Below are 72,089 nucleotides of genomic sequence, written 5' to 3'. Positions count from 1 at the left end.
GCTTGGTACTGCAGTACCAGTACTTTTTTTGGTGAAGTAATTAAGTTTCAGTACCATTACTTTTACATATTCATCAAAGTTTGAATAAATACAGTGTCAAACAAATAATTGCAAATATTATTCAGCAAAGAAATAAGATCATAATTTACTTTAAAGCTGCATGCCTCCAGATGACCAAAAATATTTCAAGAAAATTAAACTTGGAAAAAAATTACTAAAACTTTGAGAAAAGAAAACAAATTAAAGATTCAAGTGATAATTTTTATCTTATGTGCAATTAATGACTGTATTTTGTAGTATTTATCACCATATTTCTACTGCGTTTCTAATGCAGTAGGGGCTATTTATGCATGTTTTGACCTCTTTTTGGTAATTATGCCCCCATTTCGAAGAAAAGGGGGTATATTGCTTTGCACTTGTCGGTCCGTCGGTCCGTAGACCAAATGGTTTCCGAGTGATAACTAAAGAACCCTTTGGCCTAGGAACTTCAAACTTGGTATGGTGATTGGTCATGACCAGTAGATGACCCCTATTGTTTTTGGGGTCAAGGGGTCAAAGGTCAAGGTCACATTGACCTTGTAAGCAAAAACGGTTTCCGATCAATAACTAAAGAACCTTTAGGCCTAGGAACTTCAAACTTGGTATGGTGATTAGTCATGACCAGTAGATGACCCCTATTGATTTTGGGGTCAAGGGGTCAAAGGTCAAGGTCACATTGACCTTGTAAGCAAAAACGGTTTCCGATCAATAACTAAAGAACCTTAAGGCCTAGGAACTTCAAACTTGGTATGGTGATTGGTCATGACCAGTAGATGACCCCTATTGATTTTGGGGTCAAGGGGTCAAAGGTCAAGGTCACATTGACCTTGTAAGCAAAAATGGTTTCCGATCAATAACTAAAGCACCTTAAGGCCTAGGAACTTCAAACTTGTTATGGTGATTGGTCATGATCAGTAGATGATCCCTATTGATTTTGGGGTCAAGGGGTCAAAGGTCAAGGTCACATTGACCTTGTAAGCAAAAACGGTTTCCGATCAATAACTAAAGAACTTTAAGGCCTAGGAACTTCAAACTTGGTATGGTGATTGGTCATGATCAGTAGATGACCCCTTTTGATTTTGGGGTCAAGGGGTCAAAGGTCAAGGTCACATTGACCTTGTAAGCAATAACGGTTTCCGATCAATAACTAAAGAACTTTAAGGCCTAGGAGCTTCAAACTTGGTATGGTGATTGGTCATGATCAGTAAATGACCCCTATTGATTTTGGGGTCAAGGGGTCAAAGGTCAAGGTCACATTGCCCTCTTGTGTAAAAACGGTTTCTGATCAATAACAAAAGAACCTTAGGCCTAGGAACTTCAAACTTGGTATGGTGATTGGTCATGACCAGCAGATGACCCCTATTGATTTTGGGGTTAAGGGGTCAAAGGTCAAGGTCACATTGACCTTGTAGGTAAAAAACGATTTCCGATCAATAACGAAAGAACCTTAGGCCTAGGAACTTCAAACTTGGTATGATTATTGGTCATGACCAGCAGATGACCCCTATTGATTTTGGGGTTAAGGGGTCAAAGGTCAAGGTCACATTGACCTTGTAGGTAAAAACGGTTTCCGATCAATAATGAAAGAACCCTTAGGCCTAGGGACTTCAAACTTGATATGGTGATTGGTCATGATCAGTAGATGACCCCTATTGATTTTGGGGTCAAGGGGTCAAAGGTCAAGGTCACATTGACCTCTTAGGTAAAAACGGTTTCCGATCAATAACTAAAGAACCCTTAGGCCTAGGAACTTCAAACTTGTTATGGTGATTGGTCATGACCAGCAGATTGATATTGGGGTTAAGGGGTCAAAGGGCAAGGTCACATTGACCTTGTAGGTAAAAATGCTTTCAAATCAATAACTTAAGAACGCTTCGGCCTAGGAACTTCAAACTTGGCATAGTGATTGGTCATGACCAGCAGATGACCCCTATTGATTTTGGGGTCAAAGGTCAAGTTCACATTGACCTTGTATGTTAAAACAGTTTCTGATCAATAACTAAAGAACCCTTAGGCCTAGGAACTTCAAACTTGGTATGGTGATTGGTCATGACCAGCAGATGACCTATTGATTTTGGGGTCAAGGTGTCAAAGGTCAAGGTCACATTGAACTTGAAGGTAAAAACGGTTTCCGATCAATTAACTAAAAACGCTTAGGCCTAAGAACATCAAACTTTGTATGATGATTGGTCGTGGCCAGCAGATGACCCCTATTGAGTTTTGGGTCAAGGGGTCAAAGGTAAAGGTCATGACCAGTAGATACTTGATAACCGTTATTAATTGTTTGATCACTGGGTCAGAAGTCATGCATAATAACCTTATCACATGACTAATTGGCTGCTGATAGGGGGCATACATGTTTTACAAACATATCTTGTTTACATGGATTTTAAGTGCCTATTGTAATGTGTCATTTACTTTCTTTATTCATTTAACAATATTTTACCATTAAATACATTTTCAAATTTTTCATGAAAATTTGGATGAATCTGGAGGCATGCTGCTTTTAAGTTTACATAACAAATTTACAACTTTATAGTTTTAACATACTTTTTACAAACAATATTTACAACATATATTCATGTAATATCTAATTGTTTAGTAACCAGTCAACTGTATAAATACAATGCAAACATCTTTCATTTAAAACACAACAGTCTTTTGTTGCCTGTCACACCTTCACACCTCTGTTTAATTTATACCAAAGTAAATAACAACTCTTTATGGTGCTAACAATGTCATTTTTTTCACTTGAAATGGGAATTTTTAGAATAGAAGAAATTAATTAGTGTTTAATTTGCCTTTTTACTAGTAAATACACAGTAATAAAAGATTTTAATAAGGATATTTTAGGATAAAGAGTTATTGAGTTAGTTTATCTTAATTTAATTTTTACTTTAAGTCTTTGGTGCTTTTTATGATGAAAACTATGTTAACATTTGAAATAGTATTGCAGCAAATTATCTTCATATTTGATAACTTAGTTTTTCACAAAAATAAAATATAGTTAATGTAATTTACAGCTTTATTTTATGAGAAAAATTGATGTTATTTTTAATTTTTATCAAAACCAAAAGTACTGGATAATGCAGTAGCAGTACCACCTTTTAACTGTTTAAGACAGTAATGCAGTACCAGTAGTAGCAAAATTTTTTAAGAGTAATTAAGTAGCAGTACCAGTACTTGCAAAATCGCTGCAGTACGTACTGCAGTACCAGTAATGCAACTCTGACAAGGATGATAATGAGTTTCTATAGTCATCTCTTACCAGATAGGAATCCTACACTGGGAGAGACAACCTCAATCATGGATGCTTATTACTTCAAGAATATCTATCTGACTTTATAGTACAAACAAAAAACAACAACAACAGAAAGTTACAATTAAAATGGGAAACTATTAAAAATATGTTACTGGGCAGCATTGTTCTTTAAAAAAAGAATTTGCCTTGTCTTTGTAAGCAATAAAACAGGGCCTTATTATGATTTTATAGAGCTGTGCTTCCTTTTTTGTCTAAAAATACTTCTTTTTTGAAAACCTTTTATATACCTAATTTTGCTTTGCTTTGTGTAATTTTCTTTCTTTTCACCTAAATATTACTGGTTGTAATTTACATAAGAGTTCACATATTATTTAGTCTTATTATAAAGATGTACATTTGTGTGCACACTATAATATTTTTCTATGAAAATGAAATTATAATAAAGGCATATTGAATTATATATATATGTTGTGTTTTTAGTATCTCACCTGAACACATCGTGAGCAGAAGTTAGCGTTTGTAATAGAAAGTTGTCCATCGTTCTTTTTTATTAGCTCACCTGAGCACAAAGTGCTCAAGGGTGAGCTTTTGTCATCACTCTGCATCCGTCGTGCGTTGTGCGTCCGTGCGTTGTGCGTCCTTCAAAAAATGGCGTCAAACTTTTCAAACAACATCTCCTCCTAAACCACCTGGCCAATTGCAACCAAACTTTACAGAAATGATCCTTAGGTGGACCCCTTTCAAAGTTGTTCAAAAATTTAAATTCCATTAAAAACTCTGGTTGCCATGGCAAATAATAGGAAAAACTTAAAAATATTCATTTAAAAACCCCTAAGAGCTAGAGCTTAGATATTTGGCATGAAACATCTTCTAATGAGTGTCTACCAAGTTTGTTCAAATCAAAGCCCTGGGGTCAAAATTGGCCCCGCCCCAGGGGGTCATTGATTTTCCCTATATGCATATAGTAAAAACTTAAAAAATCTTCTTTTAAAGAACTCAAAGAGCTAGAGCTAAGATTTTTAGCATGACACATGTTCTAATGGGTGTCTACCAAGTTTGTTTAAATAAAAGCCGTGGGGTCAAAATTGGCCCCGTCCCAGGGGGTCATTGATTTTCCTTATATGTGTAAAGCAAAAACTTAAAAAATCTTCTTTGAAAAAACCCAAATAGCTGGAGTTTAAATATTAAGCATGAAACATCTTCTAGTGAGTGTGTACAAAGTTTGTTCAAATAAAAGCCCTGGGGACAAAATTGGCCCCGCCCCGGGGGTCATTGATTTTCCTTATATGTGTATCGCAAAAACTTAAAAAATCTTTTTTGAAAAAAAAACCAAATAGATGGAGTTTAGATATTAAGCATGAAACATCTTCTATTGAGTGTCTACAAAGTTTGTTCAAATAAAAGCCCTGGGGTCAAAACCTGCCCCGCCCAAGGGGTGTCATTGTTTTTAACTATATGTGTATAGTAAAAATTTAAAAAATCTTCTTTTAAAAAACCCAATGAACTAGAGCTTAGATGTTTAGCATGAAACATCTTCTTATGGGTGTCTACCAAGTTTGTGCAAATAAAAGCCCTTGGGTTAAATTGGCCCTGCAACGTTGGGGGGAGGGGGAGTTGGGGGGCTTATATACAGGTGAGCGACCTCAGGGCCATAATGGCCCTCTTGTTATACTTGTTGTTACTTAACCCTCTTGCTGTTACTGGTCTTAATGTTTATTGTGAAGTTTGATAATGCTTCAGCTGATCGAACCAAAATTTTGAAGTCTGTTACACAACTAGATTATCTCCCTTTTTAGCTCACCTGTCACAAAGTGACAGGGTGAGCTTTTGTGATCGCTTTTCGTCCGGCGTCCGTCCGTCCGTCGTCCGTCCGTCCGTCCGTCCGTAAACTTTTACTTTAAATGACATCTCCTCATAAACCACTAAGCCAATTTCATCCAAACTTCACAGGAATGTTCCTTTGGTGGTCACCTTTAAAAATTGTTCAAAGAATTTAATTCCATGCAAAACTCTGGTTGCCATGGCAACCGAAAGAAAAAACTTTAAATATCTTCTTTTAAAAAACCATAAGAGCTAGAGCTTAGATATTTGGCATGAAACATCTTCTAGTGAGTGTCTACCAAGTTTGTTCAAATAAAAGCCATGGGGTCAAAATTGGCCCCGCCCCGGGGGGTCATTGATTTTCCCTATATGCATATAGTAAAAACTTAAAAATCTTCTTTTAAAGAACCCAAAGAGCTAGAGCTAAGATATTTAGCATGAAACATGTTCTAATGGGTGTCTACCAAGTTTGTTCAAATAAAAGCCCTGGGGTGAAAATTGGCCCCGCCCCGGGGGTCATTGATTTTCCCTATATGCATATAGTAAAAACTTAAAAAATCTTCTTTTAAAGAACTCAAAGAGCTAGAGCTTAGATATTTGGCATGAAACATCTTCTAGTGAGTGTCTACCCAAGTTTGTTCAAATAAAAGCCCTGGGGTCAAAATTGGGCCCCGCCCCGGGGGGTCATTGATTTTCCCTATATGCATATAGTAAAAACTTAAAAAATCTTCTTTTAAAGAACCCAAAGAGCTAGAGCTAAGATATTTAGCATGAAACATGTTCTAATGGGTGTCTACCAAGTTTGTTCAAATAAAAGCCCTAGGGTGAAAATTGGCCCCGCCCCGGGGGTCATTGATTTTCCCTATATGCATATAGTAAAAACTTAAAAATCTTCTTTTAAAGAACTCAAAGAGCTAGAGCTTAGATATTTGGCATGAAACATCTTTAGTGTGTGTCTACCAAGTTTGTTCAAATAAAAGCCCTGGGGTCAAAATTGGCCCCGCCCTGGGGGTCATTGATTTTCCCTATATGCATATAGTAAAAACTTAAAAAATCTTCTTATAAAGAACCCAAGAGCTAGAGCTAAGATATTTAGCATGAAACATGTTCTAATGGGTGTCTACCAAGTTTGTTCAAATAAAAGCCCTGGGGTGAAAATTGGCCCTGCCCCGGGGGGTCATTGATTTTCCCTATATGCATATAGTAAAAACTTAAAAAATCTTCTTTTAAAGAACTCAAAGAGCTATGGCTAAGATATTGAGCATCAAACATGTTCTAATAGGTGTCTACCAAGTTTGTTCAAATACAAGCCCAGGGTCAAAATTGGCCCCGCCCCGGGGTCATTGATTTTCTTATATGTGTTTAGCAAAAACTTTAAATCTTCTTTGAAAAAACCCAAATAGCTAGAGTTTAGATATTAAGCATGAAACATCTTCTAGTAAGTGTCTACAAAGTTTGTTCAAATAAAAGCCCTGGGGTCAAAACTGGCCCGGCCCCAGGGGTGTCATTGTTTTTAACTATATGTGTATAGTAAAAACTTTAAAAAAATCTTCTTTTAAAAAGCCCAATGAGCTAGAGCTTAAATGTTTAGCATGAAACATCTTCTTATGGGTGTCTACCAAGTTTGTGCAAATAAAAGCCCTTAGGTTAAATTGGCTCTGCAACCTTGGGGAGGGGGGGTGGGGGTTGGGGGGCCTATATACAGGTGAGCGACCTCAGGGTCATCATGGCCCTCTGTTTGTATTATAAACAATCTCCTTATCTTCCTACAAAAAACCATGTATTTTTCATAATGCTATGTGTTTTACCTATCTATTATTATATTAAATCAATTATGATTATTTAAAAAGGTCTACTATTGCACTACCCTCACAAAGCTGACTAGCAACTAGTTGCTATGGAAACAACATAAAATACAAAACTACATAAGCAGAAGACCAGGTCAAATATAAAAGGAACTCAACTGTGTGTTTTCACATGCCTAGACTGGATTTGTTACTTTTTTAAATGAATCTTTAGAAACTTAATGTCTTTTTTGTTTACAATAACTTGTTTGAAATTTCAAATATCCATTAATGAATCCATGATGGAAAATGCCGGCTCAAGATGAGAAGTGTTGCGGGCAAAAAAATGCAATAATCATGGATTTTCAATTTAATCTATAAGTCCCCTCAAACCCATTATTTGTTGAAGTTTCTTATAAATTCTCCTAGAACTGAATTGTATGTGTTAAGACTTTTGAAATTCAGTGGAGCTACCTTATGTGGCACTCACTGGAGCTGAGAGTGATTAGCCTTTAAAAACAGTATAATACACCATTGATAGCTAATTTGTTGTGTTTTTGTATTAATGAAGTTCCTTAATTTTCATATGGGATATTCCAATTCAAAGCAGGGTGTATACATTTCATAAATTCTGTAGGTTAATTAATTTTTCAGTTCTAGAGAATATTATAACTTGGCTATAACATTTATATGTAAATATTCAGGACAACATTTCTAGATTCATTACTTTGAAACCCCCATAGAATAACAATGGACTGTCTAAATTTCAAACCAAAGCAAGCCCATTGCTATATGATATATAAAGAGAGGGTTATACTTGTACAGGTTATAACAACTTGTCAAGTGTTTGTAATCCCCACTATGGGCTGAAAAATTGGGGTTTATATGTGACAAATGACAAGTGATACATGTACATTAATCTTAAAACATCTTTATATAAATTCAAAATCACAAGTTCTATTGCCAAATGATGTCAAACTGAATGAGAACTTATAACTGTTCATTTTTCAGCACTATTTAGCATTGAATAGGAATGAGCTCACAGGCCATAAATGATCCAATGTTTCACTTATTTTGTCAATCTATGGACATACAGCAGGACAATGGGACAGGTTGACAACTACATATCTATATGCCCTCCACCCACCTCTTCTACATGCTGACATTAAATTCTGCAACTACATGTATGCACTATATACAACAAGTTCAAGAAACATCCTAAAATTATCTAAAGGCATATTGACCTGGTCTTCAATGAAATAAAAAGCACTTTTCTATAAGAAATTATAAAAAAGCATTTCAAACTTTTTGGCAATACTTTTACATGCTTACAACATTAAATAGATATGACAGCTCAACATTTTTCTGTATCATATAAAATTTATTTAATATCAATGCTAAGAAAAGATTACTAGTACAAATCAAGTGAAAAAGCAAAAAGCATCAATATACCTGATAAATTTGAAATGTTTCCAACCAATTTAAAGGTTTTAAACACAAATGTACAAGGAAATGGAAAAAAGCTGTTCCCAGAAGAAAAATGAAATATGTTGTCATAGACAATATATTTTGGTGAAATGCTTTTGAGGTATAATTTAACAGGTATGAGCAATACATGGGTATTAATTATACATATAATACTTTATACAAGCACATTTAATAACAGCATAAAGGATAAATCAAACAATAATAATATACATTGAAATCAAATTAAAACTTAAAATGTATATACATGTAGTAAAGTTATATCTCATGAAATATTTATGAAAAAAAGGAAAAACAGGAAAAATTATGTAACCTTATGGTTGTTTTACATACTAGAATGTCTATGTAATTTAATATACATGAATATTGTACGTAAATGGTATAAAATGTCCAAGAACAAAATATTCTGCTATTGTTACTAAGTTTGGAGATGATTTTGCACATGGCTGCTCGCTTTTTATAAAATATATTGAAATAAATTTTTCATTCTAGGTACAAATGTATTTTGTGATCATTTTAAACACAATTTAAACTATAATTTTACAATCCACAGACTGCATTTATAAAGTTGTATGCACTTTTTAATCATAATTATCAAAAGTTAGACTTAAATCAATATCAACACACTTAAGGTTATACAGCATCTTTCCAGCTACACCTCATGTTCCCCTTTGGTGTATTATTTCACACATACAAAGACCTTAGACAAAAGCGAGAACCCAAGTAGAAACACTGACATTATGTAAGCTAGCTAGATAACTTCCCCAGATGAAAGAAACTTTTAGAATACAAAATCTCAAATGGGTTTAAAAAGCAAGTGATTTGAAGTCAACAACCTTACCACTCTACCATGTAGGTTTCTTATCAAGTTGAGAAGATACAGTATCAGTAAAAGAGGTAATATCATTGATCAATGACATATTCATAAAATTATGCACTTTATATTTACAGAGTACTAATGATGAGTCCAAATAGTTAACTAAATTGTTTATATTAACATAAACATGAATACATTAATTATCACATATAGTAATAATTGTCTTTATTAGATAAGCTTTAGTTATCATGCTTTACTGGTTTATAATGTTGCAGTATTAATATTTGAGTATTCAGATCATTTGTATCATAAACTTTTCATTTCATTTACGACGTCGGTTTAACCTATCCATGACCTACACATCTGTTGCAGTGGCTTTATAACATATATTTTTCTAAAGAAAAAGTACAAGTTAACATTTAATTAGTGAAAGTAATGGTCGCGTATGTCCTGTTTTACTGTTTATCTCAAAAGTTCATCCGATCATCTCCGATGTTTTAAAATCTAGATTTCTCTCCGAAAAAGCAACTTTAAACCAGTTTCAAGTCGATAGATCAATATAAGGGATGTTCATTAACGTTTGAAAACAACTTTATTTCACACATACAATTTTACTTTTATAAGGAAATTAATAACACATATAACATGCTATACTTTTTCATTACATAGTTATTCTGCGGAACAATAAAACGTGCTATATTGCAACGAAAATATGCAACGGAATTGCCCTTCTTTTAATTTGGAACAGGCAAATTGATGTTAAAGGGATTTTAAGTCAAATTTTAAAACATTGAGCCACCTGACAGTATTGAGGAGCCTGAAAAAGGATCGGATAGTGAATTGCTGGAATGTAAGTTTATCTCTTTCATTTTTTTTTGACTTCAGTCTTTCAATATGAGAAAGAATAATATTGTTTAAAATTTGATACAAAAATACAAAAAAAGAATAAATATTGTTACGGACAACATTTTGGCGCGCATTTACATGTAATCAAAAAAATGAATCACCTATTTTGTTTAAGCAATGGCAACGAAAGTTTTATATTTCAAACAATATTGTCAAAATTTACAATTAAGCCATATTTCTCTGCGCAATATATACATATTACTTATGTGCCAACTTTTATTATTTTTTTTTTTCATTTTTTGTTTCTCTGACTGCACATCAGTTTTGTCTTAATGCCTGTCTGTCTGCACACTAGTTTTTCGTAGTACCTTTCTGTCTGCACACCAGTTTGTCTTAGTAATGTCTGTCTGCACACCAGTTTGTCGTATTAATTGTCTGTCTGCATACTACTTTGGCGTTATACCAGTCTGTCTTCACACCAGTTTGTCGTAATACCTGTCTGTCTTCACACCAGTTTGTCGTAATACCTGTCTGTATTCACACCAGTTTGTGGTAGTACTTACCTGTCTGTCTTCACACCAGTTTGTCATAGTACCCATTTACCTGCAAACCATTTTAGTTTAAACAATATTTTATTTCTATTTTTACAACATATATATGTACAGTAAGCATATATAAACACACTGATATATTTCGTGGATTGGAAAACAAGTCAAATGTGACTTATGTAAATTCCTTTCCACACATAATGTACTTGCAATATAAAATATGCACATATTTGGTTAGAATAATACAGAAAAGAGTAATCATATATATAATTAAAATGAATAAATTTGTTAGAACAATATTATCTAGAGTAGCAGAATAAGAAAACTTCTGTTTCAAGATTGTTTCATATTGGGAAATTACTCCAAACAATTTATGTTACAAAGTAAAATATTGTTTTTAACTAGTATTCGATTTAAGTTAGTTTTTTCAAATGATTATATTTAGAATGTTTCGAGAAAAAAGAGAATAAAATATTTAAATAAAGTTTTGAATTTAGGTAGAGAATAGAGAATATATGTCTGCACACAATATAATCGGGAAGTGATGGACAGAAAAAAAAGAGTTGATATTAGTTAGTAAAACGTTTGGAAGCTAGGATAAACTGTTGTACTTTAAGAATGGTTTTTTCGTTCGTGTTAAAGCTCACGCGCTCGTCTCCGTACAGGAGATTGTTAAGTGTCAAGGGACATGGTAGGGGGCATAAATACATGCTTCTGATGATATCATAACGAGGACATGAAAAGAAAAAGTGATGCACGGTCTCTATTTCGCCACATAAACATAATGGAGACTGGACAATAGACTTTCTATGAAGGTCAAAGTTCAGGGAGCTACAATCTAAACGAAAACGTGCGTGCAATATTTGGCCTATACGACTTCCTACATTAAATAAAGGGGAGGCTTTTGTTTTGTTTTTATTAAGACACCGTTTAAAGGCAGCAACAGAAGATGAGTTTCTTGTATCTACAGGTAGTAAGTTCCATTCTCTTATTGCAGAAGGAAGAAATGATGAGCTATATACTTGTGTCCTTGAGTTTACTTGTCTGTGATTTCTGAGGTTGTAGGACTCGTTGTGTTGGGGTATCAGGTCAGAGAGATAGTTTGGAGTAATTCCATTGTACATTTTAAAGAATAAAACTAGTTTATGTTGTTTACGCCTTTCGGCCAGGGTATCCCATTTGAGGTCGTTAAGTAATTTACTAATATTGCATAATTTTGTAGCACCTGTTACTATTCTTGCTGCCTCGTTTTGAACTGCTTCAATTTCATTTTTTAACATGTTCGAGGAGTTATCCCATGTAACATCGGCATACTCAAGGATATGGCGGATAAAAGACATATACATTCTTTCCAAGCTTGAACGATTAAGGAGAAATTTCAGTGATCTCATGATGCCTACTCTCTGCCAAGCTTTTCGCAGTATTATGGATATATGAGTATCCCATTTAACATTTTCAGAAAGGGTAACACCAAGATGTGTGTGATTTTGTACACGTTTGATGGGAATTCCATTCATTTGGATTGGGGGATGGTTTAATTGTTTTATTTTTCTTGAAAATATCATGGATTCTGTTTTGGACGGATTAAAAATAACCAGCCAAGCCTTTGACCATTCATGAATTTTTTGAAGGTCGTCATTTAAATGCTTTGCTGCGTCTATGGGATTCTCTACAATGATATAAAGGCTCGTGTCGTCTGCAAAAAGTCGTATGCTCGAATTTACATCGTCAACGATATCGTTTATATATATCAAGAAAAGCAGAGGTCCGAGAATAGAGCCCTGGGGGACGCCGGCATTAATTGATGACCAGTTAGAAGAACAATTAGCGTATACAACGCGTTGTTTGCGATCAGAGAGATAGGAAGTGAACCAGTTAAGAAGGGAGCCGTTTATTCCAATAGAGGTAAGCTTATGTAAGAGACCTTGATGCCATACTCGGTCGAATGCTTTAGAGATATCGCAAAACACAGCGCGAACCTCCAAGCCTTCGTCAAGAGCCTTGCAAATATCGTTATATATATATGTAATTTGATTAATGGTGGAGTCACCTTTGATGAAACCGGATTGATAAGACGTGAGGAGGTAATCATATAGTTGTATTTGTGAATACATCTCTCCATTAGTTTATCTATACAGCTTCAAAGAGAAATTGGTCGGTAGTTCGAAGGCTTAGATGGGTCATTCTTTTTAAATATAGCAGTGACATTGGCTATTTTCCAGGAGGTAGGAAAGGTACATTTTGAAAGTAATATGTTGAAAAAGTCAGCCAAAGGTTTAGACAGAACAGTAGATCCTTCTCTTAGTAATCGGGGATGAATAAGATCTGGGCCACATGCTTTCGACGGGTCGATTAACGAGATAGCATCTTTGACATCTTCTTCTGTAATTGTAATTTGGGGAAGAGATGAGTTTGTATGCAAATTCAGATTTGGGAGTTGTGTGTTTTGACTGTCAATGTTTGATTGTGTACAAAAGAAATTATTTAGTAGTTCTACCTTCTCTTTGTCAGTATAGTAATCCCGTTATCAAGGAGGACTGGGATTGCTGGTTTTGATTGTTTTTGTGTGAAAGATTTTGTCAGTTTAAACCAGTTTTTCGTTGAAGTATTTGATGAGTTTATTTGTTCAATTAATTTATGTTTATATTCATTTTTACTTTTTCTTATTTGTTTTGTAACCGCATTTCTGATTGTTCTAAATAGTTGCCAAGATAACTCTGTATTCATCTGTTTTGCTTTTTTGTGGGCCCTTTTGCGTTTTCTTATAAGTTTACGTATTTTATTAGTCATCCATGGAATATCATGTGGTCTTATTGTTACTATTTTATTAGGAATATTGTTGTCTGCGGCATTTAATATGGTACTAGTTATTCGGTTGACTGTTTCATCTATATCATTGTCAGTGTTTATTATGGATTGCCAGTCTGTTGAGTTAATTTCATTTCTGTAGCCAGAGTAATCACCCCTGTCATAAAGCCATATTTTGCTTTTGTATGTGGTACCTTTTGGTTTCGAAAATTTCATTACTGTTACGATTGGACAATGAAAACGAATAACATCTGGAATGAATGGGTCTGCAACAAAGCTTGTTAAGATATGATTTGTGTTCTTTACGAACATAACATCGAGTAATGAGCAAGAGCTTTCTGTAAAGTGGGTTGGTGTAGTAATAAGTTGCTCTGCGTTGTAAGAGGCTATACGATTAGACAATTTGTTTGAATTAGAATTTAGAAGATTTATGTTGAAATCGCCAGCAATCAGGATATTGTCAGATCTCTCGGAAAATGCTTGATCTATACACTGTTCAAGAAGAAGCCAATGCTGATTGTTTGAGTCTGGGGTCTATAAATACCACCTAGAAGAAGTTTACGACTGTTTATATCAAGTTCCACCCATACACATTCGATACCATGAACAGATAAATCAGATCTTGTATGAAATCTTAAGCCCTCTCTGACATAGATCGCTACTCCACCACCGACTCTGTCTGTTCTGTCGCAACGAACCGGGCATTGGAAGTTTGGTATTTCAATGTCATTGTTATGCACTTCAGGACGCAGCCAGGTTTCAGTAAAAATAAGAATATCATATGGCTGTGTTTCGAGTTCAAGTATATCAAGCTTAGGTCTAAGACTCTGAATATTTAAACACATAATACTTAACCCACTATTTATAAGCTCAGAAGTAGAAGATGCAAAAGATGAGTCGGTGCTAGAGTTGCTTTCAACAGATGGACCAGGATTAGGATGAATGTCTCCAGCACAAAGTAATATTATTGATAGCCATTGAGGAAGTATAAGTACAGAGTAAAAAAGGGTGATGATTTCCAATGTGTATTTGTCATTGCTTCCAAGTTCTGTCTGTGACACTGTCTTATTTGCATGCATAAACGATATCATGGGGGATGGTATCTAACAACATTTAATAAGTAAGTTATCAGAGACAGAACTGAGGATATATATGTTTTATGTGTCACATCCTCCACGAAAATACCGTGTGCAGGTACATTAAAAATGAAACTTATAAAAAAATGAATAAAAAATGAATCAATGGTAGTCATAATAAGAGTGTTGGTGCAGCGTTAATGATTAAGATTACTACGGAAATGTGTCTTGAAAGTTATAGAGAATTGTATCTTTAGTGCCGATAAATAAAAATGTTTCCTATAAACTTTATATTAAGTCAGTAGCAAAATGCATGATGACACAAAAAGGGACAATTGCTAACATTTACAAAGTATGACAAGTACATAAAGACAAACAATTAGCATTATTTACAAAGAAAATCATATACATGTAAACAAAATAATTACAGGTAATTAAGTTGAGTATGGCTATTTTGATTTTTTTTTAAAAATGTTTTGTATCTTGTTAAATTTGAATTTAAAAAAGATGTAAATACTTAGTATTTTATGCAACTGAACTCTTTACCAAAAATGACTGGTGCATTATTACTTTTAATTTAAACAAAAGACAATATTTATCAGTTCAATAAATATGAAAAGTCTGAAAATTTTGTATAAAATTTTGCAATTATAAGTCCATTATCAAAACAAGAAATAACAAGTTAAACAACATGGTAAAGACTAATAAAACTTTATCATCCATAATGTAGTATTCAGTTCAAAATAATTTTATTCAGAATCGAGGATGTTTGTAGAAGAAAATTATTACCTGGCACAGTAATTTATGAGTTTTTGGCGCCAATTTTGCATGGCTTAGCATGTAGATAAGATTATTTGATCATTTACAAAAATAATGGTTCAATATTAAAGCGGTACAGAAAAAAAAGAAAGCAATAGAACAAACAAATAAAGCACGAGACAGGATAAGATCACTTACAAAACGAGCGGTTCAGTTTTAAGGTGGTACAGAAAGAAACAACAACAAAAAAGCAATATAGAAAAACAGACAAAACACGAAAAACAGTTAAAATTAAATAAGATAATTGTTATCAATTACATAATCATATGACAGGTATGGAAAGACAAGTCAATACTTTTTTTACTGAAAAAAAACAACAACAACAGATACTTTTAAAAAAACAAACGAAAAAAAAACAAAAAACAACAACAGGGATTTTACAAGTTTATGAAACTCGATTATATGTTTGATTCTTTCCATGTGTTATATTTTCATGATATATATACACATACACATACATATATACATATAAACACACATACATATACACACATATATATATCTCTATATATATCTCTCTCTCTCTATATATATACATATACATACACATGTATATGTAACAAGGAACTTTTAACTAGGTACGTCGGAACTTCGTAAACAGGACAAGTCAAGGGAATCAATCCTGATAACAAAAATATAGAGTAAGCAATTGGTTGTGTCCCTTATATTCGTCAGCGTACCGTCTATTATAATTGTACAATCAATAGTTTTACTGAATAAATATCGTTTTTACTTGAAATATGCTTCAAGGTTATTGTTATTATATTTCCCGTGACATTTTATTAAATGAGATATTCACTGTATGAAGAAAACATGTCTTAAAAATAAAACTACACGTATATAGAATTACGAGAGAAAAATAGTCTATAATCTAGTTGAATAAGGATTCTAAGGCCTTCTTTAAAACGAAAGAAAATAATAAGCTGGTATATTCGTAACGGTCAGTTTGTGAAATATTTGACTTACTGTTATAAAACCGTTAAATGATCGGTATTACAAACACACAGGGTGATCAAAACAAAACAGATAAAACACAACGTGACATACTATATTTTACACTGTTAAGCCATCAACATTATAACTTTGACAGGAAAGAGTCTAAGTCTTTCTTTGTTTCGATGCGGGCTTTGTTGTCAGACTTGTCCTTAATCATAATTACACCGTCTACCGTCCATGTTCCGCTCACAATATTGTCTTTGACTAATTTGCGAGTCTGTTGAAACAACAGGCTACGTGTATGTGTAAGGTCTTCATTGAGGTACACGCCTTAATAAACTTTGAGACTTTTAATTTGTTTTTATTGCTCAGAAGTTTAGATCTAGCACGATAACTCACAAATTTTACGATGATGTCCCTTGGTTTCATATTTGGAGACGTAGCTTTGAATGACTTTGCCCTGTGCGACCGATCCATGTCATCAATGGTAATTTCAGCCCCCACTACCCCAGCGACATCAAGCACGATTTGGTCTGTGGATTCGCCACTTTTTTCTGATACGGCACTAATGCGTCACAAGTTACGCCGAAAGTACTGGTCCGATCTGTCTTGTTTAGCCTCGGTTACCAAGAGCCGGGTTTCGAGCTCGGACACTCTGCTTTGCAAGGTTTTATTTTCAGCTTCAAGTGTCTCGACTTTAGAGTTGATATTCGACATAACACCACTAATAACATCACTCACCATTGTTGAGAGTTCGGTCTGAAAAGTGGTTTTAAGAAGCGAGCTTATTTTCATGAGGTCTTCATCACAGAGGCGTATATGTGTTACTGGTTCATCCATTTCAGAATTTTCAGACAGTGATCTGACTTTCTTTGTTTCGTTATGATCAAAGGGCGACGAGAGTTCCCTCTTATTACTTTCAGAAGACACAGGGGTGCTTGTGACCGATTTGTTTACACTCATATCAACTAACGGGATAAGCTTTGGTTGTTCAAATATTTGTCAGCGTGACAAGATAAGTCAAGATATTTCAAGTCGATATATAACGGTGTATGTTCATATATGGTATAAAGTTATTGGTATAAATGTTTATATAGCTATTCAATGGAGCGCGACACCAGAAAATTCAAATCAAAGTTTTCTTGCTCACCATTATAAGTGTAGTAGGGCAGGTTGTTTCCCTTTGTAAAATAAATGTTCTGATTTTTGACACTTATTGAATTAAGTTCTAAATTGTTATTTCCCTTTTCTTTTTGGTACATGAAATTGTAATTTGTTATATTTTATGAAATAGTTTGTACACAACATATCGAGTAAATTGTTAGCTATTAAAATTGTCAAGATAAAGAAGGTCTCAGGTATAAAACTTTAATAATTTTGTTTTTAGTAGTTATTCTTAATTTATATTTATGAAGCTAAATGTTAGAAATAATATGTTGATATATTGGTTGATTAGAAATAATAATTACTTTGGTATATTAGGTCAGATTTTATTGGCATCATTGGTAGCAAAGGTTACAAAGCCAAGCTACCGCCCCTTCCCCTATCTTAATTTATTAGGTATTATAAAAGTAAATTGTTTAGTATTTCGTTATTAAAGTAAAAGTACAGTATATCTATTTTCTATTACTCTGCATTGAAAGTTCTTTATATTAAATTTGGTAGTTGTTATAGAATTTAATGTCTATACTTTGATAAATTGAAGTTTATATGTTTAAATAAAGAACATTGTCGTATAAGTATTTAATTTTGTATTAAAAATCAGAACTGGAAACTTGGTGTTTTTGTCATTTCTTGCAGCAAATATTCGGGGTAAAGGGACGAAGTGAGTCCAAGCTTCTAAGGCTCTATAAATCAGTAGCAAGTAAAAAGGAGAGGAGCTTGCGAAGCCAGGTTGTGATAATTTGCAACCTGTCGCCTCGGAAGTAGCCCTCTCCTGCTACATAAGCATATCAATAATTTGCTTTTTCTCCAAGTAAACAATTTGTAAACAATTTTGTCTTCATCCGTCAAGAAATTATATCATATTTATCCATAAATAGACACTTATCAAGCAAAAATTTGTCCGCACACTTTTTTCTAACCCTCCATTTTTCTAACCGAACCGGTGGATTCATGTAAGGTGTCGCATTATTAAAATGTACCAGAATTAGCTTAGCTCAGAAGGCATTATATGTTTGTATTTCGAGTTTCGCAATATTTTATTGTTGTTATGTATCTTTTTTTCTATTATTTGAGTACTTTGTTCACCTTTCCGTTTTTTTTGTGATTACGCTATTCGTCTCCATTCTCATTGTGGTTTCGTAACTCTCGTCCATTGGTTGATCTGTATTTGTATAACCATTATGTAATGATTTAATATCCAACAGATCGACCGTTGGACTCTTTAATGTACGAAGACAGCACATACGTATTAAATAAAGGAGTGAATTTAAAGTATAGGTTCGATGTCGAAAATTTATCATACGCTTTTGATGTTTTGTATTACGGTATTGTTGATTGTTATTTCTCGCTAGCAATTGCATTAGTAGTGTGTAGTGTTTTTATTATGACAATACTATTGGAATATTTTCAGAAGATACGGACGTACTATTTCTTTCATACTTCTTATTAATAGTTGAAATATTGTTAATTTCATCCGGCGATGTAGAGTACAAATACATTTGATTCGTGTTTATCTGTTTTTCATAAAAATATCCGCAGCATAAGAAATAAGTTTGATTATATTAAGACAAATTTTTTGATTATGATATTGTCTGTTTTACAGAAAGTAAATTGTCGTTTGATATTCCAAACGACTCCTTACATCTAGATGGTTCGATAAGATGTACCGTAAAGATAATACCGCCCAATCTGGTGGCCTTTTAATTTACGTGTCCTCTGGCATTTACTAAAAAAGAATTTTAGAATTAGAAGTTATTTTACCTGGATCTATTTGGCTGGAAATTTAAACGAAATTTAAAACGTATTTACTCTGTAATTTATACAGGCCACCTAACGCGAGCGTTGAAATTTGGGATAGGATTAATATTAGTATGGAAAATGCACTAGAAACTTGTAATAACACTATTTGAGTTGGCGACTTAAATGAAGACCAACTCAATTCATACAATAACAAATCTCGAAATATACTTCTTTTAAATAATATGGAAAATGTTGTAACTGAAGCCACTAGAATTACTCCTTACTCGCAAACTCTATTAGATCCTATTGGAATGTCGTCTTCTTTAGAATGTTTATTCTCGGGTGTTAATAATACGGACAAGTTAATCAGTGACCATGTTGGAACATTTGCCTATATTAGATCAAGAAATCAAATTAATGATCCTTTTAAAAGACGAGTCTGGAACTATAAAAGAGCAAATTTCGAACAACTTAATGAAAAGATTCATAAAACTGACCGGTCATTTCTTACACTCACTGTAATTAATACTGCAACAAAACAATTTACAGATAAGTTTTTAAATTTGGCAAAAACGTGTATTCCTACTACTATGGCAACCATCCGTCCAAAAGATAAACCTTGGTACAATTCTGAAATTAGGAAAACCACTAAAAGACGAAATAAACTGAAACGAAAAGCTATTTCTACCAGAAAATACGAAGACTGGGTCGGATATAAAACTTTAAGAAATAAGGTTAATAACATGATAAAGCATGCTAAAGAAGAGTTCTTTAATAATATCGAATTTACTTTGAGTGATTGTAGTTCGACGAATCTGCGTCAATATTGGAAACTGGTTAAACTATTAGTCAAAGAAAATTCCCCAAATTGTAAATGTATGCCCCCATTAATAAAAGATTATAATTCCCTAGCCTTTTCTGATAAAGGCAAGGCCGATACACTTAATGATTTTTTCGTATCTATTTCAAAATATTGATGACTCTAATACCTCTTTACCACCTCTAGTAAATAAGACGAATAAACAGCTCGATAGTTTCAGCATTACCAATCAAGATAGTATTGACGTTCTTTCAAATCTTATTATTAATAAGGCAAGTGGACCTGATGAAATAAGCCATCGTATGTTTAAGGAGACTCGTTTTACTTTTTGTGAACCCCTGAAAATATTATTCAACATGTCTGTCAATCTTAATATGTACCCAGATAGCTGGAAAACTGCAAATGTTATGCCCTTATTTAAAAAGGGTGATTGCTCAATGCCGTCATATTATCGACCAGTTTCACTTATTTGTTGTATAGGTAAAGTTATGGAACGAATTATGTTTAAGTATATCTATAACTATTTTCATGAAAATAATCTAATCTATAAAAATCAGTCAGGTTTCCTACCTGGACATTCTACAGCGTATCGAGTAATTGACATTTACAATCAAATTTGAAAAGCGTTTGATGACAAGAAATCGACTTGCATCGTTTTTTTGTGATATTAGGAAAGCCTTTGATCGTGTATGGCATAAGGGTTTGATTTTCAAATTAAAACAATATGGAATTACAGACAATATTCTTAAATGGATCTCTAGTTACTTAATAAGTCGAAAACAAAAAGTATTCGTTGGATCTACTTTTTCTGAGGAAAGAACCATTAATGCTGGCGTGCCATAGGGCTCAGTACTTGGACCTCTACTTTTCTTATAAATTTACGTGAACGATATTGCAGATTCTCTGTCTAGTGTAACACGTTTATTTGCCGACGATAGTTCATCATCAGTAAGCTCCAATAATATTAACCATATCGAATCATCATTAAATGACGACCTAAATATATTATCAAAATGGGCAAAAAATGACTTTTTAAATTTAATCCGACTAAAACAGAAGTATTATTTCTCTCTCTTTATAGACAAAACGTGAACGTACTTTCACTTTTTTTGATAATACACGCTTAACGTTTGTTGACAACCATAAACACTTGGTATTACATTTAGTAAAGATGGTTCATGGCATGAAAATATTACAAATATAGCATCTTCCGCCACAAAAGTTTTTGGATCTTTGCGAATGTTAAAGTTTAAGCTTAAACAGAAAACTTTGAATCAAATACATATATCTTATCTTAGACCAATTATTGAATATGCATCTGCTGTTTGGGATAGCTGCACAGTTTATGAAAAAGATCTTTTAGACAAAATTCAGTATGACGCTGCACCAATTGTAACTGGCTTATCAATATCTGTATCAATAGAACGTTTACTAAAAGAAATAGGGTGGGTTTCATTATCAGACAGAAGAAACATGCAGAAATTAATTTTGGTATATAAATATAGCCGTGGAGAATTACTCTGTTATCTGTCTGAAATTTTTCCAAATACCGTTTTTGAAGCAAATACATACAATTTGAGAAACAATTCTGACTATGCTTCTATGGCACGCTGGCTTGAAAACTATGCTAAATCTACAATACTTTCATCTATCAAACTTTGGAACAATTTGGACACTCATTCTCGTATGTAGACTCATTATAAGCTTTTAAACGTAATCTAAAAGAAAAATTTAAATCCCCAATAGTTCCCCGATTCTTCATTTCTGGTGAAAGATTTTCACAGGTCCATCATGCAAGAATACGTAATAAATATAGTAACCTAAACTCCGACTTATTTTACAACCACTTACGTGATAATCAAAAATGTGACTGTGGATATACCATAGAGGATGCAGAACACTATTTTTTCAAATGCCCGTTATTTCATCAACATCGCCATCAATTATTCATTATTACCGCTCATATCATCCTTTAAGTGTAAAGAAACTGCTGTTTGGAATTGATAACTTGTCGCCTGAAGATAATGACATTATTTTTGGGCATGTTCAAAAATATATAAAGAATACGAATCGTTTTAGAACTTAATATATCTTAATGATAATCAAATATAACTCCTTGTTTCTATTTTTAATGCTGGTCCAGTAACGAAAATGGAGACGAAACCTGTTTTAATTTTTTTCAAAGGAAAGGTGAACAGAAGTTTGGATGTTTTTAGAATGTGAGTGTTTTTTTTCTATTTCATAGAAAACCTCATATCATTTTTTGTTGGTATTGTTGTTTTTTTTTCTCTCATGATATTTTCATCTGAATACTTTAATATCAATATAGAAATATATAGAAGCAGACTGTAAATATTGCTCTGATGATGCGCAAAAAAACATATATTTTCTTGTTTCTTCGCCTAACACATTAATTACGTAAACAAGTATAATGAACATTTTGTTATTTAAACTTGCCTGGGAATGGCCTTCATTAATGTTGGTAAAACTTGTGGCCCAACCCATTTGCTTTAAACTGTTAACATACGTATTTATTGTATTCTGTTTTGTATTAATGTAATCTATATGTTACAAGTACATATGTTTCAAGCAATAAAATATGATAAAATAATATAAATAAAAGTTTTTCTAAAAATAAACAAAACATCGGTTTATTACAAACAGTTACACTGAAGATACACAAAGCATTTAAATTAGCGCATTCGGCTGTAAGGACCCTCATAACATATATTCCAGATTATTTGTGAGACAAACGACCTGGCTACTGTTCTGGCGTCGAAGTTTATGTTTCGCCGATTATAATGAGTACAACAACGCACATAAAATTTTGGCATTTCTTTATAGTTTGCTTTTCGGTATACCTAACACATTTGCCGAACTATATAGCATCATAAGATACTTGTTTTCGGCATTTATTTCCACAACTGTGTTCGAATTTGCACAATCCTGCATTATTTAACAATTCTGAATTATGTGATATATACGACGATTATATTAATGGTGCATATCAAATCAAAGTCAACTTAGAACTGCATCTTTCTTTCACAAAATATTACTTTCAGTGAGAGTATAGTTCATCTTAAGTATAAGACACCGTTTTTCTCATTTTTCCCCAGTTATTTTTACATTACAATTTTAGTTTTGTATACCAGTACTCGCCAGTTCTTCGCAATAATACGACTTGCGCTTCCATTCTAGACCACGTGCTTGCATGCGGTCTTATCAAACATATGAATACCGGATGATGCTAATTAAGAATACACCGAACGAAAATTCTTCCAAACATGGATGAAATTCTAAGAACATTTAAAATCAACGATCATAAAAAACAACAACAACAAAACCAAACTTACATGACGGTGTAACTACATGTATTACTAATATTTATTCATATAACCCCGTCTTTTACTTTCATTTGAAAAAATCGTATAATATTATTATTGTATAAGAAATAGCCTGATTATCTATTTACCATGAAATTTATTATATATAAAGTTAAAGTGTTCCGTTTTTATAAGAAAACATTTTTATCTTCCTCAATATTTGTTTATATTATTAATATGTTATGTATTCATATATCAAAATAATGATCTTACCTTTTCCCTACTCTACAAGTTATTTTTCATTTTCTGTGACTCAACTCAACAAGTACATTACCTGGCCTTATTACATAATGAAACCCCACGAAAATCACGAGACCATTCAAATAACAACCTGATTTGTGAACGAATTAATTACAAGAGTGTAGCAGATGGTATCTTTGCTTTGCTTTGGAATGCTTTCTTAAACATGATAAAGTAAATAAATAATATGTTTCTTGTGAGTAATATTAATAAATATTGAGTTAAAAACTGATGTATGGAAAGAAAGACAAAAGAGCATGTAGGTAAGATAGTTACCGCACTCGGAATAGGTCTGCATAGTATTTACAGACCCGGTGGCCTTTTAAAAACCTCGATCGCTACGCTCTCTCTGTTTTCAAATCGCCATTCGGGTCTGTAAATACTATGCAGACCTATTCCTTGTACGGTAACTATTACTTACTGCAATACCCATATAAGAAAAATACCTTAAAAGAATATTTGCATTACATGATATTTTACTGTCCTAGGAGGATAACTTGAGCCTTTGTTTACATAACAAAGACCAATAACAATGCGAAAAATAGGTGAGGCAGATCAATGCCACAACCTATAAAAATGAAAATAAAACTGCATGTTATCATATGTCTTGTTAGCGCAGTAGGTAGAGCAACCGTGACAGTTATGTGTTTTACCTGTACAGGCAGAAGTTCGAGTACTAGTAAGACACGTTTTTTTTACCTCAGAACTGTCAATTGTCCAGAAAAACAAGTTTGACCGGTTTTTTTTCATATACATACATGACTATGAGATCGAATATTTTATTACACTGCGATCAAAAATACAAAAAAAATAGAATAGAAATAAAAAATAAATATATACTATAAACCATATATTATAAGAAGAAATCAAAAAGGAAAACGAAAAATAAATAAATAATAATGATAAAAATCAGAGCAAGAAGGAAAAACTGTGGTTATAAAATGGCACCACGCGGGGTTCGAACCTATTAGGACAAAACACTAAAAATTACAATAACTTCGATCTAACGGCAAAGCCATAACGGTAATACACCAATGATACTGTAAGAATAATAATATATAGTATATGTAAGTGTTTACTTTTACGATATCGGATAAAATTCCAGATAACCCCGTTTTTGGACTTTCCCATGTACCGTTAAGACCAAATTATCATCCTAGGACAGTATACTGTCATTTGTTCATACCCATTTGCTTTGATTTTGTCTACTGACTTTGGTCACATGTTATTACATTAAACTTGTATATTGTAATCTGTGTCATTCTAAATAAAGTATATGTTCTGTTCTGACTAACAACCTATATTGTTTGCATATACACATGTAATACAATTTAATCAACTGTTAACAATAGTCGCGTGCTTAAAATGCCGTTATTCCCGCGCTGCTTTTTATTAATGAGATGTCGTCAGTTTACCGTTTAAATGCATACACAACTGTAAGAAATAAGTGCTGAATGAAAAAACTAGTTTCGAAGAAAAGCTGACATGTAATTTGCAAGAAAAATATCAAACACCGACATCTGTACGTAGCTCTCGCGTAACTGTTTAGCAGAAACTCAGCAGAGCCTTGTAACCAGAGTAAATATAGATATTCTGGTCTGTTACGGAAGCTGATGGAAGATCCTTATAGTTTATCCTGTACAGTTCGTGTGATTATAATTTTTTTCTTGATTTTTGTTTAAGAGTAAATCTCAGGATGAACATCAAATTACACATTCTTGTATACTTTGGATACTTGTTTGTTGTCACCCAGTGTCACGATGGGAATAAGGCAAATGTTGTAGGCAACGAATCCATTAAGTCGGAAAAAAGAGAATATACCAGATCGGGAACAAAAAGCATTTGGAGCTTGGGCGAGCTGGTAAGCCAGGAGGAATAGCATTTAACAAATTGAACGGGAAAGAAGGTGGGTTCTTCTGATTAATAATTTTCTAATTGCCAAAGTTTTGACGTAAATATTCGTAAAAAAATGAAGCAACAAAATTTTTCAAAAATTTTGCTACACTATACTTTGCATTTTTGGTTCTATGCGAATAAATAATGTATATTTCTAGCTTCTTTATTTCCCCAAAAAATTGCATTTCATTGTAAATACTTGTCTTTCTAAAAATACGCTCTTTTAAACCAATTATCTCTTTCACATTGAGTTGCAAATGAGTAGTAGGGGCCAAACCAATGGAAAAACCAATGGTCCAAAATACCTTTTATTTTTTTACTTTTTTATGAAATACATTTCAAATTTTCTTGGTACAATTTTTTATTTCTTTTCGGTATTTAAAAGGTATTTAAATATTAGTTCAACATCGACAGATTTATAACCCGAAAAACGACTTTTGACGTTATGATGTTATAAGTAGAAAGTTATGTCAAAAGAAGTAAAGCATATGGCGTAATGATCAAAAGTGCTTAAAGCACTCCATAACACTACATTTATCATAATTGGTACATGATTTGTATTCGTTGATCTACTACATTCTACAAAAAATCACACATCCAAGTATCTTCACTTCAATCTGCTTAATGTGTCTTCCTGGTCAGTAACAATAAATCAACAAAATTAATAAATAATGAAAAAAAAATAAAATAAAACATAAAAACAATTCAATAATAGTTTACATAGATCTCATCAAGATGAGCTTATATGGCGGAATTTTAGTGCTGTTCATTGATAACAAAAAGAGGCCTAGTGAAGAATTATCTAAAATAATAAAAAATAAGCAATAAATATATATCATCAAGTACAACGTTTACACATTTTATTTACAAAATCATTGCTGGTAAATGCATCTTTGTTTAAAATCAACAAAGTTACGATAGTTTAAAATCCCCTTCATATTTTATTTTCTACCGGGATTGATATAAGATCAAAAATTTTTTTTACTTTTTTCTTTTTTGTTCAGGTTTTTTTATAAGCAGATTTGCCCAAAAAACGGGGCCCTTTTTGGAGAGCTTAATTAGGGGCCGGCTGGTCGAAAGTAGAATTATTTATGGGCATTGAAAAGCCTCTGAAAATTATGCCACTTTATTTTTTTTTTTAATTAGTTTTTAAATTTTTGAAGTAATTCAATTTTTTTAACCATCATTAAATTTTTAAGCAAATGTTTGAGCGAAAAACTATATTTTTTTGTTCATTTTCCTTAAATGAAATAATTTCTCATTCATCACTGCACACTTAAAATGATCATCTGAATCACAATTTTTAAAGCCTAGGTCACAAATAGTAATCTTTTTTCGTTAAAACAATAGTGAGTGTCTGATACTTTCGGGAAGGCATTAAAACCGTACCCAAATAAAGGCCAACGAAGTTACTACAATTTGGAAGACACATGTTTCAAAAATATGCACAAGGAAATTATTTACAAAAAAACATCCTTTATAAATAACAATTTATGAAAAGTACATATTTGAAAAAAAATGAATGAGAAAATCTTTGTGAGCTTTAATGAAAATTAAAGTCGGTGGTTCCCTCAATCAATAAAGCAAGAAAATCAGCAATAATCTGCTTTAATCAAACATAAAAAGAAACAAACAGAAACAACAAACAGCACCAATACTTCTTCAAAAGACTAAATATTAATGCATCTCACATTACTGAACAAATTCAGTAAACGTTAGCTCTCTTTTCATTTAAACAAAGTTAGTTGCAAAAATTTTTTTTTGTTTATATTGAAAGTAGTTGCCTTATATTTACGAACCATATTTATGACTTCAAAATAATATTTTGTTGTAAATTCCCTATAAATTTTTTAAAATTTTTCCCTAAAATTGAGGAATTTTTGTGCGATATTCACTTCCCTACGATTTTTTTTCAAAGTTTTAAAATGATCATGTAAAAGTTTTCTTTTATTTTTATTTTTAAAAAATTTTTTAAATAAAACGAAAAATTAGGGGTAAAAGGGAAAAAAAAGTAAAAACAAATTTTTTGGAAAAGATGTTTCCCTTAAAATAAAAAAAATTACTTTCTCAAATTTAAAATAATTTTATTTTTCAGGGACAAACATGTGTGAAAAAGATATTATGAACTATAAATGAACGTGTAACAATTTCTAAAAACCGCCCGGGGAGCGTAATGTTCCTCAGTCAAAAAATCCCCTATTTTCTGATGGTTTGTAAAATGTGTTATCTTTCATATTTAACAGCATGACATATTTTAAAAGTCATGGTGCTAATTGTTTCATCCATGTATTTTCACTCGATGGAAATTTGAACAATGTGCTCATCAAAAATGTTTGAATGCATATTCCAATCAAATATTAACAGTTTTACACAGTCATTACACTTGCTTAGCCTGAAAACATTGACCTGTCAATATAACGGTAATAGATGTAAAATACATAGCAAAACTGACTTAAGGATTAGCTGAATCGGCACATCCCTAAAGTGCAAGTTTAAAATAAAATATCAAAAACCTGATGAAAATGATACTATTATTTATATAGAAATTGGCATTTTTATATGATTTGTACAATATTGTAATTTGCTTTCACCTATCAGGGTGTAAAAAACATAACACTCATGTCAATGGATTGTTTCTCTAATACACTTATTGTTAGTGATTTATTATTCAGATTCAGTGTTTTGGATAAAATGTATATAGAAAATATAAAGCAAAAGTTCTTTGCATAAATATTTGTTTTGATATACAGTTCAAGTTTGCATATTTTGTTCTGTAGGTATTGACGCCCCAAGACGTTTTGGAGTGTTAGGTGAAGAGCTGCCAAGTGCACGTGTCATCAGTAACGAACTACATAAAGCAGACGGACAATCGCCAAGAAATGACAAACTGACCATGATGGTAATGCAGTGGGGTCAGTTCATCGACCATGAATTTGTTTCAACACCAGTTATGAAAGGTATATTGAAGAAACATATTATAAGAGAAGGGAATCTTTGCCAATAGAAAATTATTTCAGCTGGAACTAAGATAAGCATAACTAAACATGTATATGTAGAGGAGTTTTTATAAAACGAGGACACGCTTGAATTTGGTTTGAGAACATATAAGACATTGACATTGTAGACAAGTAGATATGTTCTTGACTTAATAGTTTAAACAAAGTTTGTTTGTAAACAATTTATTAACATGATAACTGACAAATAAAAAAATGTATGGATTGAGTAGGACTCTTGAAAAACTTTTTTTGAAACTCTCTCTCTCTACAGGTATTCTATACTGTTGATTTTCCAAACCGTCTTTAATTACTTTGTCTTATGTTTAATGATTCATGAAATACTGTTTATTTTATTATACCACAAATACCTTACATCTATATCAATCGGCTTTTAAATTTGTAATTTTTCATATTTACCTCAATTGTCTGACAACAAGCAACAACAAAAAAAAAATAAAAAAAAAAAATGCACCGCCCTTGCAGACTTCATTGTAATTATTTAATTTGGGCAGCTTTATGCATTGCATTAACAGCTGATAAGATTTTATAAAACTCACATTCGAAGTGGACGTTAGTAGCCAACTGTTTTATGTTTTTAAATTTAAGAACATGTTACTGGACATTGAATTGTTCCAGTAGAGTCTCTGATCGGTTTTTAAAATAAAGCAGATAGAATATTTCAAGAAATACATTTTAAATCGTACTTATTGCATTTTAGCAACCTCATAGACAGTTGCAATTACACTGAACAGTCCTCAGTCTCAGTCTAATTTTTGTAACATGTTGTGAACTAGACCGCTTTTTTCTGAAGGAAAGGCCGTCATTAATGTACGTCCTAATTAATTACAAATAGCGAAATGATAACATGCTATTTACACAAATATTTTCAATTCAGACACAATGGGAGCTAATATCGATTGTTGTGATGAAGGAAATGAAAATAGGTAAGTTTCTCTTAGTTTTTATTTTGTTCTAGTAAGCTATTCATGGATGTTTTTACATGATTCTCTTGATTTTCTTTATTCTTTGGCAAAGTTTTATGCAGTTTTATATAAGAGTCTGAATCCTATCTGTGCACATCAGTGTTAAATCATCTACTATGACTGAAAATGAGAAATGAGTTACATTTCCTTTATGTAAAACTTTCTCAAAAGATTATACGTGAAGGAAACTGTTCCTTGAAAGTTAAAATTCATTAACATTCGGAAGTCCAATTCATAGAAAAGTAATAACATCACATTCTTAACATGACACTCATATGTATTTAAAACAGGACAGAGTGTTTCCCTATACGTATACCGGATGATGATCCATTCTACAACAGGACTTGCATGAGTATGGTGCGATCAGCTCCAGTGCTAGACCATGATTGTGAACCCAGGTATGTTTATGGTGTAAACCTGTGCATATTTGGAGTACGGGCATTAGACCAAGGACATTTGACATTTGCCCAAAGTTTTGAAATGTATAATTGGAAATTTTTCCAAGGGCATTTGCACGCCCAGGTGGAATATTACCTTGAATGATAAGCTGGAGGGGTACATTGCTACTTTTTTATTGCAGCAAAGGTATACTTTAATTTCCAGCAAGTTTTTTTTAAATGGTAAAACAATAATAAAATTATAATTTTCAGCTTATAAATTTTCGTTAAATAGATGTAAGGCGATTTGAATATGACTTACAGAAATAAAAATAAGATTTGATGTTTCTAAACAGAAATTAAGACCGAATATCGGATAATGGCACTAATTCTAAACACATTTGTTTTTTTAAAGGTTTTTATTACCTTAAATTCAATGTTGCATTCAAATTTTGTAGCGCTTAAAGGGTGTAAATTTCGATCCTTATGTGTTTTTAAATGACCCGAAACAAAAGTTAAGAACATGTGATACTTCAATCAATATATATTTTTCCACAGTTACCTTTCATCCTACCTGCTTTTCATTTTTCTTTTCCTTTTTAGGATTCCGGGAGCAAATGAACCAAGTGACGTCATATATAGATGCATCGGCGATTTATGGTTCAACTGAAGACCAATCAATCTCATTACGAGCATTCGAAGGAGGTAAACATTTCTTCTAATATCCGCCGATCAGAAAACTAAGTAGTGTTTGACGTGAAGTTAATTAATGTACAATTATGACAAAATTAAAAATACCACCGCCTTATCCTCTCTCTCACAAAATAGAATACTTACAATTATTAAATCAACTTAACAAGTGAAATGATACTAATGTTTTAATGATGAAAATGATGTTAAAATATCCGCTTTACTTTGACAATACACCACGTATGGTTACGAGTGTAATCGATATATGTCGATAAATATGAAAATGGTAAGCTTTTTGTTATAAAAAGAAAAGAGAGAGATTTATGGACCTTTGGAAACAATTTACCCATCTGCCATCACAGATCCAATATGTGATCGTTTTTATTTCCCCTTCTTTTCAAATGTATCAATGTTTTGCTTTCATGTTTCAACTGCCTGACTTATCTGTGTGTAAATATACTATTGCCAAAAACTTATGTGAAGTCATCTTTCATCTTGACATTCACAGACGATAAAAAATTTATTCATCAGATATTGTTAATTGATAGGTTAAGAAAACCTGTTTAGTATGTAAGTAAAATATTGGCCAAAGTTCAATTTGCTTTGTGTGCTTCTTAAGAATAGAGGAAACAATAGACACTTACTAAAGGTAGACAAAATATATTCATATCTGTACAGGTTTACTCAAGATTTACGAAGACAATGAAACAAACAGCGAACAATTACCGCCAGATACGAATGACAAGTATACTATCGAAGCGCCAAAAGATCGCTGTGCTCTGGCAGGTAAAGTTATTAGTTATATTCATTTATGAGAAAATGTTTAAACTACAATTGATGTATAGAATTTAAATTTGATAGAAATAAAAATATTGTGAAGCCATTAAATAAGCTGAAAGAGAGTAACTACTTATTATCTTCACGATATTTATATTTGCTGCCGTCCTGCTGATCCATTGCAATACAAATTCCAAGCTAAATTTGCGTCAACGTTCACTAGCTAATCGGGCAAAACAATTGAAGATTTATGATTACTAAGCTCCTTTCTGGAGAAAAGACGAACAAAAATCTGAATCACACTATCATGTTTTTTCATTTAAACAAAGACATGCAGTGATTGTGCATCTCTTCAATGACTTTGTACATTTGCATCTTATCATATTCGCTTATTATACTCCACAGATATGTTAAATTAATGTACATGCATTTGAACGTGTGTTTGTTTGTAGGGGATAAACGTGTTAACGTAGTACCAGCTCTTGGCTGGAGCCACACATGTTTCATGAGAGAACATAACCGAATTGCACAAGAGCTTGTTGGAATAAACGCTGATTGGGATGACGAAACGATATTCCAACAGACCAGGCGCATAAATGGGCAGCAAAATTACAGGGTAAATTTTTTGGAATATTTCAAGCCTGAATTTATGGGGGCCGAAAAAAAGATTTTTTTAATGTTAGAAAAAAACAAAGTTCTTATCTTTTTGTGTAGCAAAATTCTGTGGATATTGTTATATTTTTTTGCTTTTTAGCTTTTTAGAAAAAATGAAACTACGATAATCAACAAATCGCTTTCTTAAACTGTTATCTTTAAACTACGTTTACAAATTTAGAATAATAAAACTACAAAAAACGAATAACCTTTTCCTGCCAATATTAAAAATTCAACGAATACCAATGGACGAGTAAATCTTAAAATCTTCAATGAGGACTTTAAGCATTCACTACAGACCAAATATCAAATTTCCGACAATTCTTTAAAACGGCGGTTTGAGCAGTGGCGCAGCCTCAAGGTAATGTATATAAAATATTAATGTATGGCGATAGCAGATATCTATCTAAGTAGGTAGTGTTTTAGTGATGATTCGCAAGTGTCGTCCGCTTTATCGTTTATTATTTTTATAAACAGTTATTCAAAACGTTTCCATTAAAGGGATCTCAGGCAAAAAATGGAAAAATAAAAATGAATTTTTTGTAACTCAAAATCAAACCCTAAAATGGACACTTTTCTTAAAGTCCCAAAACATGAAATTTCTGTAATAAATTTTCTATATTTTTTGGGTTTGAAGTTTAAAATATATCTATATATGTTGAACGAAATTTTGAACGCGAACAGAATCACCGAATAGTTTTAAAATCAAGTCATGCGATTTGAACAAAGCCTGGAAGTTACAATAACAAATATTGTGGATATTGTATGATTGAAACAAAGTCTAAGTAATTGATTTGAACCATGTTTTTTTAACGTTTCCAGAGTACAGAGTGACAACTATTGTGAAATTTTAGCGTAAACCTGACCCACGCGGGTCAAGTTAGGAAAACACCATTTTATTCTTTATATGGAGAAAAGTTTTGTTCCTTTGACTGTTTAGTGTATTCATTTTGAGGGACATTTACAGAATAAATGAATGAAAAATTTCAAAAACTAAGAAATTGAAAAATTTTTGCCTGTGTCTCCCTTTAAAGTAAAACGATATGATAGTGCTATTAAGGTATATTATAAAATTATACAATACCGCTTACAATACAAGAATCTCAATGTAGCTGTAAAAAGCTCTTTTAGTTCGTTAATAACTGAACTTTGCTGTGATAGGTTCGGCGACACCTCACAAATAAGCAGACTATCAGGCTTTAATGAGCAAACAGTATCAATTTAAACCAAGAAGAATCCGATAGAAACAACATTCCATCGACGGCAACACATGATTCAGGTTGACGACGGTGCAGGGCTTGATGGAATCGCAAGATGGCTCATCGATGACCAACACCTTTGCAGAACGGGTATTTCATTCACTTCATCTGTTAATAAAAGCAAAAATTATTATTTTTAAATTACAAACGTTTAATTTCCTGTTACATGATCATTTTTAAGTACTTTTCAACGCACGTGCTATACATATATACCTAAAAGGGAAGAAAAAGAGAAAAAACGCCAATAGACTGAAGATTGAATTAAACCCGACACTCATTGAGACAAATTCAAACGTTCCCGTTGGATTCTTCTCCTTCAGCCATACATGTTACAACTACTGAAAGAATCACTCTATATTTATATTTCAATTGCAATAAGCACTTACTTACTTACTTACTGCAACCAGACTTTTACGTTTATCTATAACAGATTAAGTCATCATGCGTGTTGGTACATTGACGCATATTGGAAACTTCATTTCCATATCTCACGTACATATTTAAACCATGCTGCTGGTTTGAAAATTTAGATTGTTACGAGGTTCATTAAAAAAGTTATAGAAGAAGTATTTAAGATAGCAATGCTAAAATATAGTCATGTATAAACATAGAATTAAGTATTAACATTAATATGACAATAAATATGAGCTCTTAAAAGAAACAGCTAATGATTATGTACTTTGAAGGGTATGTAATGGGTTTTTAAACACTGTGTATTCAAAGCATTAAAGGTACCAAGCAATAAGCTCACAAAAACTACTGAAAGATTTGGATTGTTCAATGTTTTGATCTGACTGGGAGGTCACTATAAAGATATGATGTCTGATGTCCTGGATGCTATTTCATATATTATTACTGGACATTACTGGAACATAATGGTAAAGGTTTAATGAGTGAAATCGAATGGTTTTTAATTACATTTCTAGGAAAAGGTACAATTAAATAATGGTGGTGAATATTTTACTTTTTAAATACCTGCTGACATTTATTTAAATAACGAAGGAACATATTTGTGTAAAGTATGATATTATATTTCATTATTGCAGCATTTTTGGAGACGGGGTAAGAAATCTTTTATTTAAGGACAAAAATGGAATCAGTCTAGATCTACCGTCACTTAATATACAACGTGGACGAGACCATGGGATACCCGGATACAACCACTGGAGAAAACATTGTAACCTTGGTATGTATATATGTCTTAGAACAATTCAAATATACACGTTGTTATTGTTTTAAATTATCTACACTAACATACCTGTGTCCAAATTAAGTAAGAAACCAAAATAAACATTTGAAAATAAGCAATTCTCTTTTAGAGGACCAATGGAAAGAAACACCCAAAATTTAAACGAATATAAAAAACTACCCATGTCTTGGCCATAACAATTGATTATTCCCATGTCTAGTTTTGGGTCCGATTCTAAATGCTGAAGTCCTTAGTTTAAATAGCTGATATTTAGTATTCGACCATATTCTAAAAAGAGCAGACTATTTAGTTGTAAATTACTATTATTACAAGACAAATTGTTATGAGTATGATACTGTTTTATTGAAGGACAAGCTAATATGTCATACGATGGATCGTTTATATTGCCTGATCATACGGAAGAACAAAGACTCAAGATACAGAATATCTACAGGTAAATGTATTACCTACATCACATAATAAGTGTATGAAAAGTTTCTTTGTAACAATAATGCCAAACCATCAAACGGGTATATTGAAAACTACTATGTCAAAAAAACCCAACAAAACTTAGTATAACAAAAGGTACTTAAAACAACAAAAAACTACTATATCACTTAAAAACATCATTTGTCAATAAGGATTGTGAAACTCATTTTGTCACCAGTCCTAGCCATGTCATTACTACCCATTTTGTGTTCTCAAAGCTACTTTAACAGGACCTTACCCACATAAATGTCCACCACCCAACAGGGTTTGTTTTTTTAAGTTAATATGTCATGTCGCCCAAAAGTTGTCTTGAAAGCCATTATGTTCCGTGGCATTTATATCATTCTATATTTTATTGAAAGCTAAAGAGTTAAAACTACTTTGTAACGTTTACGCCGAATCACAAAATAATCTTATTGAAAGCCACCATGTCATTTGAAAATATCATCATCCTCTATTTATATTCGAAACTACAATATGTCATTAAACCACAATAGTATGGAATAAGAATGCCGAAAGGTACTACCGTATCTGGAAGAATCATAAATATGTGTATATCAAAGTTAATATGTTCTTTATAAAGTAATACCAAAAGCTACAACGTCACTTGAAATAAATATCACCGAATCTAAAGGTAGGTATACCAAACGATACTATGTCGTTTTAAAGCCAGAGCTGTAACATGTAACCGTCAGAAATACAGGCAACTTAAAGGCTTATATGGATGCATTTGTGTCAAAGCTGGAACCCCTCAATAATGACAACTCGCGCTTAGTTCATTTTAATTTAGCATATCTCAGAAATGATTGTTAAAATTAAATTATTCTTCTAAATCAATTTCCAAACATCCAAGAATTTGTTAAATATGCACTGCAAATGTTTATTAATATTATAAGTAATCATTAAAATCTATGCATTCTTTTCTTTTTGAAAATCTTGGCTTTCACTTTATCGAAAATATTTCTAATTACCTGCCTTTATATACATAACATTTAAATTTGGATATATCTTTGCAAATAATGCTTTTTTGAACTTACAATATTGCTAACTTTTCATTTGAACATCTTATTTATGAAATAAAAACATAAAAACTATTTGAGTAACAGTACCTTTAATATCATGCATACCTGTTTCCAAGTACTTTTTTTCAATAAAAGCCTATTTTTGTTGTTGGTAAATTAAACAATTTGGTAAATATATTGGCCTAGTAAATCAACAACAGACCACTACCGTTAAATATCTGCTGGAAAATTACTTGAATTTTGTTAGAAAACTATATTGTGTTAAATAGTTAAAGACTAATATGTACTTAGTAATAGCAGAAGCCATTCTTTATTTTAAATGTCGCTTATAAATAAGTGTATTCTTATATTGATCTAAAACTTTTTTCTATTTTAACAGTCACGTTGATGACATAGATTTGTTCCCTGGTGCAATGACAGAAAGTTTACTGCCTGACAGCTCTGTAGGACCAATATTTGCTTGTTTGTTAGGAAAACAATTAAAAAAGTTGCGAGAAGGCGATCGATATTGGCACGAGACACAAGATCCAATCATAAAGTTTACTAATGGTATGTATCCCAAAAAGGTAGCTAAGTAACTCTTTCAAATACTTGTTATGACTATATATGTTTATTTCCTGACAACACAATAATTGTATTAATTATGTAGTTTTGAAATAAAAAATAATAGACAAAAGTTGTGTTACAAAAATTATCGGGAATATAATTGTATTGTTGCATTTTTGAAAGACAGATCCTTCTTATAGATCTGCAATTAATTTAATTATTGAGCATTGCGAGATTTAAGATGTTATGTATGATAATTATATAATTATTTAGATCAGCTAACTGAGCTTCGTAAAGTATCATTTGCCCGAGTATTGTGTGATAATTTTGATGTTAGTCAAGTCCAACCTGATGTATTCCATGTACCCGGAATGTAAGTAAAATCTGTGTTTGTTTTTTTATTTCCTTCTTTGATTGATTATCTAATAATTGAATTAATTTGTGGATCTGTTAGCTTGTGTATTTATGCTTCAAGTTTTTCATAAATGTATCATCATTAGATATTTTCGAAATGATATTTAAATGTCTATAAAAAGAATAATCCATTAATTAAGACAAGCATTTATTAACGCTTGTATTAATCTTTTAGAATATGTTATTCAGAATATGTTATAAATTGCCCTGTTGGAACTTTTATTAATCTGCTGAGAGCTTTATTACCCTTATGCAGCTTTATTACTTGTTTGGAATCCTTAATACGTTAATACATGCTTCATTACCTAGTTAAGGAATGTTTTAAAATATTTTTGGAGCATTATTACATTTCCATAAGTGTAAGAAATAAGAAATGTGCGATTCTTTTAATCACATGACTTTATAACGCCAACATAAATGTCTAGGCAAAAGCTTAGGTCACAATCTAACCTGCATATAACCTGTTCTGGTACAGCCATTGAATCAACTTCATCTATCAAGTATCTTGGGATTACTATAGACCAAAAATCTGTCATTTTGCGCCATGGCCGAGTCTGTTTCTTAAGAAGGCCAACTCTCGGTTAAAATTTCTTTACCGCAAGAAAGAGTTTCTTACTCAGCATACCAAGAAAACTTCTGGTTATGTCTCTTATTCAGTGTCACTATGATTACGCATGCTCTGTTTGGTATAATAGCTTGACACAGTCTTTAAAAAATAAGTTACAAACTTGTCAAAACAAAATAATGAGATTTGTACTTGACTTGGACTCCAGAGCCCACATTGACCCATCCCACTTTAAGTCCCTTAACTGGTTACCGGTCCACAAAAGAGTTGAACAGATAATGTTGTGTCATGTTTTTAAGATAAAAAATGGCCTATCTCCGGATTACATGTCTAAACACTTTATTTCACAAGATTCCATTCATAATTATAGTACAAGACTTAGTCAAAAGGGTGGATATTGTCTACCTAAGGTCAAAGGCCAGGGTTCTAAATCCTTTGCTTTCTCTGGTATTAAATTGTGGAATGATTTACCTGTAAAGTTAAAGGAGATCAACAGGTTACAAAGTTTTAAGGTTGCCATCAAAAGTCATCTTATGAACAGTATTTAAAAAAATTTTAAACATGTTTTTACATATTTCGGCTCAGGATTTTAAATTGTCTGCTATTTATCTTATTAAAATTTTAGTAATGTGTTTTAAATCCTAGCTGTAAACAGGAGTATCATTAACTCAAGATTTGACTGTGATATACCTTTTTATGATTTATTAGTTTTTTAAACATGATTATATTTAGGTTTGCCTCTCTATGTCATGCCGCCAATACAAAGGACCACAAATGGAAATAAGAGCTTTTTTGCCCTTTTTTGTGTTATCCTTGGTTTTGGTGAGCATGTCATAGTTTTTACTCGTATGTGATATAGTAATTTAATAATGCTCATTATTTTATTCCTATGTTATATTGTCAACTATGTATATGCTTCCTTTGCCGAAATAAATCTATCTATCTATCTAAAAATGAAACATCGTGACATTTTCTTAAATCAGTCATCTTGTGACGTTATATAATGTTGATGACGTTATGCCATTATATATCGATGGTGTATGAATTAAAGAATAAGAACACGTAATTATTAAGATTTTGTACATGTTATTGGGCCAAATTTAAATTTTAACTTGTGTAATCACGTAAAAACATCTAGGCAAGGTTTGTAAAAAAAGTCGTTGTAAAGATTTTATTATAAATAAATGGACTTCATTGACTGAAAAGATAAAATCCCACACATTTTAAGCATTCATGGTTACAGTAAACATATTATAAATTACTAAATTGAAAACGTATAGGTTTTGTATAGTTTGCCACGTAATAATTCGTTACGTCTTCATTTTAAAAAAATGCGAAGCATACATATACTGGCAATTGAATGATCATATTAATACAAAGTACTCAGTGTCAATTATTTCCAATTTTATTTGCAAACCGCTTGCCAATTTGCACAATGTCATGATATAACAGGTTATCAAATTTTTCTTTTGCAAGTGAAATATTTGTAATTTAAAACGCTTTATTATTTACTTGTTTTATTTTAGTGGAAATGAAAGAGTGGACTGTGACCAGATTCAAGGGATAAATTTAGAAAAATGGGTTTCGTGCGACTTCCTCCCTGATGGAAGGCCACATTTTAACAGTTATTGTAGAAAAAAGCGTAATCGTGAGTGAAAGTGTGAAGAGCAAGGGAAGCATGAAGACAGGAAAAAAAACCCATAGATAAAACATATATATGTATATCAACTAGATAATCATTTATTAATGTAATGATAAGAAATAATATATAATAATAATAAAACATAGTTTTTGTGTTTATTTATTTTCTATCAAGAAACAAAACAACAGCAAAAACCCCGACCCTAACACTTCCTAGCAGGTAAAAGTAAGAAGGGAAATACATTCAAGACAATTTCTACAACAGCAAATAAACTTGCAGCGTTGGTTTCCCTTGAAACTTTGGCAATAACTTTTGTATATGTACCACAAAATGATGATTTTCAAACCTTCGAATTTTCACGACTTCTACAACCACTACTAATACTACGACGACGACTACGACGACTACGAATACGACTACTACTACTACGACTACGACGACTACTACTACGACTACTACTACTACGACTACGACGACTACTACAACGACTACTACGACTACTACTACTACTACGGCGACTAATACTACGACGACTACTACGACTACTACTACTACAACGACGACGACTACTACTACTACGACGACTACTACGGCGACTACTACTACGACAACTACTACTAGGACTACTACTACGACTACTACGACGACTACTGCTACGACAACTACTACTAGGACTACTACTACGACGACTACTACTACGACTACTACGACGACTACTGCTACGACAACTACTACTAGGACTACTACTACGACGACTACTACTACGACGACTACTACTACGACTACTACGACGACTACTGCTACGACAACTACTACTAGGACTACTTCTACGACGACTACTACTAGGACTACTACTACAACTACTACTACGACTACTACTAGGACTACTACTACAACTACTACGACGACTACTGCTACGACAACTACTACTGCGACTACTACGACGACTACTACTACGACAACTACTACTAGGACTACTACTACGACGACTACTGCTACGACAACTACTACTAGGACTACTACTACGACGACTACTACTACGACGACTACTACTACGACTACTACGACGACTACTGCTACGACAACTACTACTAGGACTACTGCTACGACAACTACTACTAGGACTACTACTACGACGACTACTACTACGACTACTACGACGACTACTGCTACGACAACTACTACTAGGACTACTGCTACGACAACTACTACTAGGACTACTACTACGACGACTACTACTACGACTACTAACTACGACTACTACTACTACGACGACTACTACTACGACTACAAACTACGACTACTACTACTAGGACTACTACTACGACGACTACTACTACGACTACTACTAGGACTACTGCTACGACAACTACTACTAGGACTACTGCTACGACAACTACTACTAGGACTACTGCTACGACTACTACTACTACGACTACTACTACTACGACTACTAACTACGACTACTACTACTACGACGACTACTACTACGACTACTACGACGACTACTACTACGACAACGACGACGACTACTACTAGGACTACTACTACGACGACTACTACTACGACGACTACTACTACGACTACTAACTACGACTACTACTACTACGACAACTACTACTACGACTACGACGACTACTACGACGACTACTACTACGACTACTACGACGACTACTACTACTACTACTACGACGACTACTACTACGACGACTACTACTACTACGACGACTACTACTACGACTACTACGACGACTACTACTACGACAACTACGACGACTACTACTACGACGATTACTACTACTACGACGACTACTACTACGACGACTACTACTACGACGACTACTACTACTACTACGACGACGACGACTACTACGACGTCTATTACTACGACGACTACGCCGAGGATGACGACGGCTACTTCGACGACTACTACTACTACTACAACGACTACTTCTACTACGGCGACTACTAGACATTTGCGACATAATGTCGGGAAGGATTACGCTAATATTGGGGGGGGGGGGGGGGGGTCATCTCAACACATTTTATGTACACTTTGAAATAAGACCAGGATATGTTATTGTGTTTCTTCCATTAACATCGTTATTTCTACAAGACGATCTATTGCCAAGTTCTCTAAGTTAATTCGGAACTTTTCTAATTAGTTAAGCAATTGTTCGTTTGCCTTGACGGTTGTGTAGTCTAGTGCGCTGACGTGTATCAATAGTTTTGTCCTTTGATGATGCCAAAACGTTTGACAGATTTATTACGATCATCTTGACGTCTTGACTACGGCCTCGGTTGCGCTGTTCACTATGGTCTGGATCGGGTTGGAGTTGTCTCGGGATTAGGCGGGAGCGAAGCTGCTGGTCAGCTGTCCGTTTTGGCTTTCATTTTCACATCAGTTAAGATCTATCAGAGCTCGACTTAACAATGACTGCTGCATGTGAGCCGCTTTAGCTTGCCCTTGGTTTAGATGTCGTTCCTTTCGATAGGAACTGCACCTGTGTTTTTTTTGTTTTGTTATTTTTTGTTCTTTTTGTCACTTTAACCTTTATTCAAAAGACGTCTTTCAAGACGCTGTACGACCTAAATGTGTCACGTATCGAGTGGCAGTCGTGAAAAGTTGCCCCGTACTTCACTTTTTTTTGCTGTGCTTCCGCAGATGTTTCAACACCTTTTAGGTCATATTTTGCTATTGCTAGCTTTCGATATATTAAACCTTTACACTACTGTTTAAATCCTGAGCGCAGAAGCTGTTAGTACCATTTTTCATGTATTTGGTATCACGTGGCTTGAACAAATAACCTTCTGTAGTCTACTTAATTTGTTATGGAGGATTTAAATTATAAATACATCAGCATAATGCTACAGCATAAAGATATAATGCGTCAGTTAGATAGACACTGATATTGCATTTAATTCAGGATTTGAACGCTATTTGTTTACACGATGCCTTAATATATAAGAATTTGGTGAAGATTTAGGGCTACTGATTTTTATGTAAATACTTATTACTTATGTAGTTTATCGTTTTTCTTAATCATGCTTACTTAATATCTGGATCATTTATTTCGGTAGAATTTTTGCTTGTAATCCTACCACGATTCTTACTGAAATGGCAGAAATGTATTTTAAATGCACAGTCACATAGATACAAAATCTCCGAGTTGAGTTGTGAGACACCCGAAACACTTACAGAAAAAGATAAATAAAATGGTTAACTGAAGCTATGCACTTATGGAACAAATGCGAGTACATATAGCGGTCACGGCTATTGATGGCACATCTCGTAGAACATACCGATCTAAAGTAGAGCCACAGGAATGATATTATTCAGGACAAAGGCAATATCACGTAATACAAACAAAAATTATTTCGTGGACAATGCCCCATGTTATCCGTTACTTAAAAACCGCGTTTATTATATTGTAAGAAAATTTTGAGAATATCCCTTTATATAACTTGTCCTCGATCCTCAATCCCCTTCCCCATTATAAGTTGCAAATTTCTACGACGACTACTACTACTACGACTACTACTACGACTACTACTACTACGACTACTAACTACGACTACTACGACTACGACGACTACAACGACGACTACTACTACTACGACTACTAACTACGACTACTACTACTACGACTACTACTACTACGACTACTAACTACGACTACTACGACTACGACGACTACAACGACGACTACTACTACTGTTACTACTACTAACTACGACTACTACTACTACGACGACTACAACGACGACTACTACTACTGTTACTACTACGACTACGACTACTACTACTACGACTACTACTACTACGACTACTAACTACGACTACTACGACTACGACGACTACAACGACGACTACTACTACTACTAACTACGACTACTACTACTACGACTACTACTACTACTACGACTACTAACTACGACTACTACGACTACGACGACTACAACGACGACTACTACTACTGTTACTACTACTAACTACGACTACTACTACGACGACTACAACGACGACTACTACTACTGTTACTACTACGACTACGACTACTACTCCTACGACTACTACTACTACGACTACTAACTACGACTACGACTACTACTACTACGACTACTACGACGACTACAACGACGACTACTACTACTGTTACTACTACGACTACGACTACTACTACTACGACTACTACTACTACTACTACTACTACTATTACCAGGTCTTTCCTAAACAGAAAGATCGATGTACGAGGCCGATATCCAACTTACACACCTTGAAACTATTGGCTTCAGCAATGGCTGATCTGAGCATTTGATATAATGCAAAATTATTTTTTAACACAGCGCATATACAGGTAAAAAGCTTATGTCAACGTTCTGCTTAAGACTAACAAATATTGCATTTAACTCTCTTTTCCTTTTAAAAATAATAATTAAAGATGTACTTTGCTCATCCTTGAGTAAAATGATTTAATCACAGAACCAAATACATGTATATTGAAATATATGGATAATTACGTTGATAGACATTGTATCAGACCACGAAATACGTATATTGATGATAAATGTGAGATACATGATCTGGTATTATATAATTACATTTGTATAGTAGATAATAAAGTGTTCTAGAACAGAATATAATTGTTCATCATATAAAATTTTATACTTAATCACTTAAAACTTTATTAACATTCTTTTAAAAAAATTATTTTTAAGAACATCCAGATAATAGATTTCTACTGTTTCTATCGATATTTGAAATAGTTATTGGAAGACCAATCCACTTTAAGTACTTGCTGTCTCTATAGGCAAGTTTTGAATTACATTTACATACAAAATTACTTTAAAGTTGTTGTGTAGCATTCTTTGTAAAAAAAAAACAACAACCCTAGCTCCGGAAGAAATCTGGGGAATTCACCTTTGTCTTTTCGCCGATTGAAAAGAAAGGTTATTTTTTTTTTCGATATGATTTTTTTTTGGTACAATTTTTATGTTCTGTGAATTTTCTAGAACGTTTAAGTTGTTATGGATTTTGTGATTTAAAATCGTATTTATATGATAACTGTTATATTTTCATAAAAACGTCCGTTTTTGTCATACTGTTAACTAATGCCAGAAGAACCGCTTAGATTATCATGACTTTAAAAATCAAATAAATAAATCTTAATGTGACTTAAACATGAAAGCAGTCTGAAATACATAAGTAGCACTTCTTTAAATCATTCCATGCCTTTTTTCAATATCGTGATCTTTATTTCTTTTTTTGATCTACGTGTCTAAATCCAATTTAATGCTTCTTTATTGTAGCTAAAGTGCTAAATGTAATAACTGAATAACTTGCACAACCCATTATATTATAATGGTTTGACCGATTAATGTACACGTTATCGTGTCAAATTTAAAGATCTTCTTTCATGTACGTTCGGAACTACTTTAAATAATCTTCATATTTCGTCAAACACTAAAAGATAAGAGGAAATTGTAAGGTTTTTTTTCCCTCATGGCTCTATAGTTTTGTTTGTGTTTTTATCATGAATGAAATAACAAACGCAATAAATGATTTTCGTTATCCAATAAAATCACCTGTCTGTATTACACATTCATCAAGAAAATGTAAATTTCGTGCAAATCTCTATACTTGTTTTCTTATGCTTTTACAGTTTGATAAAACTATTTACTGCAATACCCATATAACAAAAATACCTTCAAAGATTATTTGCATTACATAATATTACTGTCATTTGTTCATACCCATTTGCTTTAATTTTGTCTACTGACTGTTCACATGTTATTACATTAAACTTGTATATTATAATCTGTGTCATTCTAAATAAAGTATATGTTCTGTTCTGACTTACAACCTATTTTGTTTGCATATAAGACAAGTTTATCTACTGTTTACATTAGTCGCGTGCTAAGAATGCCGTTATTCCCGCGCACTTTTTATGAATGAGATGTCGACAGTTTACCGTTTAAATGCATACACAACTGTAAGAAAAAAGCAGGTGATGAAAACTCATATTATAGAACTATAAATGGAACGTGTAACAATTTACTAATACCGACCTGGGGAGCTGTAATGTGCCCTCAGTCAAGAGAAATACCACCTATGTATTCTGATGGTTTGTAAAATGTGTTATCTTTCATATTTAACAGCATGACATATTTTAAAAGTCATGGTGCTAATTGTTTCATCCATGAATTTTAACTCGATGGAAATTTGCACAATGTGCTCATCAAAAATGTTTAAATGCATATTCCAATTAAATAATAATAGTTTTACACAGTCATTACACTTGCTAAGCCTAAAACATTATTATAAAAAATATTTGGTTTTGTAGGTATTGACGCCCCAAGACGTTTTGATATACAGTGCAAGTTTGCATATTTGGTTTTGTAGGTATTGACCACCAAGACGTTTTGATATACAGTGCAAGTTTGCATATTTGATTTTGTAGGTATTGACGCCCAAATACGTTTTGACATACAGTTCAAGTTTGCATATTTGGTTTTGTAGGTATTGACGCCCCAAGACGTTTTGATATACAGTGCAAGTTTGCATATTTGGTTTTGTAGGTATTGACGCCCCAAGACGTTTTGATATACAGTGCAAGTTTGCATATATGGTTTTGTAGGTATTGACGCCCCAAGACGTTTTGGAGTCTCAGGTGAAGAGCTGCCAAGTGCACGTGCCATCAGTAACGAACTACATAAAACAGACGGACAATCGCCAAGAAATGATAAACTGACCATGATGGTAATGCAGTGGGGTCAGTTCATCGATCATGACATTGTTTCAACACCATTAATGAAAGGTATATTCAAGGAACATAGTATTAGAGAACCGAATCATACACTGCAAAAATGATGCGTCTGAATCACAAAATTTTACTGTAATACTTTTTTTTTTAAATCAGTGAATGTCTGATACTTTCAGGGAAGGCATTAAACCGTGCCAAATAACAAAATATTAGAGAAGAGAATCTTTGCCAATTGAAAATTATTTAAGCTGGAACTAAGATAACCAAAAATGTCTATGGTAGGGAGGTTTATATAAAACGAGGACACGCTTAGCTTGAAATCATATAAGACATTTACATTGTAGACATTCGAGTAGATTTGTTCTTGACTTATTACTGTAAACAATATGTTATTTGTCAACATTTCATTTACATATAGCTGACAAATGGAAAAAATGTACGGATTTAGTAGGAAGCTTGAAAAGCTTTTTAGAAACTCTGTCTACAGATATTCTATACCGCTCATTTTCACAACTGTTTTTAATTACTTTGTCTTATGTTCAAAATTAAATGAATTACTATTTATCTTATTACACTTCACATACCTTACATCTATATCAATCGGCTTTTACATTTGTAATTTTTCATATTTAACGGAATAGTCTGAAAATAAGCAAAAAAAAACAAAAAAAAAAAACAAAAAAAACCAAAAAAAAACAAAAAAAAAAAAAACAAAAAAAAAAAACAAAAAAAAAAAAAAATTAAAAAAAAAACACAACAAAACAACAACTAAAACATAGGCACCGCCATTGCAGACATCATCGTAATTATATTGGGCAGCTTTATGCATTGCTTTAACAGCTGATAAGATTTTATAAATCCTACATTCGAAGTTGACGTGAGAAGCCAACTATTTAATGTTTTTAAGATTGAGTATATTTTACGCTATTTTTCTGAAAGGAAAGGCCGTCATTAATGTACGTCTTGATTTATCACAAAAAGTGAAATGATAACATGTTATTTACACAAACATTTTCAATTCAGACCCAATTGGAGCTAATATCGAATGTTGTGGTGAAGGAAATGAGAATAGGTTAGTTGCTTTTAGTTTTTATTTTGTTCTAGTAAGCTATTCATGGATGTTTTTACATGCTTCGCTTGATTTTTTTTTATTCTCTGGCAAAGTTTAATGCAGTTTTATATTTCTTTAAGCGTCTGAATCCTATATGTGCACATCAGTTTTGAAATCATCTACTAAGACTGAAAATGAGAAATGACATAACATTTCCTTTATGCTAAAACTTTCTCAAAAGATTATACGTGAAGGAAACTGTTCCTTGAGAGTTAAATTTTTTAACATTCGGAATTACAATTTATAAAAAGAAATAACATCACATCCTAAACATGACAGTTATATGTATTTAAAACAGGACAGAGTGTTTCCCTATCCGTATACCAGATGATGATCCATTCTACAACAGGACTTGCATGGGTATGGTGCGATCAGCTCCAGTGCTAGACCATAATTGTGAACCAGGTATGTTATGGTGTAACCCTGTGCATATTTGGAGTACGGGCATTAGGCCTAGGACATTTGATATTTACCCCAAGTTTTAAAATGTGTAATTGAATATTTGTGCAAGGGCATTTGCACACCAAGATAGAATATTACCTTGAATAATAAGCTGGAGGAGTAAATTTCTACTTTTTTATTGCTACATAGGTATACTTTAATTTGCAGCAAGAGTTATTCAGTTGTTTTAGACATACTTTGCAGGTTTTTTAAATGGTAAAATGATAATATCTGCGTAAGATAAATAAATTATAATTTTCAGCTCATAAATTTTCCTAAAAGAGATGTTAGGCGATTTATTGAATATGACTTACAGTAGCGAAAATAAGAATTGATGTTTCTGAACAGAAAAAAAGATCAAATATCAGATACTAGCACTTATTCTAAATGCATTTGTTTCTAGAGGTTTTTTATTGCATTACATTCAATGTCGCATTAAAATTTTGTAAAACTAAAAACGTGTAAATTTCGATCGTTATGTCTTTAAAATGCACCGAAGCAAAAGTTAAAAACATGTGATACTTCAAACAACATATAATTTTTCCCCAGTTACCAAATTTTTCCGGTTTTTTTTCTTTTTTTTCCCTTTTGGTTTCCGGGGCATGAAACCCAAATGCGTATATATAAAAGTCGGGGTTTTTGGGTTTAAAATGAGGACCTCAATTAAGAGCGTTAGATAGAGGTGAACATTTCTTCTAATATTTGACGATGAAAAAACTTAGTTTTTGACTTGAAGTGTGAAAAAGTCTCCGTTCGTCCTTCCGTTCGACCGTACATTTGTCTTTCCGTCCGACATTTTTGTCCGGAGCATATCTCTCAAAATGTATTTGATGTATCATTATGAAACTTCATAGGTGGATAGATCTCATTGAAGAAGAGTGCAGCACACAAGAATAATAACCTACCCTGCATTATTTTTCATTTATTGCATTTGTTATTTTTCATGCTTAATTTTTGTCCAGAGCATAACTAAAACCCTTTGATATTTTTCATACTTTTTGTCCGGAACTTATCTTAAAAAGTATTACAGGTATCAACTTGAAGCTTCATATGTGGATAGATCATATTGATGAGGAGTGCTGCGCACAAGAACGATAAACGCTACCGTGTTAAATTTAAATTTGTTATTTTTTCCCTTTTTAAATTTTTAAAAGCTTAAAGGTTTTTTTCCCGGGCAGTTACTTATTTTATTTTCAAAAATTTTTTTTAGATATCTACTTGAAAATTCAAAAGATGTAAAAAGATCATATTAAAAGGGTTTGTTTCAGGGGCACAAGAATCAATTTAACCCCTACCTTTGCTTTTAATTTTTTATTTTTGCCCTTTGTTATTTTTTCAAAATTTTTTTTTTTATCCCGAAACATAACTCAAAAACCTTTGAGAAAATCAATTTGGCCCTTTATAGGGGGAATAGTCTCAATTTAAGAGGTGTTTAAAGGGATAGGGGAAAAATAAATCTAATTTTACATTTTCATATAAAATGGTCAAACCCTTTTTCCGTCTTCCCTCCCCTCCGCCCCTCCCTCGTTTATCGTCCCCCCTTCCGTCCAAAAGTTTTGTCCGGAGCATATCTCAAAAAGTATTTGAGGTATCAACTCGAAATTTCATAGGTAGATAGATGTCATTGAGAAGAAGTGCAGTGCTTAAGAATGATAACTCTACCCTGTATAATTTTTCAGTTATTGCCATTTGTTATTTTTCAAACTTATTTTTTGTTCACAGTATAACTCAAAAAGCCTTTGAGATATCAACATGAAATGTCAGGAGGTATGCAATGAATAAGAATGATAACTTTACCTTTCATAATTTTGAGGTATTGCCCTTGGTTATTTTGCATACTTAATTTTTCACCTGAGTGGAGCATAACTCAAAAAGTCTGAGATATCAACATGAAACTTCATAGGTGGATTTATCTTATTGAGGAGGAATGTTGTGCGAAAGAATGATAACTCTTCCCTTTATAGTTTTGAGTTATTGCCCTTTTCTATTTTTCATACTTTTGTCTGGAGCTTATCTCAAAAAGTGATAGAGGTATCAACTTGAAACTTCATGGATATATCTCATTGAGGAGGAGTGCAGCACACAAGAATGATAACCTACCCTGTATTATTTTTCAGAAATAAAAGACCTCTTTAAATTGAATTATGCTGCTATATTACATATACATTCTTCCAATGAGCAAGCACGTTTGGTGGGGGATGGTCATGTTAACATGACTGTTGTTAATCTACAATTATGACAAAATTAAAAATACCAGTACCATATCCTCTCATAAACTGAATGTAATAATACTTACAATTACTAAATCAACTACACAAGTAAAACACTAATTGTTTTAATGATTGTTGAAATATCCGCATTACTTTGACAATACAACACGTGTTGTTACGAGTATAATCGATATATGTCAAGCATGTAAATCGATAAAATGAAAATGGTAAGTTTTTTGTTATCAAAAAAGATAAAGATGTGTGGGTATTTGGAAACAATTTTCCCCTCTGCCATCACAGATCCAATGAATATATGACCGGTTTATTTGCTCTTCTTTTCAAATGTATCAACGTTATGGTTTCACGCTTCAACTGCTTGACTTATCTGTGTGTAAATATACTATAGGGAAAACCGTCTGTGAAGTCATATTTCATCTCGGCAGTAATAGTCTTTAAAAAGTGTCTTGTTATATATGAAAAAATGAATCAAATTAGTATTCATGCTGCCTAAATATCCAGCTTACACCAAAAGCATAAACTGTATTATGTATAATTTATGCTTTTATATGCAACCAAAATGTAACTGCAAACGAAATACTGTTGCATCAAAAGACAAGACAATGAATGTTTAAACGTTTTCAGTTATTGACTTAAAAAAGTGTTTTGTTATATATGAAAAGATGAACCAAATTAGTTTTCATGTTGCCTAAAGAATACCTGTAAGTAAATGTGTAATTATTATTCTACAAAATGATAGGTTAAGAAAACTTTTTTTGTTTGTAAGTAAAATATTGGGCAAATTTCAATTCGCTTTGCGTGCTTCTGAAGAATAGCGGATAACAATAGACTCTTGCTGGAATTAGACAGAATATATTCATATCTGTACAGGTTTTCTGAAGATTTACGAAGATATTGAAACAATCAGCGAACAATTACCACCAGATACCAATGACAGGTGTATAATCGAAGCACCAAAAGATCACTGTGCTCTGGCAGGTAAAGTCATTAGTTATATACATGTATGTAAATTTAAACTAGAATTGATGCCTAGAATTTAAATTTGATAGAAATTAAAGGATAGTGAAACCATTAATTAAGCTGAAAAAGTGTAACTTATTATGTTCTCGATTTTTTATTTTTACTGCCGTAAGTCTGATCCATAGCTATACGAATTTCTTGCTCAAATTGCTTCAGTCTTCACTAGCTGATTAGGCAATACAATTAAAGATTTTTTATTACTGAGCTTTTTTTTCTGGAGAAATGACGAACAAAAAGCTGAATCACACTATCATTTTTTCCCTTCAATTTAACCAAAGACTTGCAGTGCTCGTGCATCTCTTCAATGACATTTAATTTTTTATATTCGTTAATTATACTCCATATAAAAAAATTAATGTACCATGTATATTAAATTTTGGTTTGCTTTAGGAGCAAAAAGTGTTAACGTAAGTCCCAGTTTTGGCTGGGCCACACTGTTTCATGAGAAAACATCCCCGAATTGCAAAAGCTTGTTGGAATAAAACCCTTTGGATGAGAGACAATTTTCCAACAAGCCAGGCGCATAATGGGGCAAAAAAATTACGGGGAAAATTTTGATTTTTTTCAGCTGTATTCGATGTAATTGTTTAGAACAATTCTATCTTTTTACGGATATGTTATATTATTGCTTTAAGATTTAAGGAGGTGAACAACAATCTCAACATCGCTGTCCTTACTTTTTGATCTTTACATAAGTTTACATTTTAGTAAAAACTACAACGAATATCCTTTCCCTCAATTATTAAAATCAATGATAGCCATGACAGTATAAGCTTTTCTTCTTGGAGAAAAGTTTAAACATCATTACAGAAAATTGTCAATCGACAATCTTTAACGCGTTATTCAGTGGCAGCGTTCAGGTACTTTAATTAAAAATTCAATGTATGACGAAACGATATCTATCGAATAGTATGTTTTAGTAGATTTCACAAAGTGCCGTCCCGATTTATCGTTTATTAATTTTTATTATTACATCAACCCACGTTTCCATTAAAGTAAAACGAAATGATAGTGCTATTAACGTTTATTATAAAATAAATAAAATACCGCTTACAATTCAAGAATCTCAATGTACTGTAAAAAGCTCTTTAAGTTCGTTAATAACTGAACTATCTGTGATAGGTTCGGACACTCACAAATAGCAGACTATCAGGCTTTAATGAGCAAACAGTATCAATTTACCAAGAAGAATCCGATAGAAACAACATTCCATCGGCCACACATGATTCAGGTTGACGACGGTGCAGGGCTTGATGGAATCGCAAGATGGCTCATTGATGACCCAACACCTCTTGCAGAAGGGTATTACTGCCACTTGATCTGATTATAAAGCCAGAATTATTATTTTGTTTACACATTTAATTTCTGTAACATATATTTAAATACTCTCACGCATGAGCTATACATATATATTAAAAAGGAAAAAAGAAAGAGAAAAAACGCCAGTAGACTGAGTTTGAATTCCCCGACACTCATTGAGACAAATTCTAATGTTCCCGTTAGATTTCTATTGAAAGGAACACTGTACATTTATATGCAATTGCAATAAGCACTTACTTACTTACTTACTTACTTACTTACTAACTTACTTCTTTCATGTGAGGAAGCTTTCCCGCTATCTTACGGAACGTCGGTGGTTCTACTGAGGTACCCGTTCGTGCCTGAAATTATGCACGGAAGGGCACCTGAGGTCTTCCTCCACCAGTAAAGCTGGAACGTCGCGATATGACCTATACTGTGTCGATGTGACGTAAAACCCAAAACAAACAAACTTACTTACTTACTTACTTACCAACTTACTTTCCTACTTACTTATCTTCTTACCTATTCACTTACTTCCTACTAACTTACCTTCTTACTTACCTACTTACTTACCTACTTACTTACCTATTTACTTACTTACTTACTTACCTACATACTAACCTACCTACCTACCTACCTACCTACCTACCTACCTACCTACCTACCTACCTACCTACCTACCTACCTACCTACCTACCTACCTACCTACCTACCTACCTACCTACCTACCTACCTACCTACCTACCTACCTACCTACCTACCTACTACCTACCTACCTACCTACCTACCTACCTACCTACCTACCTACCTACCTACCTACCTACCTACCTACCTACCTACCTACCTACCTACCTACCTACCTACCTACCTACCTACCTACCTACCTACCTACCCTACCTACCTACCTAACCTACCTACCTACCTACCTACCTACCTACCTACCTACCTACCTACCTACCTACCTACCTACTTACTTACTTACTTACTTGAGGTTCATTATAATAATCATGTAAGTATTATTTAAAATAGCAATGTTTAAAATCTTAATCAAAATGGAACAACAAATGTATGCCTGAACCTTTGTGTTATTGTTATAAACGGCACCAAATAAATAATTGTAAAGTAGCTAAAATATAGTCATGTATAAACATAGAATTAAGTATTAATGATTTAAATGGCAATAAATATGAGCTCTTAAAAGAAACAGCTAATGATTTAATACTTTAAATATGTGAAGGGTTTTTAAAAGTCACTTAATTGATCAAATACTTATAAAGGAGGGTTCAAAGCATTATAAATATCAAGCAGTAAGCCCACAAATATCTGACAGCTTTGGATTGTTCAATGCTTTGATCTGACTGGGAAGTCACTATTAAGATATGATGTCCGAAGTTCTGGGTGCTATTTTATATATTATTGCGCACATTACTGGAACATAATGGTAAAGGTTTAATGAATGAAATCGAATTGTTGTTAATAAAATTTCTAGGAAAAGGTATAATTAATTAATGGTGATGAATATTATACTTTTTAAATACCCGCTGACACGAAGGAACACATTTGTGAAAGTATGAACCCATTATTAATTATTATTATTGCAAAGCAATTATTTTGAAGACGGCGGTAAGAAATCTCCTCTTATTTAAGGATAAAAATACGGAATTAGCACAAGTCTAGATCTTACCGGTCACTTAATATACAACGTGCGTCGAGATCATGGGATATCCCGATAAGATATAACCCACTGGAGAGTACATTGTAACCTTGGTAAAAAATATATGTTCTTAGAACAATTCAAATATACACTAAGTTATTTTATTTCAAATTATCTACCACTAACATACATGTGTCCATTAAATAAGACCAAAATAATCATTTGAAAATAAGCGTTCATCTTTAAGAGAACACCATTGTAACGATAATACCAAATTACGACCATGTCTGGCCATAACAATGTGATATTTCATATCTTGTGTATACAATGACAAAACAATCACTTTTTTCATAATTTGGTTGATTGCATAATGCTGAAAGACAAAGAGTTCTTTTATTTAAATAGCTGATATTTAAGATATTCGACTATATTCTAAAACTAGAGCAGACTATTTAGCTGTAAATTACTTTTATTACAAGACAAATTGTTATAAGTATGATACTGTTTTATTTAAGGACAAGCTAATATGGCATACGATGGATCGTTTATATTACCTGATCATACGGAAGAACAAAGACTCAAGATACAGAATGTCTACAGGTAAATGTATTACCTACATCACATAATAAGTGTATGAAAAGTTTCTTTGTAACAATAATGCCAAACCATCAAACGGGTATATTGAAAACTAATATGTCAATGAATACCCAACATAACTTAGTATAACAAAAGGTACTAAAAACAACAAAAAACTACTATATCACTTAAAAACATCATTTTTGTCAATAAGGATCGTGTCAAATCGGAAACCCCTCAATATTGACATGAGCTCAGTTCTTTTCAATTAAGTTATAGCATATCTCAGAGATGATTAGGAAAAATAAACTATTCTTCTAAATTAATTTCCACACATCCAAGAATATGTTAAATATGTATTGCAAATGTTCATTTATATTATAAGTAATTATTTAAATCTATGCATTCTTTTCTTATTGACAAATTTGGCTTAGACTTTATCGAAAATATTTCTATTCTGCCTTTATTTACATAAAATTTAAATTCGGTAATATCTTTGCAAAGAATGCTTTTTTGAACTTACAATATTGATAAATTTTCATTTGAACATCTTATTTATGAAATAAAACCATAAAAACTATTTGAGTTACAGTATCTTTGATGTCATGCATAAATGTTTACAAGAACTTTTTTATCATAGCTGTTTTTGTTTTTTTGTAAATTAAAAACAATTTGGTAAAAGTATTGGCCTAGTAAACAAACAAAAAAAATCTAGATCAGACCACTACCATTAGATATCTGCTGCAAAATTACTTGAATTTTGTTAAATAACTATATTGTATTAAATAGTGAAAGACTTATATGTATGTAGTAATAGCAGTAGTCATTTTTTATTTTAAATGTCGCTTATAAATAAGTTAATTTTTAAAATAATCAAAAACTTTTTTCTATTTTAACAGTCACGTTGATGACATAGATTTGTTTGCCGGCGCAATGACAAAAACATTACTGCCTGACAGCTCTGTGGGGCCAACATTTGCTTGTTTGTTAGGAAAACAATTTAAAAAGTTGCGAGAAGGCGACCGATACTGGCACGAGACACAAGATCCAATCATAAAGTTTTCTAAGGGTATGTATCACAAAAAGGGTAGCCTAGTAACTCTTTCAAATACTTGTTATGACTATGTTTATTTCCTGACAACACAATTATTGCATTAATTATGTAGTTTTGAAATAAAAATATAACACACAAAAGTTGTGTTACAAAATGTATCGGGAATATAATTGTATTGTTGCATTTTTGAAAGACAGATCCTTCTTATAGAGATGCAATTTATTTAATTAATGAACATTGCCAATGAGATTAAAGATGTAATGCATGATTATTATATATTTAGATCAGCTAACTGAGCTTCGTAAGGTATCATTTGCCCGAGTACTGTGTGACAATTTTGATGTAAGTCAAGTCCAACCTGATGTATTCCATGTACCCGGAACGTAAGTAAATTATGTATTTGTTTTATCTCCTTCTTTGATTGATCATCTAATTATTGAATAAATTTGTTGATCTGTTAGCTTGTGTATTTATTCGTCAAGTTTTTCATAAATAAATCATCATTAGATATTTTTCAAAATGATATTTAAATGTCTATAAATAGAATAATCCATTAATTAAGACAAGCATTTAATAACACTTGCATTAATTTTTTAGAATATTTTATTCAGAGTATGTTATAAAGTTGCCTTGTTGGAACTTTTATTAATCTGCTGAGATTTTTATTACCCTTATGCAGCTTTATTACTTGTTTTGAATCCTTACTACGTTTATGCAGGCTTCATTACCCAATTGTACTTCATTGACTGAAATTATAAAACCCCACATATTTCAAGCATTCATGGTTAAACATAAGTATAGGTTAGAGTGCATATTGGGTGTTCTTCGTAAATAAAAAAGCTAAAAAGGAGCGAAGCTTGCGAAGTAACTAGCTTTCTTATTTACGAAGAACATCCAATATGCACTCTAACCGGCTTAGTGCTCCGCCCATTTTTTTTCGCCCAACACACTGCGTGACGTCACACGATAGCCTAAATGTGTATAACCATATTTGGAAGGGTACACATTTTCGGGTCACGTGTTTTGCATAGCTTATTCCCGCATTCTGTCTACGTAAATCAGACAATATCACGGTGCATATCCATATTGGTACCCTCTTTGCGAAATATTCTCAAACGGTACCCTCTTTGAACATGCACATGTCATTCTCTGCTAAAAACAAACCAGCGATGGATAACAATGCAGTAAAAAATTCATTGTAATAAGGAAAGGAGGTAGGCCTATGACACGTAGAAAAGATGTATACCACGGAATACTAGAATGTTTTATTTATGTGCTGATTTGTCATGCGCCCGATTTTCATGTACTGCAACTTCACAATAAGCTACAAAAAGTCGACATGTCTGGCCTCGCCCGTCACCTCGACATATATTTTCGGGCTGAAATGAACCTGTAGGTTGATTATATATGCATCATACATATTTAATATGTTCATATACATATCATCTTCGGACAAATGGCAGTATATTGTCAAAAATAAATGTAAAATTAATAAAAAACACCCTACTTTCGGTTTTGCAGTGGCACGGGCTGTAATATTTACATAAAAGTAAGAAATATTACATACATAGTTTGTTGGAATAAGTGAACTTTTTATTTGGAAATTATAAAATGATACTGGTTCCGTAAGTAATAAACATTTTTACTGTTATTTTGCCTGTTTTCATTTCAATGAACCTCTTTTTTTAATTCTATGCCGTAGTGACGATATACATGTGCATGTACGGAAAAAACATGATGCATAAATATTGATTAGTAGGAGTAAACTTCAAGATCTCTGCACATGCGTATATTTCACTTTAGCGCTCTTCGAAACTTAGCTCCGCCCACTTGCGTTTTATAATATAAAACGTCCAGTTTATATAAAATCTGTTCTATTAAGATTTGAAACCTGAAAATTTGAAAAATCCTCGTCGGTGATTGGATAAAAAAAATTGGCAAGCACTAATATAAATTACTAGATTTAAAACGTTGGTTTTGTATAGTTTGCCACGTAATATTTTGTAATGTTTTCATTAAAAAAATGCAAAGCATACATATACTGGCTTTATTGAATGATTATATTAATACGTAGTACTCAGTGTCAATTATTTCCAATTTTATTTGCAAGCCGTTTGTCAATTCGCACAACTTCATGATATAACTGTTTCTCAATTTTGTCTTTATTATTTACTTGTTTCATTTTAGTGGAAATGAAAGAGTGGACTGTGGCCAGATTCAAGGGATAAATTTAGAAAAATGGACTTCGTGCGACTTCCTCCCTGATGGAAGGCCAAATTTGAATAGTTCTTGTAGGAAAAAGCGTAATCAAGAGTGAACATGTGAAGAGCGAGGGAAGAATAAGGACAGGAAAATAACACATATATTAAACATATATATAGTGGATATTCAAGTTTTTTTCTATAAATACATGATTTAGTTTCATCGAGTGGTATGAAAATAAATATTTCATGAGTGGCGGTAGCCACGAGTGAAATATGGTAATTTTTCATGCCACAAGATGAAAATAAAATCGTGTATTTATAGAAAAAACTTGAATTTTCTGTTTATTATATACATTTTTCTCTTTTTTGACATTAAAATTTGAAAGATTTTGTGTACTGGCAGAATTTAAAAGAAAGTAGTCCGGCAAGACACCAGTGAAAATACGGAAAATATGTTTCACTGCAGTGAAAAATAAATTTTTACAGTGAAAATACGGAAAATGAAAATATGCATTTTATTTAATCAATATTTCTCAATATTTCATTTATAAGTATATAATAAATATGTATATCAACTAGATAGTCATTTATTAATGTAATGATAAGAAATTATATGTAATAAAACATACTTTTGTGTTCATTTATTTTCTATCAACAAACAAAACAACAGCAAAAACCCCGACCCTAACACTTCCTAGCAGGTAAAAGTAAGAAGATAAATACATTCAAGACATTTACTACAACAGTAATTAAATTTTCACCGTTGGTTTCCCTTGAAACTTTGGCAATAACTTTTGTTTATGTACCACAAATGATGATTTGCATACTTTCGAATTTTCACGAATACTGGCAAAAAATTTTTCGTTTTTTTTTTGTGAAAGGGAATTTTTTTCACAGAACATTTTTTTTATTTGGTATTAATAAACAATCCAAAGTCCGTGCATTTACAAGCACATCAGTAGTATTTCTTCCCACCTCCGTAGCATCATCATGATTCACTCTTTGCTGACAATAATTATACAATATTAAGCATACTGTGTCAATGACAAAAAGTTGAAGATGTTTTTCATCACGGAATACTTAATTAATGTGACAAAATATAAATATTGTTGACAGGAAAGTCTTTTGTGTTTTAGCAACATCATCATAGACACAAACAGCAGATTTTTAGGTTTACCCAACATTAAAATCCAAGGAATACAAATTAAATATATGTTTATTTTAGAGACCCCTGTAATATGATCCTGCTATACTCAGATATGATATTTATATTTTTTATTTATGCTGTGATTTAAGTTGAAAGATCAAATAGTGTATGTTTCATCGAATCCTAATTTCTTTTATATTATGGACCAAAAAATCAGTAAGACACTTCACCGCTTATCCAATATTTTTATTTAGTTGATGATTCAACAGCAAATAGAGTTTTTATATGTTTATTCTAATATGTTGTTAGTAACTGTTCCTTATTATATTATATATATCTTTATTTCCTCCAATACTGAAGAGTTACATATGATAATGCAAATATGATTCAATATCTACAAAGTAAGAATATAATTTTTAACAAAACAGAAACACCAATAGTAAAATTAATATACTAATACGATGACTAATAAATCATTAGCCTCCTAAACAAATGACATGATAGTTAACAAAACATTGATCATATATGAAAGCTTACATATGGCAATGAAACATCTGCATATATAAATTGACATATGACTGTTAGAAAATCATTGGCATGGATAAATAGAACAATCATTCTTAACGATTTCCTGAGATTTCTTTGGCACCGCTGATATTAATACAATATTTCAGTTGAGAATTTGGCAACTGCGATATAACATTGTATACGTATATTGTCATTAATATCAAAACTTGTTGAACCCACTTAACATCTCTATAAGTTGGTTTTCAATGCTCATACCGCTTAACATGCGGAAATAATTGTGTCCTAGTAAAGATATGAGTTTTGTCCATAGACTATATCTAATGTTATTATAATGTAAGCAATGAAACACTTCATGTAACGCATATTCGTATGTTGCAGTCTTGCAATAGTCACACACAACAGGATATTTTCTTTCGAAATATTTGCACATCAGTTTGAACTATGAAAAGCATTGTGTTTTATAAACCGGAAAATGTCTTTGAAAAATCCATATAGAGCTGAAGTCGTATGTGGAATGTATATTTAAAAAAAGGTTGATATCGTCATCGAGCTCTACTCTAGATTTCCAAGTACAAAGTACATGCTCGTGCACCGCCTTTTTGATTATTCTTTTCAAAGCATATTTAGACGGAAAGAAACCTGTTTCTGAAAAGTCATGTATATATGAAAATAGTTTATATTTTCCAAGAACATTGATCACGTCGGGAATAAAGCCTTTAGATTTGATGCAGTTTTAGTAACAATGAAGAAATCCAAGTGTGATCAAATGCTTGTTTCGCATCTAAAAACATTTATACATTGGAGAATTATTTTCTATGGAGTATTGTACACATTCGCGAAGCATAAATGCTGTCATCAAACAGCTAACGTTTTTTTGAAAACCACCTTGTGATGGATTTAAATGAATGCCACCATCTATTTCTGCAATTTGTAGAACGACCTTTTCAAATAATTGTAACAAGGCGGAACAAAGGGAGATAGCTCTGTAACTAGCTGGATCATTTCTCTTGTTGTTACCTCCCTTAAATAAAACTGTTATTATGCCTTTTTCATATCTATAGGTGTGTGTGAGAAATCAAACATATGATTGAAAAGTTTGGTGATACATTTTATCAATAAATCTCCGCCATAAATGAAGTTCTAATAAAAGAGATTGTCTTGGCCACAAGCTTTCCTTTTCTTGCAAGAATTAAGCGCTATTTTTACAATATCGCCGGTGATTATGTATTTTGCATGTTGTTTGCTTCGATAGTTACTTTTAATTGTTTCAAGTCCACCTTCTACATACAATGTATGATTTGTAATCAGAATCAAAATTTTCATCATTATTTTATTTAGTATAGTTGCGAGAAATAAGATTTTCCAACCCTCGTTTACTTCCTGCGGATCTGATACAGTAACTCCATTGAAAGTCATTTCAAAACCGGATGTATATTTGGTTTTTGAATTATTTTTATTAACCAATCTCCAAAATTCATTTTAATCTAATTCCGATGCTTTGTCTAGCAAACATTCCTCTTTATCTAGGAAAGATAGAACGGATTGGCGATGTGTTTTCCGAAAGAGGGTCTTGGCTATTTTGAAACGTGTGTAACTTCCGGAAGTCGTGTCACGAGGCTTTCCGTCGTTTATCGTTTATCTATTGTGCTCGCGCTTGTGTCCATATTTTTATGCGCAGTTTTTTAGACTAGTCATTCCAGTAAGGTTTGATGTAAGGTTTAAACTTTACCTTAGGTATGAATAAATCTGTTGCTAGATTAAACAATCACAACTATTCCAGAGTAAAGTTCATCAATATCGGAAATTGAACGTATCGGCATCTTATTTGCTAAATGTAAAACATCACTATTTTCAAGGAAAGTCTTATAATCCTCGATATTCTTTGATTTGACGTTGTGCCAGTTAATGACGTCTTTTTGTTCTCTAGGACGTGTGCACTCAATTCTCGGAATTACATATTTGCACAAAATAGGTCTATGTGTAGAGACACATAGTGAATTTTCTTCTATAATTTCACATTGTATAAAGTTTTGTAATGACCATTCTGGAACAAAAATATGATCAATTAGTGTTTCTCTATATGAGTTGTAAGGAACATTGCTATAAATACACCCTTGACACATAGATGATGTAGTTAAAGAGGTTAAATTATAATTACTTGTAATATCTAATAGTTTAACACCTCTAGAGTCTATAACTGTGTCAGAACTTCTTACAGACGGAAGTTCCGTATTAAAGTCACCCAAAATGATCACAGTACCTTTACTGATAAATTTACAAATGACGTTCTCTAATTCTTCGACATATGTTGAATATGACATCATAGAATGATTTTTACAAGGTAAATACACCTGAATGAGATAAACATAAGTTTCTGGAGAGGTCATAATTTGTATTCCTATACACTGCTCCGAATTCAAGTCTAAAGGTGGGATCATATGATTTATTTCTGTTCTCCACATAAACGCTAAGCTTCCTTTTCCTACCTTTTTACGTGATAGGGTGTCCAGTGAAGGATCGGAAATTGCATAGCTAATATAGTTAGTATTTATTGTGTCAAGAAAGGACAGGTCAGCACGATACAGCCAGTGTTCTGATAGTCTGCATATATGAATATTCTGAGATATCAAAAGGTCACTTAAATAGCTAGCACTAGACATAACGCCGTTCGCATTCCAAGTTGCAAAATTTAATATTTGAGCTCCGGTTTCCATGGTTACTGCAATTTTATTCTACATCGATATCTAACACATCAAATCTATTATAGTTCGTGTCGTACCTATGCCTGTTATGGCTTTTGTAGTCATTATATTTGCTGTCCATGAATTGCATACTTGTGTTTGTACTTTCTACACTTTCTTTTTTTACGATAATTATTCCCAGACACCCATGGTCCGACAAATAATACCACGAGGCCAGAAGTAAGGGTCATCAGATAACATAGGCGCGTTTTCGTCATTTTCAACATTTACGCGAACAACCGTAGTCCGTTTCTGCTTATTTCGGAAAATGGATACTTTTGTTACTTTTGGTCCCTTTGATCTGATATAAGATGATGCCTTCGCTTCCGTGATTTGTGGTTTAAAAACCGCCAACGTAAAATCGTTTGGTGCGCATGCGCACATATTGAGAAAAATCACCAACATTCTCAGTTTGTTCACTGACCGCGTTCCAAGTGGGATCACATTTAGGGTTATGTAGTACAATAATATTGTTAATAGGTTCCTTTAGTATCTCGCCGCAGTAGATAATTCTGCTGCTGTCGGTCTATTACACGACCGAGTTGATGCGTATTACAGCCGAGTTGTTATCATTTCTTTTCACATTTATATTGTTTTTTCTGAAACGTGGTGCAACATGTTCTTTTGTGTTTTTGCTTACTTCTATCAGTTATAATAGTATCGGCAGGGGTTGCAACATATGGAACATATGACATAAGTGGGGCATGCAAAGCCCGCTCTTCCGAAGCCCGAGGTTGGTATATAGGTTCATGTTTGTTTGGTGGTGGCATTGAGCCTATATCTGTCACTTTGCCGATAGACCAGACTCGTTTGAAATGTTATAAACTCTGCGCGTTTTAGCATTTTGAAATTCAGATGAAAGTAAATCACCGATTCCTGTTTTTGATTTTGATTTTTCTTGATTCTGGTGTATATATGCTTACACGCGCCGTACATCAATCTCGATTTTGGACTCCGTCTCAATAAGGCGCTTGTTGACATCGTTTGTCAATGATTTTACACTGTTTAATTTCTTTATGTAACGTCTGAGACACTTCTTTGCATTTTTTATGTGCCGCATTCCCCGTTGACGATTCGCTAAGCGTTAATGTCGTTTAATCAACACGATATCAGCTTGCAGAGCAGCGATGGTTGCCTTTTAAATGGTTGAATTCTGCTCGGCATTGGCTGTGGTCATTACCTCCTGGAATGATGCTAATTATATCCTTAAGCAGTGAAAAGTCCTCACCCTCCATCACATTAAGAAGTATTTTATATCGCAAGCCAGTTTCACATTTACCGGGTCTCCACTTCGTGTCCGTTACATAGCTTTTTAAATTCATTTTCATGGTCATATGGGAAGCCGTCATATTCTTTCACAATATCGAAGAGCATTCTTCGGAGATTATCAAGATTATGTTCAGAGTTGGTATATTCGATTAACAGCCGGTCAATAAATAAATCGCCATGAAAGTCCCTATGCATTTTCTGTAAAGCATTGAGTTCAATCAGATCATCAGTAGTTTCGTAGTCTTTTTGCACCTAACATAAATTTTTAATACAAAACATGAAGTACAAATTACATACACTTAGATATTGTACATCTCATAAATATTTTAAATTATAGTAGGTTCCTCACATTTTACGGTTTAGTTGTCCGTAAAGCTAACATTTTATTTTATATTTGTCTTACTTTGCTAAAAATGAAATAAGAGAATAATGTCGATTTTCTGATGACTCCATACATTGTCAAAAATGCAATTGATACCTTAAAATGCAATCTGATTTCAAAATTTGTCCATTGTATAATAGCTAGGAATATAAGTAGGTTTATTTTCTTTAATAAATAAAGCGTTTTAATTTAGCGGATTATTAATGCATGACCGTATCAACACTTGTCTAAGCGTGTATTAAACAGGTTTAGAAGTTTACACCGTTATCTCTGTCACGTGAATTCCGTGCGTAGAATCCTACAGCTTTAGTAAATCACTTCTAGCTTAAATTCCAACGTGGTAACATCGTTCATTAAAATCCACAGCCGATGTTTATATAGCAAGCTGATATGGTTTAAAATGCCGAATTCCGTCATCTAACATTCAGATAAGTATTTTATTTGCCATAATTGTTTTTTTAACAGTTAGAGATGGTATTCTTCGATTTTAAGTTCTACCTCTCATGTACATTGTATTTCATAGTTAGTGAGTTCGCTACCTTTGTTCTCTACCTTGCCTTAATTAAATAAATCAGTTAGCTTTAGTATTATACAAAATAAAAGTGCATGATTTATTTAGTTTCCGACTGTTTAACCATTTGAATATTCTTTTACTTTTTGAAAACCCAATTTTTCTAGTTAACTAGACACATCAGCACGAACACGTGCTTGGTTTCTCCTAAACAGATAAAGCGATTCAACATTGACGATTTATACTGTTTATCTATGTATCTGGTTTATATTTCAATATGTTACGAATTTCAATTACAGTAGTATATGCTCTATCCGTAGCAGAATTCTGTTGTTATTCATTGAAAGAATTTAGTTGGGGTTTTTCACCGCATATTAATATAAATTTTAATAATTTTGCGTACATTTTATTTCTTATACCAATTCTTGTGTGGTGTCAATTATCATCCACTTATTCAGTAGGTGGTTAAAATAAGACAAAACGAACAGTAATTGTTATATACAACTTTCGTGAAAAACCCTTATCGAACACAGACAACTGAATTTACTTCAGGCTGGTTATATTTGTTTAGAATAAGTGCCAGCTCTTTTTAGAGACTTGTTATTATACCTGTAAATAAAATGGGTAGCTTAAATATTTAAAGCTTTGACAATCTTAACATTTCGGATGTTGGTCGTATAAACCTCTGGTTAAATGCCGATTTAAATAAATTAGTTCTACCACGTGGTCTTAGACCGTTAGATGTGGGCGTGGTCTTTGATAATGTATAAAATATGTGACATTTGACATAATATTTGACATTGTTGGGTAGAGCAGACTATTTTTCACTAATTATCTTGCTGGGAGGCCAAATATTAATAAAAAAAAAATCTACACTCACATATGAAGGATATTTTGTTATAAAGTTGCATTTGGTAATATGGGTTTATCGCAACATGAACTTGAAGTGCGATCAGCCGTGTAAAGTGGATATCTGCTCAGTACTATAAATTCTGTGTATACCTTATAATTTATTTCTTACACAATATTAAATCTTTTCCGATTATACTCTAAGTTTTATGTATCACCTTTTTCATTCCTGCCAGCTATAAATAAAGGAATTGATTTAGTTTCTGGACACTATGCTACGACTGACCGCGTGTAATTTATATGTTATCATGTGTTTAACTGTTTTCCTTGTCTTTCTATGTAGAATAACCAAAAGGATTGGCAGGTCATCGGCATGTGAGTCTAATCCAATCAGTCATCAAAGGACGATCACCTGTTGTCTTTTCTTATGAAGAAATTGGTCATTCAAGCAGTAAACAAAATGGCATAGTGGCATGGCATGTTTTTGATTGACAGTTAACAAAGAAATTCAATACGCATATGGCGTCGAGGTAATTGCATATTTGATAATCAGTTCTTCTTTTTTCTACTCTTATTTCACATATATAACTTCACTTACGATAAGATACGATAATTGTTAATAAACTATAAAGCATCGAATGCAGAACTTTTCCATAAATAGAACTGTTCTCGCACATGTATCCCCCCTTTGATTTGAATAAGCAGCATGTCTCTAAAATTCATGTTAATTCCTCGAAACTAATACTCTAAATAAAAAAAAAAAAAAAAAAGAACATAGAACGTAATTTACATATTTACATATAACGGGTACTTTCAGTCCACGATAATGTGGGATAAAATAATTTTAAAATAATGCTTTTGCTGTGTTTTTATCACACGTTATACAAAAAAAAATTGTTTTGCATATGTCATTTTATTCAAAATGTGTTATTTGATATATGAGTTATTTTTCCATATGTTGACTTTCTAAAATTTTATCGTTATCTCATCTGTAGGGTTGCAAGCTTTAAGTCCTAGCCGATATCATTGTACTTAGTGTACTTGCTCAAAATGACGCTACATGTTCCTTTTTCATTGTCAAGTCTTATTTTAAAAGAATAACTATTTTAATATTTTAATAGGCTATAGGGAATGTACAACAATATCTTATTACAAATTGATTTGGTAAAATATAAAAGATATCACAATATATTATAACACAATGTACTGATACAGAATGTGACTTGAATTCAATAGGATAATTGGATCAAAAACCAACACAAATTAAGTATCAAAACATGTTTCGCTTTATTCAGCTTCCTGAGTTGATACATAAATAAATATGACGTAAACGTACAAACGTCTACGTTAATAGACGTCACATTAGGCGCGTAAAAGGAACGTTATAATATTACAATAAGTAATACAATAAAACATGTGTGTGCATATGTATGTATAAACGTATTTTTTTTTACATAACATATATAATTTTCGAAAAGAATTACATAAAATAACTGGATCAAAAGATGCATATATTTTCATAGAGAAACTAGGCTAGTAAATAATTACAACAAGTATGAAAATAACAGTTACTTATGTGCAAGTTTAGAATTCGAAAAAAAAGTGCTTTAAATTTAATCACATGTTGAAAATTGTAAAAAGGGAGATAATAATTTAGAAACATCGTTATCAATCAGTATATCTTATAAAGCTATCAAATAAAATGAAAATGATCTATCTATTATCTATTCAAAATATGGTATTATGCTCAAAATCAATTTATGCTATATAAAATAATCGAAAACCATATGAATACATTATGAATAATGTAGAATATAAATTTAACAATCAAAAATATGGGTGAATAAAGTGAGGTAGTTAAATACTTATTAAATCATCGACATGAATAATGTATTTGTATAGATTCAAATAAATTAATAAAATCTTTAGATACAGTGAATGACTACTAAAATAGAATAGTCTTTTTATGCCGATATGTACTAAAAAAGATATTGACGAGTTTGTAAAAAGTTGCAAGTATATATACGATTTAATAATTTGTGAAGCATATTTGCATTCAAACCCTTCGGGAAAAATGTTTCTAACTTACGTATCCAGTATGTCTCTTTCAAAAGTCACCTCATATTATCATGAAGTTTATCAATCGGCATAAATTCAATGTAAGAATATAAGTATTTGTATGTCTCCCCCTCGTAATATAAGTAAAATTCTATATTGCCTTAAAATAAATCGTGATTGTAATAGGTATTTTCTGATTGGCGAATTTTATTTCATAAAATATTGTGTGGCCCTCAATACACGCTATTATGTGCATTTCGGTGCAATGAATGCTGTCTGTCAACATCATCTCATTATATACGGAGATCTCTGAGAGTTCACCTTCGCCTCGTTTTTTCTTTAGCTCTGAATATGTTATTTTCTACTGGATTTTCCATGCCATACGACTCCATTTCCCAGACTGTATTGTAACAGAATTTAGCATATTTAGCGCTTATTATCATAGTTTCAGCACCATTGCGTTGCTATGTAGCTGTCCAAGCATTTTCGCTGGGAGCTGTCTTTCATATTTTATTCATTACATTATTTCATATTTTGTTTTCATTGACATTTATTTGCACCAAATGCTTAATAAAATCACGGCCTTATCCCATTCAATTATGTTTGTTATTTCTTTTTCTGCAATGGCAAATTACAATGTTGTTACAACTGTTAAATAAACCTCTTCATTTAAAGGCCGTTATGTGTTAACATACTAAACATAGAAAACACGAAATAGTAGATTATTGGTTCTATTTTTGTCGTTAAAAAAGTGTGATTATATTCCGCTTTCACAACATCATGTTGCTAATTGATGACATCATAATGTCCCTATTTACCTTTGAAGACTATTAATGTGTGAGGCATTTTTTCCGGCTGATATCGAACCTCAATTAATTTTATAAATAAAACCCGCATGGAAATTAAGTAGAGATTAAAAAAGAAAATGTGAAAAGGTAACTATGTTTATTGTGAAATTGACCGATAACTTGCGGTTCATGATACACTGTTTTTGAGGGTCCGTCCAATTTACTTTAATTAAAGGGAATGATTTAGGCATGAGATGGTATATTTATTTTTTTTAATAGAAATTTATTTACTATATCATGTATATTGAAGAAATAAATCTTTATGATATGACAATCTATCCATTTTCTTTCGTCAATTATGACAAAATATGTTAAAAGAATAAATATACTCAATCAATATATATTGAATATATTTAACATTTATCACAAAAAATATTGTTCAACACAAAATAATAAATGGAATGTGAAGTGTCTCAATCAAATATCGTACAAAAGAAGGATGAACTGTCTGTAATAACTGGTCTAGGTTGAAATGTCTGAGAGTTGAACTGTCTGTAAATCACATAAAAATCGATATACATGCGAATTTTGTATATATGTTCGTCATTATATATATTATGTTTTCGTATATCTTTAAATAAGTAAATCCTTTCTGTGTGTTTACAATGTATTTGTTTTACCTTTTGTGTTCATTTATTTTGTTTAAACATGTCACTGTCATCGTCACATTTCGGGGCACCTCGCTGCTTGAGCCAGCTGAAAGAAAAATACAGAAACTCTGTGTCGGCTGCCAAAACTGCTACCAACATGAGAAAAAAGAGCTTTTTAAGACTGGAAGTTGGCCAGCCCCACAACCATTATCCTATTGTACATAAAAGTTGTGTCAAATAAACGACGACGGCCCGTTCTGGGATTGCTAAATCTATTGAAATTGGGATGAACTCAAATTCTGGTGAGTTTACGAGCCATCAACATTGTTCACTTAAATATTCCTTGAACAATCTTTAATTTTTTTTATTTTGTTATGAAAAATTCATGAATTGTGTCAAGCACATGGATATTGTTACGAGCCAGGCGTAACGAGAAAGAAAAGCCAGCAACAAACTTGTAACAATAACAAATTTATTACAGAAAAATTAATAAAGAAAATTAAAGGAACAAATTATGTGTACAAATACCTGAAGTCCAAATATAAATGTAAATTTCAAATGTCTAGTCTGATCCTGGAATGATCCCTTTTTGAATAGCACAGTTAAGTCCAAGTAAAATCCAAGAACACTTTAGAATAAACTCCCACAATAAAATCCACAAGAATAATTTTAACTATTAAAAATAATCCAAGCTCCAATAAATCACTTAATATCCAAGTTGAAAAATACTCAAAATATTTTGATGACTTAAAAGGTAACTGGTGACTTAAAAGGTAACTGATGACTTAAAAGGTAACTGAATGAAAAATATCCCGTATTATATATATAAACTAGGAACATTCCAGAAAAGTCTATTATGTTCTATCATAAACTAGCAACTTCAACAATAAAGATCATTCCGGAAATTTCTATCTTAATATAATGCATGAGTTTTCTACAACAGTTAAGAAAGTTCTAGTACATACATGTAGTTTATGTTCTAAAAATAGAACAATGATAATATTGGAAATACAAACTGGTCAGATATAAATTATATTTATGTAATATGTTGCATACATAACAATATGTTTATTCACACTTAAATGTCTTCGTCACAGAAATAGTGTTGCTCCAATCAAGATTAATTCCTGATGTAATACTTAGCACACGTGGCGCATGCGCGTTAATTATTGATTAATTTACCAGCGGCCATTTTATGTGATCATGTTATTTAGACTTAATCGTTAATGTGTACTTAATGTGTACCTTACTCTACTTTAGAGTTACTCTAAATGAATGACAGTGCAGTTTGCTGAAAGGTTTGTTTAAAAATTCGTTTTCATGAAACTTTAGACTGACACTGTGGAAAAATATTAAATAACAACCATTCGCCTACTGACAATGCGCCAGCTTATTATACCACACATAAAATTTATTGTGAACCAAGGTTGGTAAAGCTGAATAGAATTATAATTCAGGCACTGACCGTGATTATAAACTACGTTGTAGCAGTACAGTACATTATAAAACCAAAGATATTGGAGGTGGGCTAAATATAATAACTACATTTCTCACAACATTATATGAACATTCTTATTTTAACATGGAGCTTTAATAACTGTACAGTGCAGTGCATCATGTAAATACAAATGAAAGTTCTCAAGTTCTATCTGCGAGTGGATGAAAAGTTGTGTAGGGGTAGAGCATCAGACTTGTAATTGGAGATTGTGTTAAAACGGAATTCAACCGATGTTGAGATTCTCTTTGACAAATAACAATCCATTTCGGTTTTGACTTGACTGGCTTGGCATTAGTACAATATACATAAGACATTATGGGCTTGTTATAGTTTATGTTGGTCAAGCCCAAAGTTGTTGCTTTGCCAAGATGTATAAATATCTATAATCGCTTCAAATTTTTAAATTCATTTTGTTCAAAATGTTTATGAATACTTTATAAAGACTATCATAATTATATAGATCTAGACTAATCAGTATGCATGACAAGTCACTTTTTTGTATATTTAATTTCCAGTCTAAATGTTTTCCTGGAAAAGAACACGTTTTTTGACAGACCTAGTTAAGATAAAAAAATCCCAAATGTTGCCTTTCTTTTGGATAAAAAATGATATACTTAGCTTCAATAGAAAACATGTGAATGGGAAAGCAATTGATTGCTTATTTTAAGCTGATAATTATAATAAATTGTCCATAAGAATCATACTTAGGGTGACATTTTATTTGTCCTCACAGATATCATAACGTATACCTTCCATGAGATAGAAACTTTGTGTTCAGCGTTGGAGCAAGAATACCAGGCATTAAGGCATGCACTAGAATATTAAGATGGGGTTTATAGGAAAAGAAACGCTCGCAGAGGTTCCATGTGTGCATATATATTTATTATAAAACAATAAAACTTGTAAAAGGTAAAGGTCTTGTTTATTAGTGTCACCCTACTGAAAGGGCCAGCCAATTTGACTTATGAGACACCTTTTGCTTGCATGCCATGTACCTCCCAATTCCTATCACTATGCCAGGCGCCAGGCGGATAGAAATTGGTAACCATTCATTTTAACTACCTCGCGGCCATTTCGGAACGAGTCCCACGAGAAACATTCATCCTTCAATTAACGCTCCCCGTGGGGCTCGAACCTTCGACCTCCCGATCCGAAGGCGGACGCCTTAACCACTAGGCCAACGGTACCGGATAAAACTTGTAATAAATTGATTAACAATTAGACATCACAACATGATATAAGATATTACAACAGAAAATAAAACATGTCTGTGATGTAGGGTAGGCAATGTGCATTATCATGTGACTAAATCAACAATTAAACATTGGATGGATAAAAATCTAATAAAATACCAATGAGAGGATATGCAAAAACGCTATTTAAATTTGCCGTAGCTTTCGGCCTTGCGGCCTTCTTCAGCAGCATTTATTTCACATACAAATATATCCAACAAAACAATGGAAGTGACGTAACGTCAATGAACGACGCCCGCCGTGGCGTTGGCTGCCGTCTGCCGCGTTATTCTTTTGTATTAACTCCATACGGTCTATAGGTTCTTAATTTATTTTTCCACAAATTTTCTATTGTTTTTCTGTATTGGTCATTCCCGTATAGCTTTTCCAGCCCCATTATCGAAAAATCTTTAACTGTGTGTCACAATATATGTGACAGAATGTAGGCCCTCGTGAACATACAGGAACTGAACAGTTATGCTAATAAAACAAGAAAAAAAATAACCTGTTATGTATGAATTCACAAACTATTAAACATAATTGAAAGAATTTATCCATGTTTTGTTCAATAATGTTGGAGTGTATCTAAGCTTTCAATCTATTATTCGATATTGTCTTTTTCAATTTCAAGTTCCTTTGAAATGAGTACAAATATATGTTTTTTAACATTCAACTGCAAGCTATACGATACAGATTATTCTGAAAGTCCAAAGAATGGTATTTTTATATTATATCTTAGCATTTCTTATTACAAATGTAGTATCATTTTATGAATTATTATAATTGTTTTGAGACTTGCTGAATTTTATGATTGATGTCATTAATACTAAACAAAGGCTTCAGAAGAGAGAGGCAGTGCACTTGACTTATTAAATACTGATAGCAGTAAAGGTAGAAAAAACTTTGAAAAAACTTTGAAAAAAAAATCAATTTTGATATTATAAATGGCTGATCAGTTTCAAGAAAACACTCAAATGTATTGCCCAGCTAAAAAG

The 72,089-nt window shown here is 32.5% G+C and overlaps 2 protein-coding genes across 2 annotated transcripts; both read left to right on the top strand.

Moving 5' to 3' along the window:
* The first annotated feature begins 21,567 nt into the window (after positions 1-21,567).
* LOC132751271 (uncharacterized) lies at positions 21,568-39,125 on the top strand. The gene is made up of 12 exons (XM_060741426.1): positions 21,568-21,649; positions 28,235-28,441; positions 29,376-29,424; positions 29,754-29,858; positions 30,442-30,545; positions 31,209-31,316; positions 31,760-31,923; positions 34,223-34,406; positions 34,779-34,863; positions 36,300-36,469; positions 36,740-36,839; positions 38,972-39,125. Exons 1-12 carry the CDS (start codon positions 21,568-21,570, stop codon positions 39,099-39,101), a joined length of 1,488 nt encoding a protein of 495 aa, XP_060597409.1. The 3' UTR covers positions 39,102-39,125.
* Positions 39,126-45,095: 5,970 nt separating this feature from the next.
* LOC132751270 (thyroid peroxidase-like) lies at positions 45,096-58,069 on the top strand. The gene is made up of 11 exons (XM_060741425.1): positions 45,096-45,212; positions 45,726-45,905; positions 46,875-46,923; positions 47,261-47,367; positions 50,502-50,609; positions 53,688-53,720; positions 54,123-54,207; positions 55,083-55,252; positions 55,521-55,620; positions 57,425-57,617; positions 58,007-58,069. The coding sequence occupies exons 1-10, from the start codon at positions 45,170-45,172 to the stop codon at positions 57,552-57,554; spliced, it is 1,005 nt and encodes a 334-aa protein (XP_060597408.1). The 5' UTR covers positions 45,096-45,169; the 3' UTR covers positions 57,555-57,617; positions 58,007-58,069.
* Positions 58,070-72,089: the final 14,020 nt, after the last annotated feature.

This window comes from Ruditapes philippinarum, unplaced genomic scaffold (genome assembly GCF_026571515.1).
Source record: "Ruditapes philippinarum isolate M1 unplaced genomic scaffold, ASM2657151v2 ctg4293_1_1_1_1, whole genome shotgun sequence".
Lineage (NCBI taxonomy): Eukaryota > Metazoa > Mollusca > Bivalvia > Venerida > Veneridae > Ruditapes > Ruditapes philippinarum.
Note: the sequence above shows the minus strand (reverse complement) of the source record. Positions and strands in the feature narration are given on the sequence as shown.

Coding starts and splice junctions, on each gene's coding strand:
- LOC132751271 (XM_060741426.1), top strand. CDS start 21,568: ATGGCACGCTGGCTTGAAAACTATGCTAAATCTACAATACTTTCATCT. Junction 21,650..28,234: donor CAATTTGGACACTCATTCTC/GTATGTAGACTC, acceptor TTTGATATACAG/TTCAAGTTTGCATATTTTGT. Junction 28,442..29,375: donor TTCAACACCAGTTATGAAAG/GTATATTGAAGA, acceptor TTTTCAATTCAG/ACACAATGGGAGCTAATATC.
- LOC132751270 (XM_060741425.1), top strand. CDS start 45,170: ATGTGCCCTCAGTCAAGAGAAATACCACCTATGTATTCTGATG. Junction 54,208..55,082: donor AAGATACAGAATGTCTACAG/GTAAATGTATTA, acceptor CTATTTTAACAG/TCACGTTGATGACATAGATT. Junction 55,621..57,424: donor GTATTCCATGTACCCGGAAC/GTAAGTAAATTA, acceptor GTTTCATTTTAG/TGGAAATGAAAGAGTGGACT.